General features: G+C 38.5%; 1 protein-coding gene across 1 annotated transcript; it reads left to right on the top strand.

The window, feature by feature from the left end:
* The first annotated feature begins 22133 nt into the window (after positions 1–22133).
* On the top strand, positions 22134–26970 carry LOC107760315 (putative glycosyltransferase At5g25310). Its single transcript, XM_075230485.1, has 5 exons — positions 22134–22316; positions 23094–23665; positions 23764–23894; positions 24406–24754; positions 25078–26970. The coding sequence occupies exons 2-5, from the start codon at positions 23246–23248 to the stop codon at positions 25753–25755; spliced, it is 1578 nt and encodes a 525-aa protein (XP_075086586.1). The 5' UTR covers positions 22134–22316; positions 23094–23245; the 3' UTR covers positions 25756–26970.
* The last annotated feature ends 45119 nt before the right edge of the window (positions 26971–72089 follow it).

The following is a 72089-nucleotide window of genomic DNA, read 5'->3' on the forward strand; positions in this document are numbered from 1 at the left end:
ACAGCGAGAGTTGGGTACTCAGGTTAAGTTGAGCACAGATTTTCACCCTCAGACGGACGACCAGTCCGAGCGCACCATTCAGATTTTTGAGGACATGTTACGCGCTTGTGTCATTGACTTTGGGGGTTCATGGGATCAGTTTCTGCCACTCGTGGAGTTTGCATATATCAACAGTTATCAGTCGAGCATTCAGATGGCTTCGTACGAGGCTTTATATAGGAGGAGGTGTAGATCTCCAGTAGGATGGTTTGAGCCGAGTGAGACTAGGCTCTTGGGTACAGACTTGGTCCAGGATGCATTAGATAAGGTGAAATTAATTCAGGAGCGGCTTCGCACGGCGCAGTCTAGGCAGTAGATCTACACGGACAGGAAGGTCTGTGATGTGTCTTTTATGGTTGGGGAGAAGGTTTTACTGAAGGTATCACCCATGAAGGGTGTTATGAGGTTTGGGAAGAGGGGCAAGTTGATCCCCCAATTCATTGGGCCTTTTGAGGTGCTTCAGAGGATAAGGGAGGTTGCTTATAAGCTTGCCTTGCCACCCAGCTTGTCGAGTGTGCATCTAGTGTTTCATGATTCCATGCTACGGAGGTATATTGGTGATCCGTCCCATGTTTTGGACTTCAGCACGGTTCACTTGGAGGGTGATATGACTTATGTTGTGGAGCTGGTGGCCATTTTCGATCGGCAGGTTCGGAAGTTGAGGTCAAAAGACATAGCTTCGGTGAAGGTGCAGTGGAAAGGTCAGTCTATGGAGGAGGCCACCTGGGAGACCGAGCGGGATATATGGAGCAGATATCCACACCTATTTGAGACTCCAGGTATGTTTCTAGACTCGTTCAAGGACGAGCGGTTGTTTAAGAGGGGGAGGATGTAATGACCCGGTCGGTCGTTCCGAGAGTTATAGACCCATTTCCACCATTTCTACTTCGTTTTGTGTTCTTCAGCTATATTATGATATATCGGGTTAGTTGGTTTGGGTCCGGGGTGGTTTCGGAGTGGATTGAGACACTTAGTCTCTAAAGTAGAAGCTTAAGTTGGAAAAGTCAACCGGATGTTGACTTATGTATAAACGACCTCGGATTTGAATTTTGATGGTTCTGTTAGCTCCGTTAGGTAATTTTGGACTTAGGAACGCATCTGTAATGTGATTTGGAGCTCCGTAGTATAATTAGGCTTGAATTGGAGCAAGCTAGAATTTTGGCCGGCAGTGAAAATTTTGATATTTGGGTCGGATTGGATTTCCGGAAGTTGAAGTAGGTTCGTGGCATCATTTCAGACCTATGTGCAAAATTTAAGGTCATTTGGACGTGATTTGGTAGGTTTCGGCATCGTTGGAGGAATTCGGAAGTTTAGAAGTTCTTAGGCTTGAATCCGGGGGTAATTTGGTGTTTTGATGTTGTTTTGAGTGATTCGAAGGTTCGACTAAGTTTGTATGGTATTTTAGGATTGGTTGGTATGTTTGGTTGAGGTCCCGGGGGCCTCGGGTGTGTTTCGGATGCTCAACGGGTCATTTTTGGACTTAGGGAGGTGGCAGATTTTCTGGTGTTATTGCAGACATTTTTCTTCATCGCGTTTGCGAGGGAGATCTCCCGATCGCGTAGGTCATCTGAGAGGTCAGCTAAAATTGCTCTTCATGTTCGTGAATATGATGACGCGATCGTGTAAGGTTATTAGGCAGTGCATCGCGAACGCGTGGGCTAGGCCGCGTTCGCGAAGAAGAAGTAAGGCAGCAGTGGAGTTTGAGTGTTACTCTTCACGGTCGCGTGAGGACAATTGCGATCGCTTAGGTATGAGCAGCTAGTGCATCGCGTTCGCGTGAGGTGTTACGCGTTCGCGTAGAGTAAATATTCTGAGGGAGCGAAGTTGTTCTTCGTGATCGCGAGGCCTTTTCCGCGATCGCGATTAAGAAAATCTGGGCAGCAGTGTTAAATTTCAAAATCAAGGGATTTTTAGGGAGTTGATTGGGGTAAGTGATTGAAGGGATTTTCAGGGAGTTGATTTGGGGTAAGTGTTTCTCACTTGGTTTTGGTTAAATTCCATGATTATATCTTGATTTTTATCATCTAAATTGTGATTTGGGGTGAAAAATTAGGGGAAAAATGGAAGAGTTCTTGAGATGCAATTTTCAGGTTTTGAAGGGGATTTTGTTGTCGGATTTTGGTAAATTTGGTATGAATAGACTCATGAGTGAATGGGCTTTCAAGTTTTGTAAATTTTGTCGGATTTCAAAACGTGGGTCCAGGGGTTGGGTTTGAACCAATTTCAGGTTTTTGGTCTAAATTAGTACTTTTTCTTGTGGAATTCATTTCTTTAGCCTATATTGATCGTATTGTATTGCTTGTGGCTAGATTCGGGACATTTGGAGGCCGATTCGAGAGGCAAGGGCATTGCGGAGTAGAGATTTGCTCGGATTGAGGTAAGTAACGATTGTAAATCTGGTCCTGAGGGTATGAAACCCAGAATTTTGTATCATTTTACTATTTGGAGGTGGCACACATGCTAGGTGATGGGCGTGTGGGCGTGCACCGTTGGGGATTGTAACTTGGTTCATCCCGTATCAACTGTAAAGTTGAATATTTTGTTGAAACTATATGATTCTTATGTGTTTTAGAAAGAATTTCTGTAAATCAGGCTGGATGCCATATTTGGGCCTTATGCCAGTGTTGTTTGGACCCTTAGAGGTCTTTTCTTGCTATCCTCTCATTGCCTTCAATTGAAAATCTATACTCAGTCATGTTTATACATATTTACAGTATAACTCAGTCTCTATTACTCTATTTTGATGCATCATATAAATGTTGTTTAGGCTGAATACTTTGTTTTTTTTCTGAGAGCCCGAGAGGCTGGAGAGGTTTATGATCGAGTCAGGCCGAGGGCCTGATTTGTGAGGATATTTATGGGATCAGGTTGCACACCGCAGCATGTTTGATATAGGTCGAGGGCCTCATTGATTTATGCCATGATTGGCTTGATATATAGCGCTTGGGCTGAAGGAGCCTCTCCGGGGTCTGTACACACCCCCAGTGAGCCCAAGTACCTACTGAGTGAGAGTGTCGAGTGCCGAGTGCTGAGTGACTGGGAGGCATGAGTGATGGTGAGGTCTGCCCAAGGGGCTATATACGAGTGATTGTGAGGTTTCCCGAGGGGTTGTATATGAGTGATGTTGCCCGAGGGGATGATTATGATTTCATTATTTTTGCTCCCCTTTGCATTGAGCCTTTATTTGAAAACTGTTGAAAGATATCTTTAAATGATTTTACTGGAACTGGATTTAAAATAGCTGATTTGATTCAAACTCTGGTTTTAAAAGCATGTTGTATTTTACTGAATTTTTGTGATATGAACTTTACTTGCATTATTGCTCGTCATTACTTCTCAGACTTTATTTACTGTTGTTACTTACTGAGTTGGTGTACTCACGTTACTCCCTGCATCTTGTGTGCAGATCCAAGCATATCTGGACACGGTAGCGGCTGTTGACTATTCCGGTTACAGATTTTCTCGGGGATAGCAAGGTAGCTGCATGGCGATCGCAGCCCTGCTCCTCTCCCTCTTATCTTCCTTTAGTTATATTTAGCTATTTTTCAGACTATGTTAGTCTCAATATTGTCAGAAAAATTATAGTAGATGCTCATGACTAGTGACACCCCGATGTCGGGCTTTCCTTTTCCGCACTTTTGTTTTGATTTGAACTCCTTTACGAAGGTTTTTATGTTAAATAGCCTTGAAATTATCTTTGAAATAAAAATATCGGTTTGTTTTGGAAATGAGTCGGCTTTCCTAGTTCCACGATAGGCTCCATCACGACAGGGTTAGTTTGGGTCGTGACATTATCAAATTCCGATAACAACTCACCTCCAAATCTTAAATATTTCGTTCTTGAAAGGTTTTGCAAAAATCTTGATTTATTCCGCTTAAATCCAAAATAAATGATGAATACAACCATGAATTTGTGAAATTTATTCACTTTTAGATATAAGACACTTACCCAAGTTAAAGTCGTGAAGAATTCCTCCAAAATCTTTCCAAAACCGAGCTCCAAAATCCCAATTGAAAAATGGCAAAATGACTGATTTTTGGTCCTTAAATGTTTCTGTTCAGTTTGCTTCTGCGAACATAAATGTCGCATCTGCGGCCTCATTTTTGCAGGCCAATATTCGCATTTACGATCTTCACTGGCAGTCCAATTTTTCACACCTGCGGACAGAAGCATCGCATTCGTGATGTCGCTTCTGCGACGAAGGATCGCTTATGAGAGAATCATGCCCAACTCCTGCCTTAGTCCGCTTCTCCGTCATCAAGACACGCACCTGCGATTACGCAGGTGCGCGAGAGTGTCTGCATCTGCGGCGTCCCTCCATCTCTGCCCAGGTTGCTTCTACGATGAAGCTTCAGCAGAAGCGATGAACTCTTGCTACCCAGAAAAAACAGCAAATTCCAGCATCTATCTCGTCCAAAACCCAACTCCGTTAACCTTCCGAAGTCCACCCGAGGCCCTCGGGACGTTAACCAAATATAACAACATGTCCCAAAATATAATACAAACTTAGTAGAGGCTTTATACCACGCCAAACAACATCAAAATTATGAATCGCGCATCGAATCGAATTATGAGTTTTCAAATCTTCCAACTTCTATATTTTTGCGCCGAAACCTATCAAATCAATCCGAAATGACTTCAAATTTTGCACGCGAGTCATAATTGATGTAATGGAGCTATTCCAATATCCAGAATCGAAATCCAACTTCGTTATCAAAATTTTAACCTTCGGTCAAATTTTCCAAAAATCTTCTATTTTCCATTTTTTTTCCAAAATGCGTCGAATTGTCCTACGGACTTCCAAATCCAAATCCGAACATACGTCTAAGTCCAAAATAACCATATGAAGCTATTGATATCATCGAAATTCCATTCAGGAGTCGTTTGCTCAAAAGTCAACTTTACGGTCAACTCTTTCATTTTAGCATATAAATAAGAATTGTTCTTTTAATTTAATTCCGAATCTTCCGAAAACCAAACTCGACCGCACACGCAAGTCATAATATATATTACAAAATTGCTCGGGACCTTAAGTCGCTGAACGGGGCGTTAATTCTTAAAACGACAAGTCGGGTCGTTACATGATGATTTTTATTTGGGTTATTTTAATGAAGATGCAGGTGAAAATGTTTACAAGAAATATCGTGATTGCTGAGTAGTAATTCTTTCTTTTGTAAAAGTGTATTAGTTAACAGAAAAAAATGTATTGCTAATAATATTATTCATTTGTTTTAGCAAACTTGTATTCGTTTTATAGAAAGAAAAAAACTATGTTCTGATTATTAGTGGTATTTCCCCCTTGTTTACAAGTTAGTGCAATCCCATTTTCATCTATATGAAATAAAAAAGTTTCAATAGAAAGTTGAAGGACTCTTATGCGACAAATCAAAAAAATTTATTCACACCTGACTTTTAGACCAAAAAAAATTACTTCTGTCATAAGCACGAATTACTTTTGTCATAAGCACTACGGATAGTATGATTATTTGAGTCTATTGAGCAATATATCGAGTTTCCAGATACAATTATAGCTGAGTAAGATATAGTTACTATTTGTCTTTTCCGACCGAAAACGCCGTCAGTTTTGGAAGATTATCGATTAAATATGATCGAATTGGGTGAGTCAGAAAACATATTGGCCGGAAAAAATTGATCGACTCGGTTGTTTTTTACTGAACTGACCAATGTAGTCGGTGTCACGAACCTAAATTCATTAAAGGTCGTGATGGTGTCGTACATCACTATCAGACAAGCCTCAATAAATACTTAATTTTATTCTCATTTTAATAATTTAGAAATTATATTTTTCCTTTAATTAAACAGTAAAAGATGGAAGTTACAGAGTGTATAATAATATTTTTACAACAATTTCAATACAGTGCAACCCATAATCGCCCTAAAACCCGGTGTCACAAGCGCATGAGTATCATCTAAGAATTTAAAATAAAATACAGCATCCGTCCGGAATACAAATTTGGACAGGAGAAAATACAAATACTCTGAAGGAGACTCTGCTGACTGCGGGTCGTAATAGGGAGTGCAGCTCACCTAAGTCTCCGTATGCATATACGCCTCTGCTCTTGCAAGGCCGCTAGTCATAAATGTACCTGCACAAAACGTGTAGCAAGTGTAGTATGAGTACGTAAATCAACGCATACCCAACAAGTATCCTGTCTAATCCCGAAGAAGTAGTGGCGAGGGGTCGACTCCGACACTCACTATGGGCTAACATTATAATACTGATTGTTTAATTAAGCATGAATTATATGAAACAACAGGAGGCTCAATAATCAATAAATAAGTAAACATTTCTTTTATTATTTAGGAAATTTCCATCTCTGGTTTTGTTATTTAATAATTTATATCTCAAGCCAATGAAGCAGTAGCAAATATTATGGATTTCAAAGATGTAACATGCGCAAACAATGCCGAGGTCGTACAGCCCGCTCCAACATATAAATATAAATTATGCACTGCCGAGCGTCGAACGACGCGAACCATAGATGCATCTATTTAATCTGCTGAGGCGTTCGGCCCGCTCCACAAAAGAAAAAAATATTCAAATAGCCAAATCAAGAATTCATTAAGGAGCAACTATCCAAGGAAATGCCAATTCTCATTTAACGGTCAAGAAAGCGAAGTTTAACCTTTTAAAAATTTCTTTACCAAGTTCAATGTGATTTAAGCAATTTAAATTAACAATAAGGATGCAAATATTATAAGTATAGCATGATTTGGGTCTTAGACTACCCGGACTTAAGCATAATAGTAGCTACGCACATACTCTAGTCACCTCGTGCGTACGTAGCCCCCACAAATAGAAGCACATATTAAATTATTTCACCTATGGGGTTAATTCCCTTTTACAAAGCTAGAAAGGAGACTTACCTCGCTCGGAAGTCCCAAAACCGGCTCCAACACCTTTCTAGCAACCCGAACCGATGCCTATCGCTCCAAAACTAGTCAATAAATGTACAAATCCATAAATATACATTCTAATACTCATTATAATCCAATTTATAATAATTTCTAACTTCGCTTGAAGAGTCGATAAAAATAACCTCGAGCCCACATACCCGGATTCCGAAAATTTTCGAAGATAAACTTTACACATAACCTCACGAACCCAAATATATAATTTATTCTCAATTTCATACCCAAATTCGTGGTAAAAATCCAAAAATACCAAATTCTAGATTTTTTACCAACCCCCCTCCCCCTCCCACAATTTCTATAAATTTCCATGTTTAAATCCTTATACACCCCATGTATTTAATTTATAATGAGTGGGAATCACTTACCTTGTGTTGCTTGATGAAAATCTCCCTTTGAAACTCTCCAAAATCGCCCTAACTAAGTGGAAAAAGAGAGAAAAGGAGCCAAATCTCGCCCTTTAAAAAATCTGCCCAGCGACCTTTCGCACCTGCGATAACTTGACCGCTTCTGCGGTTCTGTAGGTGCGGCCACGCTACCACTTCTGCAGTCCTCCTCCAGACCCCTCAGCTCTGCATCTGTGGGGCCCATTCGCTTTTGCGCCTTCGCTTCTGCGGCTCCACATGCGCAGGTGCGGTCCCGCTTCTGCGAAACTCTGCCGCATCTGCAGGCCCAGCCTTCTCCAGCCTAAGCCGCTTTTGCGACCCTCATAGCCGCTTTTGCGGCTCCGCACCAGCGGCCCTAACCTCACAGATGCGGTTACACCAGAAGACAGCAGCCTCAGCACTTCCATAAGGCCAAATTCAATCCGTTAACCATCTGGAATCCACTCGAGGCCCCCATGACCTTAACCAATTATACCAACACGTACTAAAATACCATACAGATATAGTCGAGCCTTCAAATCACATAAAACATCATCGAAATCACCGATCGCAACCCAATTCAATCTTAATGAACTTTAGAACTTCAAACTTCTACATTCGATGCCGAAACCTATCAAATCACGCCCGATTGACCTCAAATTTTGCACACAAGTCACATTCGACATTACGGACCTACTCCAACTTTCGGAATCGAAATCCGACCCCGATATCAAAAAGTCCACCTTTGGTCAAACTTCTCAAAAACCTTCAAATTTATAACTTTCGCCAAATGACCCTAAAATGAACTACAGACCTTCAAATCCACTTCCGGGCGCCCTCCCAATACCAGAATCACCATACAGAGCTATTCCCAGACTCGGAATCCCAAACGGACATCGATAACATTAAAATGTACTTCAACCCAAATTTATGAAATTCTTCCAAAAGGCTAACTTCCACAGTAGGTGTCGAAACACTCCCGGGTCATCCAAAACCTGATCCGGGCATACGCCCAAGTCTAAAATCATCATACGAACCTGTTGGAACCTTCAAATCCCGATTACAAAGTCGTTTACTCGAAAATCTGACCATAGATAATTCTTCCAACTTAAGGCTTCCAAAATGAGAACTTTCTTTCCAAGTCAACACTGAACTTCCGGAATTCCAATTCCAACACGCGTACAAGTCTTAATACCTGAAGTGAAGATGCTCATGGCCTCATCCCACCGAACGGCGCGTTAGAGCTCAAAATAACCGGTCGATTCGTTACATTCTCTCCCACTTAAACATGCGTTCATCCTTGAACGTGCTAAGAATTGCTCTGGAGTTGTTTGAAATCATTGTTTAACACCTCGTGTGCCTACCTGTGCTACTACAACCCAGTTGAGCACGTCAACTCAAACGAACCTGGAATTTCTCCTTTAGATTTAGTCAAATAAGCCTTAGAGTCAAATTCCAATATCTGAAATCCTCTACCGGGTCTGTTTCCAACATACAAATACCGTACCCATCACTACACGATGTGCCAATGCCTGATTGTATACATGTTCTGAATCCACACCATGCACTGCTTAATTCACCTGACCATAATAACACCCTCTGACAATAATATCCTAAATCCCACGAATCTGATGCCCACAACATGCCTCACGAAGCATATAAGTCCCGTTTCAACTCTCGCAATACTGCCATGACAGAAAAGATGTGTAGAAACTCATAACCACCTACCGAATCACAATTCATGGAGTCTCTCCTCCCGACAAGAACCATTACCTCATTATGAATTAAATAACGATATTTGCTCTCAAATATACCGCATATAAATCCGATCGCACTGATCCCAGGACCAATAATCTTGTCTCACCCAGTGCAAGTTGCTTAGGCAATAAGCCACCTCAGACACTACCAAAAGTCTCATATAATGCCACAATGCGCCAACAAGCTACAAACTCGCATGTGATATACAAGGGAACGAGCTATGGAAAGAACTACTCAACCCACGTAACTACTTTAAATAACCGCAAAGATATTATGAACCTTCCTCAGAAAAATGAGGAGCAAAACACACAATAATGACTATGGGAAATTGTACTCAACATCACACTGTTGCGGCGTGCAAACCGAACCACACATGATACCGTTGCGGCGTGCAACCCGATCCAACCATGATACCCGTGGCGGCGTGCCACCCGATCCAAACAACATACCCGTGGCGGCGTGCCACCCGATCCACACATAATAATCTATAAGAAAATACTTACCGAGCAAAAATGCTCATAACTATGAAATACTCGAATATCGACCATAAGCACGCGAAGTGCATTATACAAATCTTGGGGAGACGGATAACGCCATACGCTACGAAACCCAAGCACAACTACGGTGCAATAAATGACCTGCATCTCGAGAGCCATCCTGCTCTCACAACACTACAAATTACCTAGGATCTCAATACGAGTGCAAATAACCAAACCGCCTTACAACCCACATGGCACAATACAATATTACATGAAATAGCCGATGACAAAATAACATCCAATGTCTGAATACTCCTCCATAAACAATGTTATGCTGAAATGAACACATTCGGCCTGATACAGAGCCTACGTTCACATTTAGATTCATCCATGGACCTCAAACTGATTACGATCATACCGCATTAAGCCAATAATCTTCCAGGGATTCCACAATAACCCCTCTTTCCCATGACGCACAAGAACAACCGTCAAATTTGGAACAAATTTCCACAGTTCACAATCAACTAAACTGAGCGCCCTCCAGGAATAAATTATCACATTAGCGATAGTACCACAATCTCCATACTTGGTTTTAATATTTAATCAACTAAGTGACCATATGTCACACATATACGATCTTTCCATGGGATACGCTCCCATAACCTTCTGCACCAGGTAACAAGTCTGCACATCCATACCACCAGCCATACTAATGCTCTAAAGAAAATCAGGGATCCGCCAATCAGGGCACAAAGCCTCTCATATATGACACTGATCTCAAGTGACGCTAAAGACAATACCAGCTTACTCTAACACCTGAATCCTTTCCTGCTCACCCAAGCTCGTAACATTCTTGCTTACACCGAACCACAACCTTGATCCTCCACTTCCAATTCCCATGTTGTTCACTGCATCTAACATGCCAATACGCGAGAATATAATAATTCCATCATAACTCCCGAACCACTAATAGGATAATTACTTCATCATATAGAAACATTTTACTTAGCTCATCTCAGAAGAACCAATGCAACGCGCAACCAAATTCCCATAACGCAGAAAATAGAATCCTCAAGTAGTGGTCTAGATCTCCATAACCCTTCCGGGATCCACTTCCGTACCACCACAAATCACATGCATAACTTAACACGCGGAAGGAACTGATCATTGCCAACATCATGCCAATTCAACTGTTGCTAACCGGGCCATTGTGGGAAGAGCATTGCTATTGATTGACTGAGCTTGGTTCGAGGTAAGAGGCTTACCTAGCCTTGTGTGGGAGAAATTCCCTTAGGATTTGGTACTGATTTTACTATGTGAGTGTCGTTTACGCGAGGTGATGAGTGCTTACACAGGCTATTTATTGAAAAACTTAATTTTTACCGAGTAATTTCCTATTTTTACCCTAATTGAACATACTAGCATGCATAGTTACTCTGTTAGCCTAAAATAACATGTCTACATGCCTTAATTGCTTAATTGAACTCTTTGCAACATGCCTATTGAATTACTATTTCTTTTCCCGACTTTTACTTAGTCTAGACCGTAGATTCTCTTGCTGTTCTATCATTTGTAATTGATTACGCTGTGTATTTACTTTGGGACTATGGGACGGTATCTCGGGAGATCCCCCCCTGCATATTTACTTTTGGGACTACGGGACAATATCCCGAAAAATCCCCCTGCATATTTATTTTTGAAACTACGAGGCGGTACTCAGGAGTTCTCCCTGCATATTACTTTTGGGACTACGAGACAGTATCTCAGGAGATCCCCTGTCGCTTAATTTCGTGTACTATTATGTTATTTCATTGTGTCTTCCTTTGTTGAACTTTAGTCTCTTATTATACTTCTTATTCTTTTATTTTCTTTATTATTATATACCAGTGTGCCTGACCTGACCTCGTCACTACTCGACCGAGGTTAGGCTCGGCACTTACTCGTACCAATTTTGGTGTACTCATGTTACTCTTCTGCACATGTTTTGTGTGCAGATTCAGGTGCTCGTTATCAGCCGCAGTATCCGTGAATTCGAGGCAGCTGTTGGAGACTTCAAGGTATATCTGCCGCATCCGCAGACCTCGAAGTCCCCTTCTATTCTTCCCTGTGTCAAACACTTCTTTTGTATTTATTTTTACTAGACTTCGGTGTATAGAGAAGTTATTTACTTCTATATCTTATGACTCGTGACATTCCAAGTTTTGGGAAAAGCTGTGTAAGTAGAGTTTGGTTATTGTACATGCCGAGCGGCATCGTTTTGCTTATTCAGTATCTATTGCAGTTAGAAGTCAAACTTTGTTTTTTTCCATCGTTGGTATTTTTCTGTGAATTGTTAGGCTTACCTAGGCGTAGAGACTAGGTGCCATCACGATGCGGTTCAGAGGGATGTTTGGGTCATGACAAGTTGGTATCAGAGCTCTAGGTTCATAGGAGTTGTGAGTCACAAGTCAGTTTATTAGAGTCTCGCGAATCGGTATGGAAATGTCCGTACTCATCTTCGAGAGGCTATGGAACTGTTAGGAACAATCATACTTCTTTTGATTCCTTGTCGTGCGAGTTATTGGCATCAAATTCTAAAATTCTCTATTCTATTCTTTCTCACAGATGGTGAGGACCCGTACCGGGAGATCTGATGACTAGGCACCTGTGCCCCCTACCAAAATCGCCAGAGGCTAGGGCCGGGGTAGAGGACGACCACGTTGTGCTGCCAGAGCACCCGCGCGAGCTGCGACAGAGGAGCCCCCAGCAGCTCCAACTGGAGGGCAGGCACCAGAGGTGCCTATTGCTGCACCAGCCCTCCGGGAGACTCTAGCCCAGTTAATGAGCATGTTCAGCACCTTAGCTCAGGCTGGATTGATTCCATTAGCTCCCGCCGCATCTCAGGCCAGGGGAGGGGCACAGACTCCCGCAGCCCGTACTCTTGAGCAGAGGGTCCAGATTGATCAGTCCCCAGAGTTCATCCCTATACAGCGGGTAGCTCTGGTTCAACACGAGACTAGGACAACCACTTTTGAGGTGGAGCAGCTCAGACTTGAGAGGTACAAGAAGTACCACCCACCTACCTTCAGAAAATTGGCTACAGATGATCCTCAGGGTTTTCTGGAGGAGTGCCATCGTATTCTCTATACTATAGGCGTAGCGGAGACGAGTGGTGTTTTTTAACCACTTTCTAGCTTAGAGGAGCAGCCTATCAGTGGTGGCGTGCTTATGAGTTGAGTAGTCCGGACGAGGAAACCTCACTTACATGGACTCAGTTCTTGGACATGTTTTTGAGAGAGTATGTCCCTCAGAGCCTCTGGGATTCATGGTGTATGGAGTTTGAGCAGTTGCGCCAGGGTGCTATGATTGTGTCAGAGTATGCAGTCTGTTTCAGTGATTTGGCCTGACATGCACCGGGATTGGTTGCCACAGTTCGGCAGAGGGTTCGTCGCTTTATTGAGGGACTCTACCCCAGCATCTGAATTAGTATGGCCAGGGAGTTGGAGATGGATATTTCCTATCAGTAGGTTGTGAGTATTGCCAAGAGATTGGAGGGGATTCTTGCCCGGGACAGAGAGGAGAGAGAAGCCAAGAGGTCTCGATAGTCTGGCACTTACAGTGGTACTCGTGCCCCAGCTGCAGATCGACATGGTATGGGTTATGTGAGTCGCCCCCGTTCATTCAGCTCTTCCAGCTGCTAGTGGTGTTCCAGCCCCTTCTAGACCCTAGGAGCCTTATTATGCACCGCCAGTATCTAGTGTGCCTCCTACTCGGGGTGCTTTTAGCGGCCAGTCCAGCAGACCTGGCCCGAGTTAGTCACAACAGCCACGCCCTCCGAGAGGTTATTTTGAGTGTGGCGACACTCACCATATGGTGAATGATTGCCCTAGACTTATGAGGGGTGCACCTCCACAGACTTCTCAGCCACCACGTGCTCCACCGGATCCTTAGGCTATGATTTCAGCACCAGCTACCGCCCCACCTACTCAGCCAGCTCGGGGTGGAGGTCGGGGAGGTCGAGGTTGACCTAGAGGGGGAGGCCAGGCCAGGTATTATGCACTTCCGGCTCTTACAGAGGCAGTTGCTTCCGACTCTATCATTACAAGTATTGTTCTAGTCTATCATAGAGATGTGTCGGTATTATTTGACCCAGACTCTACGTATTCCTACGTGTCCTCTTATTTTGCCCCACATTTGGGATGTATCTCGAGATTCTTTGAGTTCCCCTATTTATGTGTCTACTCATGTGGGAGATTCTCTTGTTGTGGACCGCGTGTATCGGTCGTGTTTGATTGCTCTTAGTGGTTTTGAGACCAGAGCCGATTTATTATTACTCAGCATGGTAGACTTTGATGTTATCTTGGGCATGGACTGGTTGTATTCCCATTATGTTATTCTTGATTGTCACGCTAAGACCGTGACGCTTGCTATGCCAGGCTTACCGTAATTAGAGTGGAGGGGTACCTTAGAGTATACTCCCAGCAGAATTATTTCATTTCTTAAGGCTCAACGAATAGTTGAGAAGGGGCATGACGTGTATTTAGCTTATGTGATAGATGTCAGTATTGATACCCCTACAGTTGAGTTAGTTCCAATAGTGAGGGATTTCCCCGATGTGTTTCCAGCTGATCTTCCGGGCATGCCGCCCAACAGAGATATTAATTTTAGCATTGATTTATTGTCGGGCACTCAACCCATCTCTATTTCTCCATACCGTATGTCTCATCCTGAGTTGAAGGAGTTGCTTGATAAGGGCTTCATTCGGCCTAGTGTGTCACCTTGGGGTGCTCCGGTCTTGATTGTGAAGAAAAAAGATAGTTCTATGCGTATGTGTATTGATTATCACCAGCTGAACAAAGTTACGGTGAAGAACAGGTATCCATTACCCCATATTGATGACTTATTTGATCAGTTATAGGGTGCCAGGGTATTTTTCAAGATTGACTTACATTCAGGCTGTCATCAGTTGAAGATTCGGGAGCCAGATATCCCGAAGACTGCTTTTAGGACCCGATATGGCTACTATGAGTTTCTTATTATGTCTTTTGGGCTGACCAATTGCCCCATTAGCTTTTATGCATTTGATACACAGTGTGTTCCGACCTTATCTTGAGTCATTCGTCATTGTGTTTATTGACGACATTCTGGTGTACTCCTGGACTTTGGAGGATCATGAGCAGCACCTGAGGACTGTGCTTCAGACCTTGAGAGAAAAGAAGTTGTATGCAAAATTTTTAAAGTGTGAGTTTTGGCTAGACTCAATGTCATTATTGGGTCATGTAGTATCGAGTGATGGGATCAAGGTAGATCCAAAGAAGGTGGAGGCAGTGCAAATTTGGCCTAGACCGTCATCAGCTACATAGATCCGTAGTTTTCTTGGTTTGGCGAGGTATTAGCGTCGTTTTGTAGAGGGATTCTCATCTACTGCAGCACCTATGACCAGGCTGACCCAGAAGGGTGCTCCGTTCAGGTGGACGAAGGAGTGTGAGGAGAGCTTTCAGAAGCTCAAGATAGCTTTGACTACAGCCTTAGTATTGGTATTGCCTATAGGTTTGGGGTCCTACACTGTATATTGTGATGCATCACGGATTGGTCTTGGCGCGGTGTTAATGCAGGACGGTAGGGTAATTGCCTACGCATCCAGACAGCTGAAGGTGTATGAGAAGAACTATTATGTCCACGACCTCGAGTTAGCAGCTATTGTTCATGCCTTGAAGATTTGGCGACACTATTTATACGGTGTTCCTTGTGAGATTTACACTGATCATCGGAGTTGCGGCATCTGTTCAAGCAAAAGGATCTTAACTTGCATCATCGGAGGTGGTTGGAGCTACTTAAGGACTATGATATCACCATTTTGTACCACCTGGAGAAGGCCAATGTGGTGGTTGATGCTTTGAGTTACCGAGCGGAGAGTTTGGGGATTTTAGCATATCTTCCAGCAGCAGAGAGACCCTTAGCATTGGATGTCCAGGCCTTAGCCAGCCAGTTCGTGAGATTGGATATTTCTGAGCTGAGTCGAGTATTGTCTTGTGTGGTCTCTCGGTCTTCTCTTTATGATCGTATCTGGGAGCGTCAGTATGATGACCCCCATCTGCTTGTCCTTAAGGACACGGTCCAGCACATGGATGCTAAGGAGGTCACTATTGGGGATGATAATGTATTGGGGATGCAGGGAAGGCTATGTGTACCCAATATAGATGGTTTGCGTGAGTTAATTCTTCAAGAGGCTCATAGATCGCGGTAATCCATTCATCCGGGCACCGCGAAGATGTATTAGGACTTGAGGCAGCATTACTGGTGGAGGAGGATGAAGAAGGACATAGTGGAGTATGTGGCTCGATGCCTTAATTTCCAGCAGGTGAAGTATGAGCATCAGCGAACGGGTGGGTTGCTTCAGAAGTTAGAGATTCCGGAGTGAAAATGGGAGTGGATCACTATGGATTTCATTGTTGGACTCTCACGGACTCAACGAAAGTTTGATACAGTTTGGGTGATTGTGGATAGGCTGACCAAGTCATCTCATTTCATTCATGTGATGACTATATATTCTTCCGAGCAGCTAGCTCGAATCTACATCTGCAAGATCGTCAGGCTTCATGGCGTACCGATATCTATCATCTCTGACCGGGGTACGCAGTTTACATCACGATTTTGGAGGGTCGTACAGTATAAGTTGGGTACCCGAGTGGAGCTGAGCACAGTATTTCACCCTCAAACGGACTGATAGTCTGAGCGCACTATTCAGATATTAGAGGATATGCTCCGTGCGTGTGTGATGGAGTTTGGAGGATCGTAGGATTAGTTCTTGCCACTTGTGGAGTTTGCCTACAACAACAGTTATCAATCGAGCATTCAGATGGCATTGTATGAGGCTTTATATTGTAGGCGGTGCCGGTCCCCAGTGGGTTGGTTCGAGCCGGGTAAGGCCAGATTATTGGGTACAGACTTGGTCCAGGATGCGTTGGATAAGGTGAAGGTGATTCAGGATCGACTTTGCACAACCCAGTCCAGACAGAAGAGTTATGTAGACCGAATGGTTCGCGATGTAGAATTTATGGTTGGAGAATAGGTCTTGCTCCGGGTATCACCTATGAAAGGCGTTATGAGGTTCGAAAAGAAGGGCAAGCTGAGCCCAAGGTACATTGGTCCTTTTGAGGTATTGCGGCATGTTGGGGAGGTTTCTTATGAGATTGCCTTACCTCCCAACCTAGCAGGCGGTCATCCGGTATTCCACGTTTCTATGCTATGGAAGTATCACGATGATCCAGCTCATGTATTGGATTTCAACTCAGTTCAGTTGGAAGAGGATCTATCTTATGTTGAGGAGCCAGTGGCTATTGTGGATAAGCAGGTCAGAAAGCTAAGGTCAAAGAAGATTGCTTCCGTGAAGGTGCAATGGAGGGGTCAGCCAGTCGAGGAGGCGACTTGGGAGACCGAGCAGGATATGCGCAGCCGATATTCTCATCCTTTCACCGCTTTAGGTATGTCTCTATACTCGTTCGAGGACGAATGATTGTTTTAAGAGGGGAAGGATGTAACGACTCGGCCGAACGTTTTGAGAATTATAGCCCTGATCCCCTATCTACTGCTTTCCCCGTGTCTTGTTCTGCTTATGTGTCTTGCCGGGAGGTGTTGGTCGTGGTTTCGGAGTGTTTTGGGACACTTAGTCCCTAAACGGAAGCTTAAGTCTTAGGATTTTAGCCGTAGTCGGAACTGTATGAGGACGACTCCGGAATGGAGTTCTGTCGGTTCTGTTAACTCTGTTGGGTAATTTTGGACTTAGGGGTGTGTCCATATTGTGTTTTGGAGGTCTGTAGCTCATTTAGGCTTGAAATGGCGATAGTCGAAGTTTTGGAGATTTTGACCGGTAATGGAGTTTTTGATATCGGGGTCGGATTCCAATTCCGGAAGTTGGAGTAGGTCCGTAAGGTTGATTATGACTTGTGTACAAAATTTGGGGTCAATCGGACGTGGTTTGATAGATTTCGGCATTGGTTGTCGAATTTGGAAGTTTCAAGTTCTTTAAGTTTGAATCGGAGGGTGAATTGTGTTTTTAGCGTTGTTCGGTGTGATTCGAGGGCTCGAATAAGTTTGTATGGTATTTTAGGACTAGTTGGTATGTTTGGACTTATGCAATTGTTGAAGCCACCCGAGTTCTGGTGTTTTCGCACATGCGGTAGGGAGACAGCAGGTGCGGGATCGCAAGTGCGGAGAGGCAAGCGCAGAAGCGAAAAGGAAAGGAGTTGCCTAGGATCGCAGGTGCGAAGAAGGTACCGCATCTGCGATGCCCGCGGAAGCGCTCAGTGGCCTGCAGGAGCAGAAGAAGACCGCAGAAGCGGACATGGGTCCATAGGTGCGCACACGCAGGTGCGGCCCCCTTGTCGCAGATGCGGACCCAGCCCTCATAAGTGATTTTTGCACCTGCGATAGAATTCCCGCAGGTGCGGTTGAAGGCTCGCAGAAGCGAGTTTACTGGGCAGAAATTAGCATTTCGAGGGTTGATTTCCCATTTCGATTGTGAGAGTTTGAGAGTTCGGTGTGAGGCGATTGTTTGAGATTTCTTCAAGGATATTGTTGGGGTAAGTGGTTCTAACTCGGATTTAACTATATTTCATGAATCTATCGTTATTTTTATCTTCTAATTAGGAATTTGAGTTGGAAATTTGGGGGGAAATGGTAGAAACTTCATAGGCTATAATTTCGAGTTTTGGAAGGCGATTTGAGGTAGGATTCGAGTTATTCTTGTATGGTTAGACTCGTGAGTGAATGGGTGTTCGTATTTTGTGACTTTTACCTGATTTCGGAACGTGGGCTCGGGAGGCTTTTTGGGACGATTTCCTAATTTCTCGCTTTAGCTTAGATTTCATTGACTAGATTAGTTTCTTATAGCCATATTTATGGTATGTAATTGGTTTTGTCTAGATTCAGGCCATTCGGAATCGGATATTCGTGGGAAGAGCATTTCTATCGATTGATTGAACTTGGTCCGAGGTAAGTAGCTTGCCTAACCTTGTGTGGGAGAAATCCCCTTAGGATTTCGTACTGATTTTACTATGTGAGCATCGTGTACGCGAGGTGACGAGTGCGTACACGGGCTATTTATTGAAAAACCTAATTTTTACCGAGTAATTTCCTGTTTTTACCCTAATTGAACATACTAGCATGCGTATTACTCTGTTAGCCTAAAATAATATGTCTACGTGCCTTAATTGCTTAATTGAACTCTTTGCAGCATGCATATTGAATTCTTGTTTCTTTTCCCGACTTGTACTTAGTCTAGACTATAGATTCTCTTGTTGTTCTATCGTCTGTAATTGATTACGTTGTGTATTTACTTTGGTACTACGGGGCGGTATCCCGGGAGATACCCCCTGTATATTTATTTTTGGGACTACGGGACGGTATCCCGGGAGATCTCCTGCACATTTACTTTTGAGACTACGAGGCGGTACTTCGGGAGTTCTCCCTGCATATTTACTTTTGGGACTACGAGACAGTATGTCGGGAGATCCCTTGTTGCTTAATTCCGTGTACTGTTATGTTATTTCATTGTGTTTTCCTTTGTTGAACTTTAGTCTCTTATTATACTGCTTATTCTCTTGTTTTCTTTATTATTATATACCAGTGGGCTTGACCTGACCTCGTCACTACTCGACTGAGGTTAGGCTCGGCACTTACTAGGTACCAATTGTGGTGTACTCATGCTAATATTCTGCACATATTTTGTGTGCAGATTCAAGTGCTCGTTATCAGCCGCAGTATCCGTGAATTCGAGGCAGCTGTTGGAGACTTCAAGGTATATCTGCCGCGTCCGCAGACCTCGGAGTCCCCTTCTATTCTTCCTCGTGTCAAGCACTTCTTCTGTATTTGTTTTTACTAGACTTCGGAGTATAGAGATGTTATTTACTTCTATATCTTGTGACTCATGACATTTAGGGTTTTGGGAAAAGATGTGTAAGTAGAGTTTGGTTATTGTACATGCCGAGCAGCATCATTTTGCTTATTCAGTATCTATTGCAGTTAGAAGTCAAACTTTGTTTTTTCCGCTGTTGGTATTTTTCTGTGAATTATTAGGCTTACTTAGTCGTAGAGACTAGGTGCCGTCACAACGTGGTTCGGAGGGATTTTTGGGTCGTGATAGTTCCTCTCTTTCCAGATCATATAACTGTATTCAACATACATCATCTTAAGTATCCTTGCCTTCAGTGACTTTCCTTTGGATTGGATAAGCAGCCATGTAAACAATTGTTGCCAAGAATTGGTTGGATCATTCAATAGTTGTAACCATTTTAGCAATCTCATCCATACTGCTTTGGAGAAGCTACACTCACCAAAAAGATGGTGATGAGATTCTTCTGCAGCCATACACAAAATGCAACTTGAATTCACTTGGATTACACTTAGTGAAGTTTTTAATTGGTAATTATTAATGGCGTGTAATCTTTTAGACAATTTTAATTTTTTATATGTAATTTGATTTATATTTTAACTATTAAGTATAATGTAAGAAAATATGTGACACAAAACTTAATTAAATATATTACTTTATTTTCGAGTTTTATCTGTGCAAAATGCTCATACAATTTTTCGAAATCATATTTCGAAAAGTTGTATCCTTCTCCAAGCACCACTAATTATTCATTAAGAAACAAACTAATTTTTGTTTCCAAAACAAAAGTGTTCCCCTACTTCTTTTTCTTCTTTCAAATACTCTTCCTTACTATTATTTCTTTAAGAAGTAATTAATAAAATAATAATTTATTATAATTTCCTAATTAATATTTGACTAGGCACACTCTTAAACTTTTGTAAATAACTAGTCTTAGGATACGCGAGTTGCGCGTGTTTCCCACATCAATAAGTAAATAATTTTCAAAAACTCATATAAGTATTATATTAAACAGTATCTTTGAGTTCTAATAAAAATAAAATATATAACTTTCTAAAAGTATATATGTTGATCCAAAATCCAACCCAATGAAAGTACTTAAGTTTTGTAAGAATATCTTATGAAATTTTTTGTTATTTTTATGCCTTAATATCGAACAAACAAGTAAAATAATTACTTTTATCATGATGAGTTGGCCTGTAATTCTTATAAAATTTAATAAGTGAAAATTTAAGTTTTAAATTGACTATTATTGAGTCAATAATTTACAATAATAAACTAAAATATAAAAATATACGGAGTTGTCATTTGTTAGAATATTTGTAAAAAGAAAAAGAAAAATAATTAACAATAACTCATTTAGAGTATATTTCATCTTCTATTATTTTATCCTTATTATTTCAAGTTTGCATACGCCAATAGAAAAATATTTATTGATTATATGTTATTTTACAATTATTGAGTAAATTCTATACATTTATAGACGATGTTTGCAAGTCAAAAGTTATTGAGTGTAGCTTTAAATATTATATAAAAATTTTAAAAAATAAAATTTTAATTAATTTTAAAATCCTAAATACTAAAACATTTAACATGGAATGTATTATAATTATGGTACAAACTTCAAAAAAGTAAATAATTTATTTAAAGTAAAATCTTAATTGATTCAAAATTTAAAATATTAGAATTTTTTATCTAATTCAAATAAAGAGTTATTTAATAACTAAAACTTTAGTTGATTTAAAATTTTTTAATATTAAATAAATAATTAAATATCGCGAACAAAATTTGTATCTAAAAATATAAAATAATTAATAAAGAAGATAAATAAATATTAAACTAACATTTAAATCCTTATCAAATGCTCATTCCTAATGTCTATATACGTTGAATAAAGGGGAAAATTTTACAAACAAATTGTTTGAATGGTATAAGGTCAACTTAATTAATTACTCGTTTAAGTAAAATGTCAAAATAAAAAAAGTGACTACTACCTTAAGTCATAATGTTAACTACACACGTTTATAAGACAAAAAAGTTTTGGTGGGATTACTCTACATAATTAAAATAGGGAGAAATTTACTAATAAGTCAAATTTTAGTTAATTTTAAAGTCCTAGATATTAGGAAGTTAATTAAATGACTATTCCTAAATAGTAGGGAATTAATTAAATGAATATTCCTAAATATTAGAAAAATAATTGAATGACTATTTTGTCTAGTGTAAATTTTAATTTTGAAGGATAAAAAATGCGAACGACATTTCGCTAAGGGCCTTCGAGCTTTTAATATAGTATAGATAGATACAGATTAAGTAGTATTAGTAATACTAAATAATAAGGGTAAATTACATACAAAAATGTACGCCTTTTTTTCGTATAATAAAAATAACGAAGGAATATTTTATGTTTATAACGGAGAGGAGCCTTGACGTAACTGGTAAATTACTGTCATGTGACCAGAAGGTCACGGGTACGAACATTAAAAATAACCTATTCCAAAAATGCATAATAAGACTACGTATAATACACCATTGTGGCCGGACTTATTCCCGGGCCCATAGCGGGTGCTCAATGTAGTCGGTGCACCTGCCCTTTATTTCATGTTTATTTATAAAAGGAAAGTCCAAGCGGACAACTGGCGCTAACCACTAAAAATAACATATAAATATGGAAACAGTCACCCATTATGTCGCATACTGTGTCCATTATTTTTCTTTTCCCTTCGCATTTCACCTTTCCTTTTCGCTTCTCTTTCCTTCTGTTTCTTTCTTTTTTCACATCACAATTCCTTCTATCCAAAACCTCAATTTCCTTCTTTCGAAAATTAGCGTTGTTTGGTCTGCTGCCGTTTATGATCGTAAATCAAAAGGTAAGTATATATTAACATTACTCTGTATATATTGAGTTTTTATTATTTACCCTTTAATTGAAAATTTCAATTATTATTCAGAATTGAATTCCTGGGGCTTTTACTTCTTTTCCTTTTTACCTCTAATAGACTATATTTTTACAAGATTCCAATGGATTTTAACAAGCTTCGTAACATTAATCTGGTAGAAATTTCAAACTTAAGAAGCTAGAGGTGTGCGTATGGACTCTTGGCTTTTATATTTTAATCCTTTTATTTGATTATATGTATTGAACCGTGAGCCGAGGGTATATCAAAAATATGCTCTCTTTTCCAGGTGGGATAAGGCCTGTGTACACAGTACGCTACCCAAAACACACTTGTGGGATTCCGCTAGATTGTTGTTGTTGTGGTATTGACCCGTGTGAGCACCTCATCTAAAAACAGTTATAATAGGACACTCTTATTTACTTAATTACTCACTCCTTTAAGAAAGAAATAAAGATTTTTGATATTTTTTGGTTTTAAATGTGTCATAACATTTATGTGGATATAAAAACTTGTAATTAAGTATAAAACAGGAAATTCAGGTCAAATTATTTTCAAATTTAGAAATGGGTTATTCTTTCTTGGAATGGAAAGAGTACATCTTTGAAAATTAGTTTTTATTTCTGCCTTGTGAATGATTGGTTCACTAGATTATTGTCTTTGCCCATAGTTGAAAATATGTTATATTTCACCTTCTATATCGTATAGTATCCCGCATTTTTTGTTTCAACTTAACAATTTCTTTCACAGATCTCCTTGTTTGAGCGTTGGACATGTTGGAGGTATTGGATGGCTGTTTTAGGCTGCTTAAGGGACTGAAAATGGATCTGCAAATGTAGCTCTTATTTTAGCAACAAGATCGGATTTTTTGTAGAGGCAGGAGTTTTTGTCTGCTGAAGAAGATGAGGAAACTGTTGCGGCCAATACGGGTTGTTCTGTTGTTCAGAATTGACTGGAAGAAGCTCTTCTTCATTGGTGCTATTCTGACACTGCTTAGGCTTGTGGTTCAAATTTCTACACTTCCTCATCCTCTGACTGAATGGGGTCTCTTTCCATCATTGGAAGTTTCATCTTACCGAAATTCAAATCATGAAAAGAAATTAAGGGAACTTCCGGCGAGTCCAGATAACCGGTTCAATATTAGTCAGCATGCCCCCCTATTTGTTTCACTCAACTCTACTTATGGATTAAGTCAAAGAATGCGAGTTCTGGAAAAACGAGAGCAAGTTTCAAGACAGAGGAAACTAAGGAAGCATGTGAGTGCAGGAGAAAAATCTACTCCCCCTCCTTCACCTGTTAGAAATGTGTCCAATAACCTGCCGGTAAAAATTTTTTTTGTGTTATATTCCTTAGAAATATTACTGGTAAATTAGTTTATCCTTCTTATATCTTGATCTTTATACTGTAATTGATATTCCAGAGATACATAGCATCGTTGACTCCGGATGAGGCACTTGCATATGCCAAAAGAGAGATTGATAATGCCCCACTAGTTAGAGATGATCAAGGCTTGCATACTCCTCTGTTCAGGAATGTATCTGCCTTTAAGAGGTATTTGATTATAGTTTTAGATAGCTTGTTTTCTTGGTTATGATGATATCCTTCGATATGATGTTACTGAGTGATTGTGTTTTGTTTTTGTTTGCTGGAATATGTACTCAGATATGACATATTTCTGTTTGTGATTCTAAAATTGAGTAATTAACAATCCCCACTGTCAATAAGCTTAACAATCTTATACGGAAACCAAGAAATTGAAGTTTTCATGAATTTCAACCTGTAGGTCATAGCAGAAGCTAGAATATTGGTTAGAGTAGTTAAATGAACATATCGTATATATTAGCAATTCAAAAGTCTCTCTACCCACTATTATATAACTGCTTGGGCCAAGTCTTGTGAGATACAGTTGTAAATGTTAGTATGACTTCAGATTGTGCTTTCTGTACATTGACTGGCAACCATTGGCTGTTGAAGCTTTCTCTATTAAGCTTATCTTTGTAATCTGTTTCTACGTTTTCAAAATTAGTTTTTTTCTTTAAACGCAATTAGGTTGACATTCCAGGAGTTATGAGTTGATGGAGCTTATACTCAAAGTTTACATTTACAAAGAAGGGAAAAGGCCTATTTTTCATCAACCTTATCTTAGAGGAATTTATTCATCCGAGGGATGGTTCTTGAAGCTGATGGAAGAAAGTCACCATTTTGTGACACGGGACCCAGAAAAAGCTCACCTATTCTATCTTCCATATAGTGCACGTCAGTTACAAAGGGTACTATACGTGCCTAACTCACATAACCTTAAGCCATTATCGGTATTCCTGCGGGATTACGTGAACATGCTAGCTGCGAAGTATCCTTTCTGGAACCGGACACGTGGGTCAAATCACTTCCTTGTTGCTTGCCATGATTGGGTATGTATGCATATCAATATCGTCTCTGCGCTACAGTTCTTTCATGAGCATTCATCTTTGGACCTAAGCTTTTAAATTTGCTTTCTAAGGCTGGGGAGTTGGATTTAGTTTAATAAAAGAAGCTAGAAATTTAAAATTTTTAAAATATGGAACAAGTTGATTAAACAATATGACTGACATACAATAGAACAAAAGAGCTTAGGATAGAACTCATAGAGTCAAAGTTCAACATGATTTTTCTTAAAGTGTTGGAACTTTTATGTTTTAGATTAACGAGTATTTTATGTCTTCTAACCACCCTATGTTTTAAAATATTCTTACAGGGACCTTACACGCTAAAGGATCATGAGGAGCTAAGTAGAAACACTATAAAAGCTCTCTGCAACGCAGATATATCTGAAGGTATATTTTATAATGGGAAGGATGTTTCCCTTCCGGAAACCATCATAAGGAATCCCAGGAGGCCGCTTAGAAACCTTGGTGGAAAAAGAGTGTCACAACGCCCGATTCTTGCCTTTTTCGCTGGAAATATGCACGGTCCGGTCCGTCCCAAACTTCTTAAGTATTGGAGGCACAAAGATGAATCCATAAAAATTTACGGGCCTTTACCCCATAGAGTCTCAAGAGTTATGTCTTATTCCGAACACATGAAATCAAGCAAGTTCTGCCTTTGTCCGATGGGTTACGAAGTTAACAGCCCGAGGATTGTCGAGGCTATATATTATGAGTGTGTTCCAGTTATCATTGCTGATAATTTTGCCCTTCCATTTGACGAAGTTCTTGAGTGGAGGGCTTTTTCTGTAGTTGTTGCTGAGGAAGATATTCCTAGGCTGAAGGAGATTTTATTGAGTATACCTCTGAGACGTTACCAGGCCATGCAAAATAATGTCAAGATGTTGCAGAAGCATTTTCTTTGGAACTCAACACCGACTAGGTATGATCTGTTCCATATGATTTTGCATTCAATTTGGTTTAGCAGGCTCAACCAGCTTCAAGTGTAATAGATATCCCAATTCCCTTGAGTTCTAGTTGTTCCAACTTGACGGTGTATTGGATTTCGGTTTATGACCTTAAGAGCTCATCAATTCGGATGTTGATATGCAAAACTTTTCAAGAGTTGCAGCTGGTTCAGTTCCCTTGATTTGTGCACTTGAAATGATATCAGGTGCTGAATGCTTCTGCTACTTAGAAAAACAGAACTAGCAGCCTAGGAAAGGCTCCTATTTTATAAAGGAATTTAGACAGAGGAAGAACCTCCGTTCCACGACTCAATGTGGCAAACCTGATGACAGAAACCATTTTTGTACTTTGACAAAAAGGAGTTGCTTGCAAAATACTAACTCAGATAATGGTAGTTCACGTCCCAAGTCACAAACCGGGCAGGTTTTAGTTGAAGAAAAGAAAGGCGGTTGAAACTTTTGTCCAGATGTTAATGATCTCTCTTTGCAGAACAATGCAAGACAAGAAGGAATATTCCATTGATATTCAAATGGAGGTACAATTACAGTGAATCCAGGGAAATGAACGGCAAGGAAATGGAACTAAGCTATGCTGATGTTGGCATGGTGACGTGTATCTCGACAGAAAGAAAGAAAGGGAGAGAAAGAAGAACAAGGTAGAGAGAATGGAGGAGAAAGAAAGGGAGAAAAGAAGAGAAGTAGAGGAAGAAGAAGAAATTGAAGAAAGAAGAAAGATCAAGATAATGGATAATTTCCCACATTCGACGATACTCCTGAGCTGATAGTTTGGAGTAGATGAGTGCGAATGAGAGTGAGCTGAACTTTGACAGTTACTGCTCAAGTACAGGCTAACTTTCTCCGTGTGACTTCTAAGTTCTAACTAATATAGATCATAACAATTTCTCTTCAGGAGTTCATTTTGTGTGTTAATATATATGCATCTGGGATGATGCATAAAAGATTGAGTTCAATTTTCAGAAGAGTATTGCTCTCAGATGAGGTTGTTGTGACATATCATGTAATATCCGATAGCAGATTTATGTTGCTGAATATTCTTCTCAGAAATAAAGTGGCGAGTTCAAGATTCCAGTTGATGTTTGTATTAACATAATATTGTGTACTCGTACAGTTTGAAATGTATCTAAGATAACATTGAAGATATATGTATTCCACAGGGGAAGATATTTAATCTTCTACACTGGAATATGAAGAGTGTATTATCAGTGAATAAAAAAAATGAGCATTTTTCTTTTTTGCTTTTTTGGTATCAGAAACTGGCTGGCTTGACTAATCCAGATTCATACAGAATATGGGGGGAGGGGGGTTATAGTGCTTCCGAACAACAGATTCCCCATTCTCACTGCTCGAACCCGAGAATATTCTTAAGACATGAAGATCAAGGTGATTGCTATCTTTCAGCCTTTCTCTAGACACATCGATCGCTTTCTTCACTTCCTGGGATGTCTAGATGTTGGAGTATTATCACTTTTAGTTCGTGCCAGAAACTATTTACATCTGGTAGCCGAAAAAGTATATAAAACTTGTATAATTTTTGTATATAACATACAAAATATATATATATACAAAAAATATACACATTTTATACATTGTTTTCGACTATTATTTTTACGGCGGCTATACAGTGTCATTTTTCCTAGGATTGTTAGGCCTATGTATTAGTAAAATCTATTAGCAGGATCATTCATCCTTTTGTTTCTTGTTTTTATTCCACTAGTTTTCTTGAACAATCATAGGAAATATTGTCTATTCTATTGTTAAAAAATTTGTTTTCTTGGATTGGGTGGTGATAGAAAAATGATTTATTATATATCCTATGCAAAATTCTGCTGTAATTCTGGAGGTTTTTTAGCTACTGTAGTAGAAATAGCCATTTTTAGAACCCCATATTTAAAGAATAGCCAAAATTTGTAAACTTTTTGAAGTATAGCCGCCTTAGAATCAACTTCAAACATGTGGCCTAAAGTTGAAATCATGGGTCTGAAGTTCGGCTCTACCAAAGCCTAAACTTTAGTTGAATGAAGTTCAAATTCATACCTAAGATCTTAAGTTAGGTTTTGGCAAGAGGCCAACTTCAGACCCCGAAGGTTTGAATTTGGAATTTGGGTTTTCAAATATCAACTTTCAAGGGGACAAGCCCAATTTCATACCCAACAGTTTGAAGGGCGAAGTGCACCAGTAGCCACTTTTAAGTCTGATATTTAAATTATATCCATAATTTATAATATATTTAAAGATTAGTCAATTCGTGCAAACTTAAGGACTAATTCCTAAATTTTTGAGCTGCTAATTAAAATTCAGAACTCAATATCCTAAAATTTTAATCTGCTAATTTGTATTCAGAACTAAGTATCCTGAATTTCTGAACTACTAATTTGAAATTCAAGACTAAGTGTCCTGAATTTTTGAACTGCTAATTCAAAATTCAGGACATAATTCGAATTTCTAGACATATTTTTCGAACTTTAGAACACAATATTTAAACTTCAGGACGTTGTGTCTTAAAGTTTGAGCGAATTGGCTAATTTTTAAAATATCTTTTAAAATGTGAATAAATTTTAAACAATATACTTAAAGTGTCTACCTGGTGTCATTTCCACAAGTTTGAAGAAGAAGAAAAAGAAGCAACAATAGGTTCAGTCGAAAGTTTACCAAAACTGGCTAAACTCTAAATAATTTGATATATTTTAAATAGAGAAGTCGCTACCTGGTGTCATTTCTACTAGTATTTGTCCATTTGTTTTTCAAATTATCACAATATTGTTCCACGAAGTGAGGAAATTAAAGTGTTCAGTTTGACACAGCCCGACTAATCTAGGCTATATATTAACATAAGATGATAGACATTTATGAAGTTAGTTGAGAATGTGCATGATTAAGATTAATGTATAATAAGAAGAACTGAGTTACCTGAGAAGTTTAAATGTTGTTCTTCATCCTGAGCAGCTAAAGTTTTAAGCCAAAAAAAAAAAAGGTTGTGCTCTTTTTCTTCACTATTTTTTTTCACCAAGTGTTTCTCAGTATATTTTATCAAGGATATTACATTCAGTGGGAGTATTATTAATAACAAATCTCTACATTTGTTTATTTACTTCTCTTGATCTGTTAGTTTGTTGTTATTTAATAAAAATCACGATATAATTCTTCCAATCTCATTCATTTACAATTTGTCCCCCTCATTAATTATGAACGCGATGAATTTGGCTTATTGACTGTAACATTTTACCTTTTATTTACTTTGTCAGCAATTTTTACTTATCCCACATCCGTAGTGTAACCTATGGCTAGGGGTGTCAATGGATCTTTAAAAACTGATTAAATTATAATTGTATCAAATAATAGAATAGGTTTATTATTTTATAAAAATAAATCGAAAAAATATCGAACCGTACCGAATAGATTTGTATATAAAAATATATATTTTTTATACTAAGTTTAAAACTAACAAAGCATTAAGTTTTTTTCTTGGATATTGGAATTATGGAAATGGCTACAAGTGACCAAATAATTAATATCCGAAGTCCCAACTTCCAAACCTATTATACTATTTCATATCGAAACTAAATTAGGTCCAACATCTAGAACAACAAGCCACTAGGTATTCCAGCGATATTTAATAGCAAGTCAGAGGGTATTGGATATCTTTCCTCTCGTATGATTTAGATTTCTCTTGTTGATACTAATCTTCTACTGGGCTCTATTCTTGAGTCCCAACTTGATTAGTATTTTCCGTGCGTATGATTTCTATTTCTCTTGTCTTTGCTTAATTTATTTTATGCCACCATAAAATAGAAGGATAAATCTCTATTCTGAACATCTTTTATTTTTCTTTGATCATCACTTTTAAAATAATAAAATGTCTAGAGAGTTCTGCCAAAGTCCCATGCAAGTACACATTTATTGCATTCTAATTTTGACTGGCGACTCTTGCATGACGTATTTAAAAAAGTACCGAAAAATTAACCGAACCTTACTGATACCAAAGAGAAATGTAACGACCCGTCCGGTTATTTTAAAACTTTAAGTCTCGTTCAGCGGCATAAGGCCCCAAGTAGCTTCGTATTATATGTATAGACTTGCGTGCATGGTTGAATTTAGTTACCGGATGATTCGGAGTGATTTGGTACACTTAGTCCCTAAAACGGAAGTTTAAGCCTTAGGATTTTGACCATAGTCGGAACTATGTGGAGACGAATCCAGAATGGAGTTTCGTCGATTCCGTTAGCTCCGTTGGGTAATTTTCGACTTAGGGGCGTGTCAGGATTGTGTTTTGGAGGTCTGTAGCTCATTTAGGGTTGAAATGGCGAAAGTTGAATTTTTAAAGATTTTTGATCGGAAGTGAAATTTTTGATATCTGGGTCGGAATGCGATTCCGAGAGTTGGATCAGTTCCGTCATGTTATTTAGGACTTGCCTGCAAAATTTGACGTCATTCCGGGTTGGTTGGATAGGTTTCGGCGCGAGTTTTAGAAGTTGAAAGTTTTGAAAGTTCATAAGTTCGATTCGTGGTGCGATTTATATTTTCGGCGTTGTTTGATGTGATTTGAGACCCCAAGAGAGTCTGTGTTAGGTTATGAAAATTGTTGGTATGTTTAGACTGGGTCCTGAGGGCCTCGGGTGAGTTTCGGATGGGCTACGAGTCATTTCCTCCTATTTTGAACTGTTGTTATCTGTCATCTGGTTTCCATCATCGCGTTCGCGTCCTTGCCTTCGCATTCGCGTAGTGTTATTTTGGAGGGTGAAATATTTTCTCTTCGCGTTCACAGTCACCCTCTCGAGTTCATGAAAGTCTGCCACCCCCTTCTTCGCGTTCGCATTCCCTATCTCGCTCTCGCGAAGTGCAAACCAGGCCCTGGGCGCTGCTGATCATTTTCCTCTTCGCGTTCGCGTAGCTATGCCATTCCACTCTTCGTGTTCGCGTACTACTTCACGCGTTCGCGAAGAGCAGTCATTGGGCTATCAGATTTTTTCTCTTCGCGTGCGCGAACATATTGTCGTGTTCGTGAAGCACAATTGGGCAGCTTTCATTTTTCTTCTTCGCGAATGCGATTTCTCTTCTGCGTTTGCGATGCATAAACACCTGGGCAGAATATAAGTTCTCTATTCCGAGGGTTAGCCATTTTAAACATTTTTGGAGTTCTAGAGCTCGGTTTTGAGCGATTCTTTGGGGGTCTTTCAAGCAAATCGATTGGGTAAGTGTTCCTCACCTAGAATCTTATATATTCCATGATTTTATCTTTATTTTTATCATTTAATTTGTATTTTGAGTTGAGGAAAATGGTGGTTTTTGAAGAAAACCTTCAAATGCAAAATCATGATTTGAGGGAAGAAATGGTATCGGAATTTGATAATTTTAGTATGGTTGAACTCATATCGGAATGGGTGTTTGGATTTTGTGAAATTTATCGGGTTCCGAGGTGCGGGCCCAGGGGTCGACTTTTGGACTGATTTTTAGATTTTTGATAAAGATTGAGGCTTTGTGATCCGGAATAGTCTCTTATGAGTTTTATTTGTGCTTTGAAGTTATTTTGATTAGATTTGAGCCGCCCGGAGGTCATTTCACCCGAAGAGTTTATTTTAGAGTATCAGTCTGTCTTCTTTGAGGTAAGTATCTTGCTTAACTTCATGTGGGGGAACTACCCCTTAGGATTTGAGTCTTCTATGCTAATTGTAGTCCGTGTACGCGAGGTGACGAGTACGTGCTCAGATTTATTGGTGGAAAGTTGGCCTTTTAGGGTTCGTAGGTCCTTGTATTCACTGATTATACAGTTGTTATGTTATGAATACGTCTCTTAATTTCTAGTTTCACCTCTACCTTCTTTAATTAAAATTAATTACTTCATGATCCGCGCTTGATGCTTATTTGACTCATATGTGCCTTAACTGAAATTTGTTATCTCTTCTATTGCCATGTTATCTTTTCCCTAACTGCTTATCTTTATTTAGAGTTATAATTATCTCTTTTGTAATTGTTCATCCTTAATTGAGGCTATGATTATCTTTCTACTGCTTATCCCTAATTAAATTTGCTGTATCTCTTTCTTAATTGCCAACCTTTAAAGAAGTTAGATATCCTATATTTTAGTTGACTTGTCCTTATTTGGAATTATTCGCCTTGTGTTAGCTCCCTCGTTGTCGAACTGTACATTGTGGACCATTGTTACCTAATATTTCCTTTTTTGTTGAGTTGTTCTTATTATGACAAGCATTCTCTATTGTGGCCACTCCTCGTGAATTAATTCCTCCGTTCCTTTGAGTTCTGAAATTTTTGAGTTGCTTTATTTGTCGTACCCTTGTATTAGTGTTATTGTTGCTGTTGTATTTGTTGTTTTTGCATATTTACTTTGGGACTACGAGGCGCAACCTCGAGAGATCCTCCTATCTTGCATATTTACTTTGGGACTACGAGGCGGTACCTTGGGAGATCCCCCATGTCTTGCACATTTACTTTGGGACTACGAAGTGGTGCCTCAGGAGATCCTCCTGTCTTGCATATTTACTTTAGGGACTACGAGGCGGTACCTCGGGAGATCCCCTGTTGAGCATTTACTTTTGGGACTACGAGACGGTATCTCGGGAGTGCCCTTTGTTGACATCTCTTTGATATGGGGTTGCACGAGGTTTCTGCCATGCTATTGTTATTATTGATATTATGCACGTGTGGCGAGAGAAGGCGGGCATTTTCTTTACTCTATATATATATATATATATATATATATATATATATGGGTTGCACATGTGGCGAGATAAGGTGGGAATATTATTATGCACGTGTGGAGAGACAAGGCGGGCATTTATTTTAATATTGCACACGTGGCGAGACAAGGTGGGCTATGTCAGGAATTGATTTGTGATGGCCTGGGGGCATTCTTGTTGTTGATATTTGTGTAGTGGTACACTTATCTGTGTGAGCTTTATCTTGTGAAAGTTGTGAGAAAATATTCTACGTACTGTCCGTTCTTTTTTCTTATGCTTATTTCCTAGTATGGACTATGCTAGGACACTTGCACAAGCATACACGTAGTTAAGTACTCTTATCGGATAAGAGGTTTTCTTGATATTGTTGATCATAGATGCTCACCCTTGTTTACTTGCCTTCTATGTGAGAATGACTCTATTGGCATATGAGTCATCAGTGCGGTTATGAAGTGTAATTAGGGCACATGATGCAAGTGTAAAGGTTCATGTATTAAGACGCGTGAGTTGTGTCATTAGTTATGATTTGTTTGAGGTTCGGTACCTCGTGGAGTTTGATGACTAAAACCTGATGTAAAAGCGGTTGTAGTTGCTGAGTTATTACTTGTCCTTACTGTATTTATGATTCCGGATTTAGGTTGTGTTCTATTTACTCTTTTGTGTCATTTGTTTTTATGGTATTCCGCTGATACTTGTTGTTTCCTTTCTTATTGCTATTACTGTATTGTGAGCCATATTGCATAGTCTTTATGTAAATATCATATTTCTGTTGTTCCTATACTTATACTTGTTCAGTTATTAGACCAGTGGGTGTCTTTACTGTTCCTCGTCACTACTCCATCGAGGTTAGTCTTGATACTTACTGGGCGCCGCTGTGGTGTGTTCATTCTACACTTCTGAACATTTTTGTGCAGATCCAGGTATTTGTTCGATAGTAGTTGTGCGGGTCGTTGTTGTGGAGACTCAAGGTCCTGCTGATGCGTTCGCAGGCTTCAGAGTCGCCTTTAAGATTTCGTTTTGCACTGTTTATTCTAATTTCTGGACAGTTATATATAGAAGTTTTCTAGCAAATACTCTGTAAAGCTTATGACTTGTAATACCGATTTTGAAAAATTATAAATTTTATAAGGATTTCCATTTCAAATTGTTAGATGTTATTTATTTATTGTTATTGTTCAGAGAATATTAGGCTTACCTAGTCCCTAAGACTATATTCCATCACGATACCCAACGGAGAAAAAATTGGGTCGTGACAAGAAATTGAGATGATTGGGACGGTTTCGAAAACTCTAGTTTTGATTATACAAAATGAAATAACCGAAAATTTGGTATGATGTAAATTTTATTAAATAACCGACCGAAACGAACCATTGACACCCCTACCTACGGCTATGGGCAAAAAAAGTTATTCCATCTGTTTCAGTTTATTTAACTTTATCTTTTTAGTCCGTTTTAATTTTGTTTTTAAATATATTTGAACTCATGTAACTTATTCACCAGCACATGGTACAAGAGGATGTGAGATGTACAGTGTAAGTGGGGTAAAACTTATTCGCACCGATATTTATATCAAATTAAGTAATTAAACTTTAATAGTTAATAATAAAATATACATACATATCACTTAACTAATTTTATGTGTGTAAGACACATAAAATTGAAAAATAGTTTTTTTAATCAATTCAAATTAAGGATTAAGGGAAAAGCACATGCTCGAACTACAAAAATTCACCTATTTACCGACACAAATTACCGAGGAACGTCCCTCGGTAACAAGGCTTTTCCGAAAGAACTCCGTCGGTAAGTGATACGTAGGTAAATCTTTTCTCGGTAAAAGCGACCGACAGAATCCTTCGGTAATTACCGACGGACCCCATCGGAAAGTCATCGGTACCTTTCTGACACTATTTGGTCAAATAATTTTACTTACCGACGGATATTCGTCGGTATTGATATTAATATAATATCAATACTAACGGATATCCGTCGGTAAATTAAAAATAATAATTTAATATTACCGACGGATACCATCGGTATATTTAAAATTTTAATTTAGTAATTTAAAAATTAAAAATATGAATAAATTCATATTCCGATGGATATCCGTCGATATGTTCAACAAAATTTGAAACATTGTTTTAAGTATACCTACGGACCCCCTCGGTAAGTATGAATTCTGGATTGACGAATAAATATTTTTTTTGACGGACTCTGTCGGTAAGTCCCTCGATAAATCTGGCATATTTTTGGCAGGCAGTGCTTATTTTTTGCTGCGCCACCTACCGGCCATAATATTACAATAGAAACAGAAATGCAACCACAATAAAACATAAATTAACAACAATAAAACTTTATAAACTATCCAAATACCAGACATCCAAATTATCCCATCAAACATCAAAACTATCTGACCAAACTTCAAAATGTAATATTCAAAGTCAACATCCAACTAAACAACAATTCAACCAAACATAAAATCACTCCTCATCTTCGGATTCCCCCTCGTTTTCTTCATCATTTAGATTGTTTCCATTACTTTCATCCTCTTCATAAATGTGACTTTTTGGCGGTGAGCGGGGCAGGCCGATTAAGTGGTGCACTTGAGCCTTGAGGGACTCGATGTCATTCCTAAGTGCGATCCTAATCTTCTCTTCATGCTTTCTTTTTTCTCGTTCATCCGCATAGTTCCTAGAAAGTTGTTGAATCGTTCGCCGCATCTCCTCAAGGTCCTCACTTTGCACGGTGACGGATGTCTCAATACTGACGGAGTTAATTGATATTGTAAAAATAAAATTCAAAATAATTATAAATGCAATACCGATTGAATCTGTCAGTGTGCTATATTTTCTTTTTTATTTATTTTAATAGTTATACTGGGAGAGTCCATCGGTACTATAAAAAAGTAATTCAAAAATAATTATACTATAATTAGCGAGAGAGTCCGTCGGTAATTTACCGACGGAATCCATCGGTACAACTATTTGACTTTTAACCTGTCAAATTGCGGTTATTTATCTAGAGATATCCGTCGGAAATCAATTTAAAAAATTAAAAATTAAAATATTCAAATATACTGAGGGAGTCCGATGAAAAGTCCCTCGGAATACCGACTTGGAAAAGTCCGTCGATACTGCTGCTTGATAAACAGGTGATTTTTAGTAGTGATGGAAAGCACTCCAGTCAACTTCAAATTGAGGATTACGTGCATATGCTTCCCATGTATGCTCAGTGGGCGTAAATCCCTGTCAACTTCATGGACATAAATGATCCGAGTTTGGGTATGTCAGCAAATGCATTTCAGGATTCAATAAAGTTCCTATGCTATCTATATAAACTCCTTAATTTGACTTAATTCAACTTCTGATTTCATTAGTTTCATCCAAATAACAAGAGCACTTTGTTGGGTTAGCTTTGGGAATATATGGGTGAATGCTTTGAAATTGTAAGAGCTAGGTTTTTTCTGGGGTTCTGGGTATATATGGGTGCTACTCTTCCTATAATGATTGATTACTTGATGCTTTTGGGTAAATAATGATCGCTAGGTTTTTGCTGGGGGTTTTGGGTGAATAATGTTTAGAGGTTACAGGTTTAGCCTTTATTATTTTAATATTAAATTTATTATATTTTTAAAATTATAAATTCTTGCATTATTACATTGTTATTAATTGGAGCCATTAATGAATTGAAATCCTGAAAAGATAGAATTAAAAGAATTAATTAATTAATCATCTTCACATGTTTGAAAGAATTTTATCATCAGTTGTCAATCATTTCGGCATGTGGTTTTTCCTTTTTTATTACTATAGTTTTCACGTGCACTAAAATAGAAAAAGCAAAAGAAAAGTACGTGTAAAGTGGTGTAGCTATATAAAGTGGAATACATAAAGACCCTGAAATGTATATGGTTGAAATCTATATAAAGTGATAGCTAGCCAATTGCATCCAAACTTTCAACGTCAACTTTTCGTTTGACCCCTTTTCAGTTTAAAAGAAATGCAATCATTTCAGTTATGCTGACTTTTCAATTATATACACGTCATATTATGCTGACGTTTCATAAATTACATCATCTAATATACAGATTAGAGGAGATACCAAATCTCCTTTGGTGATTCTACAAAAAAAAAGAAGAAGAAGACCCATCTAGATCTTCATGTCTTTTTAAATTTATTTATTTTTGCTAGTTTGTTTTGCATATATATATATATATATATTGCTAGTTGTAGACATGTAACTTTTGAATATTCCTGAAATTTGATTTCTTTTTGGTTCTTAGATGTTTCTTTTAGTTCTAATATTATTATTTTAGTTCTAATATTATTATTTTGACTATTTTTAACCTTTTTGCCTTATTTTAACTTACAATTGAAAACTACAAATTAAAATATTTTTCTTTGTTTTAGTTAATTGGTATTTTGTCTAGTTACTATTAGTTTATCTTACTTTTCATAATAGCAAAAAATAATCACATATTTTTCTTAGCTGTGATTTCATGACAATTAAGATTTTAATTTCTTTTTTCTTATTTTGTGACACGTTGTGTTTTGTTGTTGTTTACCCGAAAAATGGATAACAATTGAATTTATACGCGGTTCTAAGGATACGTAGTATAACTTGGTACAAATCGAGAAAATATATAAATGAATATCGAAATTAACTATAAAAGAAATAAATGCAAACCAAATGAATTAATTAGTCTAGACCCTCAAGTTTGGTCATCCTCAAACTGAATGGAGAGTAACTGATACAAGAGCAAAGTGACTAAAAATTAAAACTAGAAGAAAAGGCATTATATTGCTTTATATTCTACGAATCTCAATCCCCCTTATAAATAATCAGACCCCCCTTTATTGTAACGACCCGACTTGTCGTTTTACGAATTTATGCCATGTTCAATGACTTAAGGTCTAGAGCAACTTCGCAATATGTATTATGATCTACGGGTGTGGTCGAGTTTGATTTACTAAAAATTTAGAATTTAATTAAACGAACAATCCTTAATTTGAAGCTTAAATGGAAAGAGTTGACCGAAGAGTTGACTTTTGAGAAAATGACTCCAAAATAAAATTTTGATGATGTCAATAGCTCCGTATGGTGATTTTGAACTTAGGAGCATGTCGGAAAAAATTATTTGGAGGTCTGTAGTGGAATTAAGCTTGAAATACCGAAAGTTGAATTTTTGGGAAGTTTGACCGGGGGATTGACTTTTTGATATCGGGGTCAAAATATTATTCTTAAAATTTGAATAGCTTAGTTATGTCATTTATGACTTGTGTGCAAAATTTGATGTCATTCCGGATTGATTTGATATGTTTCGGCACAAGATATAGAATTTGAAAGTTCAAAGTTCATAGATTTTGATTTGAGGTGCGATTCGACATTTTGATATTGTTTGATATGATTTGAGGCCTTGAGTAGGTCCGTATTATGTTATGGAACTTGTTGGTATGTTCGGACGGGGTCCCGAGGGCCTCGGGTGAGTTTCAGATGCTTAACAGATTGAATTTAGATTTGGAGGAGGAACTGAAGCAGCTGGGCTGCTGGTGTGATCGCACCTGCACGAAAAAGGACCGCAGGTGCGAGCTCGCGGATGCGAGAAATGAGTCGCAAAAGCGGAAAATTCATGGGCTGGCCAGGCACCGCGGGTGCGAAAAATTTGCCGCGGGTGCGAAAAATTTGCCGTGGATGCGAAAAATTTACCGCAGGTGCGAAGAAATCACCGCGGATGCGAAAAACCCTGGGCAATACAAAAACAGAGGGGTTCTAAGCTTTTGCCATTTTTGGGCATTTCAAGCTCGGGTTGGGTGATTTTTGAGCAATGTTTTTACGGAAAAACTTGAGGTAAGTCCCTTGTGATCATTTCTACTCCATAATATTGAATTATCATTGAATAATCCGATTAGATTACATATTTTTTAGGTGTAAATCGGGCTTTGAACTTAGGGATTTGAAAATGAAAAATTAAGATTTGGAGGTCGAATTGTTATTGGAATTTGATAAAATTGGTATGGTTGAACTCCTATCGGAATGGGTGTTCGGATTTCATGAAAATTTTGTCGGGTTCCGAGGGGCGGGCCCCGCGTTGACTTTTGTTGAAATTTTGGAATAAAATTTTAAGTCGATGTATTATTATCTGAAATTATTTTCGATGAATTTTAATGAAGTTATATAATAAATTTGGATAGATTTGAACGGCCCGGAGGTCAATTCAAGCAAGAAGACGATTTTGGAATATTGGCATAACTTCAAAGAGGTAAGTGTCTTGCTTAACCTCGAGTGGAGGAATTACCCCTTAGGCATTTAGTCTTATGTGCAATTTATCTAATTGAAAACCATTTAGGTGAGGTGACGAGTACGTACTTGGCTTATATGTGTAAAGTTTATCGCGTTAAAGTCCTGAGCATATTGTGTGATAAATTGGGTAATTGTTGGTATATGTTTAATCAACTAAATGTCGTGCCTAAATACTTACTTGAATTGTTGAATATTCCTCGTAATTTCTCAACCTCAAAAGGAGTTTAGATAACCTATATCCTAGTTGACTTGCCATTATTTAAAATTATTTGACTCGTGTTGGCTTCTTATTGTTGATTTGAATATTGTGGAATCGTTGCTACATTTTGTTTTGTTTTCCCTTATTAAGTTGTTCTCCTTGTGCCTAGCTTTCTTTACTGTAGTTATTCCTTGTGAATGAGTTCTACCGTTCTTGTGATTTAAGTTTTTGAGTTGATTTGTTCGCCGTACTTTGCATCTCTGTCGTTGTTGCTTTTGTGCTTGTTGTGGTGATGTACGCGATTTTTGTCGTGTTATAGTTGTTATCTCTGTTGTTTGCGCTGCATATTTAAATTGGGACTACGGACGTATTCCTGGAGATCTCCCAGCACTGCATATTTAAATTGGGACTACAAACGTATTCCGGGAGATCCCCCAGCACTGCATATTTAAATTGGGACTACAGACGTATTCCGGGAGATCCCCCTGTCTTGCATATTTATTTTGGGACTACGGACGTATTCCGGGAGATCCCCCTCATACTGCATAATTAATTCGGGACTACGGGACGGTATTTCGGTGGACTCCCCTGTGGTTATATCTGTGTTCGGAGCTGCTAATCTTCCATGCTTAGGTGTCACAGGGTGACTTATACTCGAAGGATATTACTTGAAAAGTTTATATTTGAAAAGTATTTATCTTGAAAGAACTATGTTTGAAGGATATTTATTTGAAAGGGGTTATACTTGAAAAGTATTTATCTTGAAAGAACTATGTTTGAAGGCTAATTATTTGAAAAGTTTATATTTGAAAGGTTTTTATCATGAAAGAATTGTATTTGAAAGATATTTATTTGAAGAAATTATATTTGAAAAGATTTATTGAAAGAATTATATTAAAAAAATAAATAAAGAATTGTATTTGTAAGATATTTATTTGAGGAAATTATATTTGAAAAGATTTATTGAAAGAATTATATTTGAAAAATAAAATTATTATTATTATTTGAGAAAATTATATTTGAAAGAGAGTTATCTGGAAGAATTATATGTGAAAGACATTTATTTGAAGGACTTGATTTAATTGGGTGTAATTGTGTTTATTAATTGTTGAGTGATATAAATGGTATTCTTGTTGTCTGTTGTACATATCACTGGTTGTTTTATCCTACCCTTATTATTATTTGTTTCCTATTATTTTATATATTATATTGCACAGGTTATTAGACTAGTGAGTGTCTTGACTGTACCTCGTCTCTACTCCATTGAGGTTAGTCTTGATACTTACTGGGTAACGACCATGGTGTACTCATACTACACTTATGCACATTTTTGTGTAGAGCCAGGTATTGGAGACATCAAATTTGAGAAGAGTTAAAGAGGGATCGTAAGGACTCAAGGTAGAGCTGCTTGGTTGTCGCAGTCCCTTGGAGTCTTTTCATTTCATTGTACAGTTAATTTTAATCAAACAGTATTGTATATTCGGTCCTCGTGATCATTCCATGTATTCAGTTAGAGTTCGTGATTCAGTACTACCAGTCTTGGGAGGTTGTGTATTATAATTATTTCTGCTGTTAGTTAGTTTTGATTATTTATTTATTTTTAAAAATGGCTTCAAAATGTAATAGAAATCAGCTTACCTAGTCTTAGAGACTAGGTGCCATCACTACGCCTGTGGTGGGATTTTGGGTCGTGACATTTATATAGTAGGGAAGTCCTATTCTTAATATTATTTTTTAAATACAGCAAGGAATCCCATGGTAGATTAATTAATTGCTCTCTCATTGATATGCGCCGTGATTTTTGCCGATATTCTAGCCTAATTATGAATATTCCGGCTTTCTCTTTTTTGGCTCGATACGCTTTCCTCGATCTTAGCCGATCTCGACCTCGATCGGTCTCTATTTTGCTCGATCTCGATCTTGGCCGATCTCGATCTTGACTGGTCTCTATTTTGCTCGACCTCGATCTTGGCCAATCTCGATCTTGATCGTTCCCTCGGTCTCGAGCTCGGCAACCTAAGGTCGCCTCATGGCTCGGAATTACACGAAGGGAAAACTCGTTTTTGAACCTTGGTCTATCATGTTCCAATCTCAATTATTCATACGAAGGGAAAACTCGTTTTTGACCGTATACAGATAGTCCTCTCGTTTCTCGAGAAGAAGATAACGAGAAATGATATGAATTTCCGAACTTCGACTAGATGGGTAATGACATCAGCGACGAGCCTGATTATGACGTATGTGACAAACGTCCCGTCGGTCCAGTTACCAAGGCATTAAATGCCTGTCAGTCGTTGGTCGGCCACTACCAGTTCTGAATCGTCATTACCAAGCTATGAGTATTCAAACTTTTATACTCATTCAAAAGTTTTCACTCAAATCTTCTTCTTTACTGTCACACCTCTTTTTTCCCGAGGGATAGGGAATTTTTTCCAATTTAAGTGACATTATTCTAAATGGGATTATTTATTTAATTTTTCAGAGTCACCACTTGGAATAATTATTATGGTGTCTCAAGCCACCGATTTATTTTAAATCCTAAATCGAGGAAATTTGGCTCTGTTTTTGGTCCGCGAACACAGAAGATCGAGTAAGAAATTCTATTAACCCAGGAGAAGGTGTGAGGCACTCCCGAGTTTTGTGGTTTTAGCACGGTCGCTCAACTATTAATAATTGGCCTAATTATCTGAAATTTTTATATGTTTTAGAACCTTTTGTGCATTACCGCTTTTATACCTCTTTTAATTATTTTAAATAATTATGGAGTTTATTTAAACAAGTCGCGGTGTCGCGCACTCGCTTGTCTTTGTACATATTGCGAATCGCGTCACGTGAAACGCCCGCGATCTACAACATATTGATTTTTATTATTATTTGAAGTTATGGTCGAGTCACATGAAACACACACTCGAATTGGGATTTACGTATCGTGAACATGCCACGGGAACCGTACCCATGACCATGATAATTTATTAATCGCGCCTAAAGCATGCTACGAATGTTCATGATTTTTTTTTTTATCTAAACTAATTTGAGATTATTGTGAGGCAATGAGTTATGGAAAACAAAATTGGGTCAACTTCTAATCTCAAATCCATATAATTCATTAGAACCCCTCATGATCAAATCAACGAATTCAACAATAGCCTACTTACTCTTATAGTTCAATCAAACCAAATAGCCCAAAGGAATCTATTATATGTCAATCACACCAAAGTAACATAACTTTGGCCTACTCTACTAATCAAACTTAGCAACACCCAAATAGGCTAGAAAAGAAAACTTCATGAACTATCAAGTTATCATGCAAAACACACAAGCACTCCAGCCTGTTTCCTTTATCTCAGTGCAACAGTAACATCCACATTCATGAGAAGCTCCAAGTAAACAAAATAATCCACAAAATATAGTAATGAAATACTAGTTCAAACAATCAATAAACAAGCAGTAAAAGACTAACCAATTAACTAATGCATGATGTCGAGCTAAAATGGTAAAGAAAAAAAGATAGAATGTACCTTTTGCAGTCAAAATTCCTTCTGAACCTTTATTCAAAAACAAGCCTTTGATTACAACCCGAAGCAAAATCTAACAACTAACTCGAACCAAAAACGGAAATCTGCTCACGCCTTTGACTGAAGCTCAACCAAGCAAACTTCATGTTCATTATAAACAAACCACGATCCGATCGAGACCTGCGCCGACGTCGGAAACCTTGAACCCAACTCAAAACTCGACTGAACGCGGGTGGCCTTGCACAGTTAAAACGAACCTCTGTTCGTCGGCAAACATGGTGCGACATCGACTATTTTTGGGGTGGTTTAGTGCTGCATTTCAGCTAGTTTTGGGTTTGATTTCAGGTGTAAAAAGGGTGCTATTTCCATGGAGTTAGGGTGGTGTACAGGTGGTGGTTATGGCTAGATCATAAGAAAAAGATGGGACAGAGGAGAAGGGTAAAGCAACGATCGATCCCCTTTTGTGTGTGTGTGTGTGTGTGTATTCCTCTTTATTGTAGGAGAAGGGGCTTAGGTTAAGGGATTGGACTAGGAGAAAATGGGCTTTTGGCTATTGGGTTTAGGTTTTGCCCAATTTGGGTCATAATTTGGACATTTGAATAAAGCAAGACCTTAGGAGAACTAGTCCATTAAATGTTCTTTTTTTGTGATTTTTAATCTTATCAAATAAAACCTATAAAAAGGTGAAATATAAGCTAAAATATCAAGATTAATTTTAAAAAAATTTTAAATTTTGAAAGTGATAAAAAAAAATCTAAATATGGTCAAAAATTAGGTACTCACAGCATGCCCCTCTTTGCTTGAAAACATGAAGAGTTTTCAGGCAAAGACAAAGTGAGTCGTTTGACTTAGTTTTTGACCATACCATTATTCAAAAAGGAAGAAACAAAGAAAATAGAAGAGAGTACAACCGAGTCCTGGTTTCGGACATCCTACATATCCCTGGTCATAAGGGAATCAGGTCGCGTGTAGTTCAAGAAGAACAATGGAATGATGAGTTCGAGAGTTGAGTGAGGTTCCGTCAGTCTCCGGTCCGTGGCCCCTGCCATTTACATCATAAACTTAAATCAAAAGGAACTAAACATGCCTATCAGCTTTCAGTTACAAGATTCGTATCTATAAGTCTTCTGAAGCTTGATCTTGAGTCTTGAATGGTTCTTCATGCATACTTTTGATTTGAACCTTGATACTGGCTAGCTGCAGGTGCTAGTTCATTTTTCTAAAGCTTCTTCTGATCAAAATGAGAAATGCAATACTCGTGACTTCAGTCATGTCTTGAGTAGTCCACATCTTTTCATCCACTTCTTCATTTTGGATTCACTTCTTTTTTTTATTTTTTTCTGGATTGAGACTTCTTCTTTTGGTCATCTCGAACCATGTGCCTCGAGGTAAAACTTGCTCAAACACTAAAACAAACAAACGAACAAAATATTTCTGCTCCAATTTTCACTAGGACAATTTCGTTATTTATTGTAACAAAATTTTAAAATACTTTTTTATTGAAAGCAATAAAAGTTCATGAATGGTGTACCCTGAAAAGATCACGAGGAACTTTTTTTTGGATGATGTTCCTTTATTGTCAAAAAGATGTCTCAATTAAGGATTGGTGTACCTCATGTTGGGAAAATGTGGCCAGGGAATGGTATACCCTATTTTGGCAAAGATATCACAGAGTGGTGTACCTGCATTTAAGATCAAATAAACTAGGGAGTGGATACCCTATGTTGGAAAGAAGACTAGGAAGTTGAGACCCTATGTCTAAAATAAAATCAACTAGGGAGTGGAGACCCTATGTTGGTGTCACGACTCCAAATTCCCTCCGTAGGATGTCGTGATGGCACCTAGTCTCTAAGACTAGGTAAGCCTATCAATGCGGAATAAAAATTTAAATCTGAATAAATAATTAAATAAACTACAATTCAAACAATTTCAACTCCCAAAACCTGGTAGAAATAAGTCACAAGCTTCTAAGAATTTATCCTCAATGTCTCTATATATGTCAAAGTCTAAAGAAAAATAAGAAAGCAACACAATAATGATAGAAGGGGACTCCGGAGTCTGCGGACGCTGGCAGATATACCTCGAAGTCTCCGTGTACAGGTAACTCATTAATGTCGGGGCTGGTAAGGAGTACCTGGATCTGTACAAAAAGATGTGCAGAAGCGTAGTATGAGTACACCACAGCGGTACCCAGTAAGTGTCAAGCCTAACCTCGGTAGAGTAGTGACGAGGTCATGTCAGGCCCTACTGGAAAATAATAATTGCATGGTAAAATGTTTAAGAATATAATAAAATAAAATGACAATGGAAATGAACCAAGTAACATGTCACCATTTAATTACATAAAATAATGGCAAATAATATCTCGTGGAATCAAAACGGAATTCCTTTCAACTTTAAGAAAATCACAACAAATATTCAAAGGCAACTTGACTTCTAGTAGTTCTTCTTGTAGAAGTACTACTATCACACAACAAATAATCCCGCGCTTTAGCCATCCTTATCACACCGCATGACTTCTAGTAGTTCCCCATACTAGCCATGCGTATCAAGCCACCCTTATCTCACCGCGTGTTGTTTCAATACCCAGACCTTAAACCACGGCATGCGTATCGACATCACAATATATCACAATTTGCACCTCAAATGCTCAAATAATTTAACTTGCCAAAATACTTCAACAACAATATTTTTCCACAATAAAGAGCTCACGACTCATGCCAACATAAATTATTAATAATACTTTTTCACAATAAAGAGCTCACAGCTCCATCACAATGAGGTCAAAAATCTTACAAAACTATTCAGTAATAAATAATTTAGCAAAATAATATTTTAAAATCTTTAATACGTTGCTTCAATACCAAATTTAAAAATGTCAAATACTTCATATTAATAATATTTAATTTAAAGAAAATCAACTTCAAATAATGCACAGAATAAAAGAAACCAAGTTTCAACTAAACAGGTAAAACAATTAGCAGGAAAAGGTCAAGCAAATTTAAAGTATATAAATCAAATCAATGATGGAGAATATAACAAGATTTAATAATTTAATTAATGCGCAACAGTGATCTACACAATTTAAAAACATAATTTTTTACATTTATCCCGTGTACACGCTCGTCACATCGTGTACACGACTTTCAACATATTACAATTTATCACTTTAATACCAATCCTAGGGGAAATTTCCCCCACACAAGTTTAGACAAGTCACTTACCTCGACTTGCTCCAATTTAACCAACTAATATGTCTTTTCCTCGATTTTCCGACTCCGATCGACTCGTATCTAGTCATAATTAATTCGATACAGTCAAATAAAATTATAGGAATCAATTTCGTAAGAAAATATTAAATTTTTCAATAAAATTCGAAATTAGTTCAAAAATCGCCCGTGGGGCCCACGTCTCGGAATCCTGTGAAGCATATAAAATCCGACAACCCATCCAATTACGAGTCCAACCATACCAGTTTCACTCAAATCCGACTCCGAATCGACACAGAAATCTCAAAAATTCATTTTTATGAGATTTCTAAACTTTTCCCAAATTTCCATCTCAATACACTAATTAAATGGTGAAAACAATGATATATTCGTGTATATTGACCAAATCCAAGTTAGAATCACTTACACCAATGTCTTTCCTTGAAAATCTATCAAAACATCGCTTCTGCTCAAGCTTAAGTTCGTCAAAAATGGCAAATGGGACGAAGTCCCCAGTTTTTTAAACTTACAGATATGTCCAGGCTCGACCTCGATCATGGACCTTCGATCCTTGGGCTCGATCATGGCCCTCGATCATTGCCCTCGATCATGGACCTTGGTCATGGCCTTCGATCATGGCCCTCGACCCTGGGGCTCGATCACAGCCATCGATCCTGGCTATCGATCATGGCTTCGATCTTTATGGTCTTCGATCACTGGCCTTAATCATAGCCCTCGATCCTGGGTCTTCGATCGCTGGCCTTCGAACTTACCTTCGATCATGGCCCTCGTGCTTGCCTTCGATCCTCGGCTCGATTTCTGGGCTTGATTGCTGGGCTCGATTTCTGGCCTTCGTTTTTGGGCTCGATTGCACAGCAGGAGAAAATTTGCAACAGCTTTTGCAACAGTTGTTTAAGTCCCATTTTTTTGATCCGTTAATCATCTGAAACTCACCCGAGGCTCCCGGGACCTCAACCAAATACACCAACAAGTCCTAAAATATCATACGAACTTATTTGAAACCTCAAATCACATCAAACAATGCTAAAATCGCGAATCATGCTCCAATTCAATCTTAATGAAACTTAGAATTTCCAACTTCTACATTCGATGTCGAAACCTATCAAATCAAGTCTGATTGACCTCAAAATTTGCACACAAGTCATAAATGACATAATGGAGCTGTGAAAATTTTTAGAACTGGATTCCGACCCAGATATCAAAAAGTCAACTCTCCGGTCAAACTCCCAAACTTTAAATTTCTATTTTAGCTATTTCAAGCCTAATTTCACTACGGACTTTCAAATAAAATTCTGATCACGCTCCTAATTCCAAAATCACCATACGGAGCTGTTGGAATCATCAAAATTCTATTCCGAGGTCGTTTTCACATAATTCGACATCCAGCCACTATTTGAACTTAAACTTTTAATTTTTTCATCAAAATTCTATATCTCGGGCTAGGGACATCGGAATTTTATTCCTGGCATACGTCCAAGTCCCAAATCACGATACGGACCTACCGGAACTGTCAAAACACTGATCCGAGTCTGTTTGCTGAAAATGTTGACCAAAGTCAACTCAATTGAGTTTTAAAGCTCTAATTCACATTTTAATCCATTTTTCACTTAAAAACTTTTCGGAAAATTTTACGGACTGCGCACGCAAGTCGAGCAATGATAAATAGTACTTTTCGAGCTCTTAGAATACAGAATTAATTATTAATTTTAAAGATGACATTTTGAGTCATCACATTCTCTACCTCTAAAACAAACGTTCGTCCTCAAACGAAATTAGAAAAGTACCTGAGCTGGTGAATAAGTGTGGATAACAGCTGCGCATATCTTGCTCGGTCTCCCAAGTCGCCTCCTCGACCGGATGACCCCTCCATTAAACCTTCACGGAAATAATATTCTTTGACCTCATCTTTCGAACCTGCCTATCTAAAATAGCCACTGGTTCCTCAACATAAGATAGATCCTTGTCCAACTGAACCGAACTGAAGTCTAACACATGAGACGGATCGCCGTGATATTTTCGAAGCATTGAAACATGGAATACCAGATGAACTGCAGAGAGACTAGGTGGTAGTGCAAGTCTGTAAGCCACCTCTCCAACTCTTTCAAGAATCTCAAAAGGTCCAATGTACCTAGGGTTCAACTTGACCTTCTTCCCGTACCTCATCACACCCTTCATAGGCGAAACCCGGAGCAAGACCCGCTCACCAACCATGAATGCAACATCACGAACCTTCCGATCCGCATAACTCTTTTATCTAGATTGGGCTGTACAAAGTCGATCCTGAATCAACTTAATCTTTTCCAAGGTATCCTGAACCAAGTCTGTACCCAATAGTCTAGCCTCGCCCGGTTCGAACCAACCCAATGGGGACCGGCACCGCCTACCATACAACGCCTCATACGGAGCCATCCGAATGCTCGACTGATAACTGTTATTGTAAGCAAACTCCGCAAGTGGTAAGAACTGATCCTAAGCACCACCAAAATCTATCACTTACGCACGAAGCATATCCTATAATATGTAAATAGTGCATTCGGACTACCCGTCCGTCTGAGGGTGAAATGTTGTACTCAACTCTACCCGAGTACCCCACCCACGCTGTACTGCCCTCCAGAACCATGATGTAAACTGCGTACCCCGGTCAGAGATGATAGATCCCGGTACGCCGTAAAGTCTGACAATCTCGCGAATATATACCTGAGCCAGCTGCTTTGAAGAGTAAGTTGTAATCATAGTCAATCTATCCACAATCACCCAAACTGCATTGAACTTTCTCTGAGTTTGTGGGAGCCCAACAACGAAATCCATAGTGATACGCTCCCATTTTCATTCTGGAATCTCTAACTTCTGAAGCAATCCACCTGGTCATTGAGGCTCATATTTTACCTGTTGACAATTTAGACACCGAGCTACATACTCCACTATGTCTTTCTTCATCTACCTCCACCAATAGTGCAGTCTCAAGTCCTGATACATCTTTGCAGCACTCGGATGAATGGAGTACCGCGAACTATGAGCCTCCTGGAGAATCAACTCATGCAAATCGTCCACATTAAGCACACATAGCATGTCCTGCATCCGTAATACATCGTCATCTCCAATAGTGACTTCCTTGTCATCACCGTGCTGAACTGTATCCTTAAGGACAAGCAGATGGAGGTCATCGTATTGACACTCCCTGATACAATCATAAAGAGAAGACTGAGAAACCACATAATCCAAAACTCGGCTCGGCTCAGAAACATCCAATCTAACAAATTGATTGGCCAAGGCCTGAACATCCAAGGCTAAAGGCCTCTCTGCTACCGGTAAATATGCTAAGCTGCCCAAACTCTCCGCCTTACGACTCAAGGCATCGACCACTACATTGGCCTTCCCAGGATGATAGAGAATGGTGATATCATAATCCTTAAGAAACTCCAACCATCTCCGCTTCCGCAAATTAAGATCCTTCTATTTAAACAGATGTCTTAGACTCTGGTGATCTGTGTAGACCTCACAATGGACACCGTACAAATAATGCCGCCAAATATTCAAGGCATGAAAAATAGCTGCTAACTTAATGTCGTGGACCGGATAATTCTTCTCATGTACCTTTAATTGTCTGGAGGCGTAGGCAATTACCCTACCATCTTGCATCAACACTACGCCGAGACCAATACGCAACACATCACAATACACAGTATAAGACTCTAAACCTGTAGGTAATATGAATATTGAGGCTGTAGTCAAAGATGTCTTGAGCTTTTGGAAGGTCTCCTCACATTCCTCGGTCCACCTGAACGGATCACCCTTCTGGGTCAATTTGGTCATAGATGCAGTAATAGAAGAGAAACCCTTAATAAATCGGTGATAATACCCTGCCAAACCAAGGAAACTCTGGATTTCCGTAACTGAGGACAGTCTGGACCAACCTTGCACTACTTTAATCTTCTTCGGATCTACCATGATCCCCTCGCACGAAACTATATGGCCCAAAAATCCCACTGAATCAAGCCAGAATTCACACTTTGAAAATTTTGCATATAACTTCTTTTCTCTCAAAATCTGAAGTAAAGTCCTCAGGTGTTGTTCATGATCTTCCCGACTCTGGGAATGCACCAGAATGTCGTCAATAAATACAATGATGAAAGAATCAAGATAGGACTGAAATACACTATTCATTAAGTGCATAAATCTTGCTGGGGCGTTGGTTAGCCCAAATGACATTACGAGGAACTCATAATGACCACGCCGACTCCTAAAAGCAGTCTTCATGATATCTGACTCCCGAATCTTCAACTGATGATAGCCTGAACGCAAGTCGATCTTAGAAAACACTCTGGCACCCTGAAGCTGATCAAATAGGTTATCAATACGTGGCAATGAATACCTGTTCTTCACTGTAACCTTGTTCAGCTAGCTGTAATCAATACACATATGCATAAAACCATCTTTCTTCTTTACAAATAAGACAGGAGCACCCCAAGGCGATACACTGGGCCTAATGAATCCTTTATCAAGTAATTCCTGTAACTGTTCTTTTAATTCTTTCAACTTTGCTGGGGCCATGTGATATGGTAGAATAGAAATGGGCTGAGTGCCCGGTAACAAATCAATGCCAAAGTCAATATCCCTGTCGGGTGGCATACCCGGAAGATCCACTGGAAATACATCGGGAAAATCCCTTACTATAGGAACTGACTCCATGGTAGGAGTATCAACACTAACATCTCTCACATAGGCCAGATACATATCACACCCCTTCTCAACCATTCGTTGAGCTTTATGAAATGAAACAACGCTACTAGGAACATGATCCGAGGTACCTCTCCACTCTAGCCGCGGTAGACCTGGCATAGCCAACATCACCGTCTTGGCGTAACAATCAAGAATAGCATGATAGGGTGACAACCAGTCCATGCCCAAAATAATATCTAAATCCACCATACTGAGCAATAATAAATCAGCTCTGGTCTCAAAACCACTGATAACAATTAAACACGACCAATACACGCGGTCCACAATAATAGATTCACCCACGGGTGTAGATACATAAACAGAAAACTCAAGGAATCACGTGATACGCCCAAATACGGGGTAAAATAAGATGACACATAAGAATAAGTGGAGCCTGGATCAAATAAGACTGATGTATCTCTATGACAGACCGGAATAATACCTGTGATAACAGAATCGGATGCAACGGCCTCTATCCTAGTAGGAAGGGCATAATATCTGGCCTGGCCTCCCCCTCTAAGGAAACCTCTACCTGCCCGACCTCCACCTCTAACTGGCTCTGTAGGTGGAGCAGCAACTGGTGCAATAATCATGGCCATAGAAGCCTGAGGGCCCTATGGAATCGGTGGGGCCTGAGAAATCCATGGAGGTGCACCCTTCCTAAGTCTGGGGTAACCCCTCATGATATGATGAGTGTCACCACACTAAAAACAAGCCCTCGGAGTACGTGGCTACTAGGACTGTCTCGGGCCTAATCGACTAGACTGCCTGCTGAAAGCACCCCGTACAGGATTTAAAGAAGACACTGGCGGTGCATAATATGGAACCTGAGGTCTGGGAGTAGCCGAAATACTACTGGAAGTTGGAAGTGCTGAATGAATAGGACGACTCATATAACCTCTACCATGATGGGTTACAACTGGGGAACGAGAATTATTATATATACCAGAATCTCGGGGTCTCTTAGCTTCCCTCTCTTCCCTCTCTCGGATCCGCATACCTTCCAATATCCTAGCAATTGACACCACATGTTGGTATGTGATGTCCATCTCTAGCTCTTGGGCCATACTATATCTGATATTAGGGTGGAGACCCTCAATAAATCTGTGAACCCGCTCTTGAACAGTAGCAACTAAGGCTGGTGCATGCCTAGCCAAATCACTGAATCAGACCGCATACTCTGACACGGTCATAGAACCCTGGCGCAACTGCTCAAAATCTGTGCGCCATGCATCTCTAAGACTCTGAGGAACATATTCCCTTAAGAACATATCTGAAAATTGAGGCCAAGTAAGTGAAGATGCCTCAGCGGAACTATACAACTCATATGCCCGCTACCACTGGTAAGCTGCTCCTCTAAACTGGAATGCCATTAAATAAACCCCACTAGAATCCACAATACCCATAGTGCGAAGGATACAATGACATTCCTCCAGAAAACCCTGAGCATCCTCTCAAGCTAAACCGCTGAAAGCGGGAGGGTGGTACTTCTTGTACCTCTCGAGCCTGAGCTGCTCCCCCTCTGAAACTGCTGTCCTGATCTCAGGCCGAACTGGGACAACTGGCTACACTAGTATAACCTCTGGGGCATGGTCAACTTGGGCCCGTGGCTCTGGAGTACGGGCGGCGGGAGTCTGTGCTCCTTCCCCCGTCCTGAGATATGGCAGGAGCAAGTGGAATTAACCCTGCCTGAGCTAGAGTGCCAAACATGCTCAAAATCTGGACAAGAGTCTCCTAAAGTGCAGGAGTAGTAACAGGCATCTCAGGTGCCTGCTCTCCAACTGGAGCTACTGGTGGCTCTGGTGCAGTAGCTCGTGCAAGTGTTCTGGCTGCACCACGTAGTCTTCCTCTGCCTCTGGTTCGGCCTCTACCCCGACCCCGGCCTCTTGCGACTCCAACAGGGGGTGCAGGTGTCTGATTATCGGATCCAGTTGTATGTGTCCTCACCATCTGTGAGAGAATATAAAGATAATGGTTTAGAACTTTGAAGTCAACAATTGTGCATGATAATGAATCAAAAAGTGAATATTTTCCTAACAGTTACATAGCCTCCTGAAGATAAGTACAGACGTCTCCGTACCGATCCACAAGACTCTAATAGACATGCTTGTGACTCATAACACCTATGAACCTAGTTCTCTGATACCAACTTGTCACGACCCCAAATTCCCTGCGTAGGATGTCGTGATGGCACCTAGTCTCTAAGACTAGGTAAGCCTATCAATGCGGAATAAAAATTTAAATCTGAATAAATAATTAAATAAACTACTATCATGACCCAATTTCACCTATAAGTCGTGATGGCGCCCAATACTATGGCTAGGCAAGCCAACCAATAAATTAAGCATACATTGATAAAATTTAAAACCAAGAAAATATAATAAAACCCCAAACTGTACGAATGTGTGTGCCAAGACCTGGTGTCACAAGTGTATGAGCATCTAGTAGATTATACAAAACCTTAAATGTTGTCCGAAATAAAAGGAGACAGAATTAAAAATACAAAGAGAGACACTAGTAGCTGCAGAACGGATCAGAGAAACAGCTAACCACTATGTCCCTGGATAACGTGGGTGTAAGACGATTGGTCCCCCACTAGTACATGCCTCAGCTCCTGCACAAAAAGTGCAACAAGTGTAGTATGAGTACGTAAACAACGTGTACCCAGTAAGTATCAAGCCTAATCTCGAAGTGGTAGAGACGAGATGATCGACTTTGACACTCACTATGGGTCAATAATAATAATTGAAATACAATTAGGATATTTAAATTAGCATGATTTACAGAATTTACAATAATTTATCTAATCAGCGAAAATAATCAAATTCTTTCAAATGTAACAACTTTCAATATATTAATTAAACTCATTCAATTCAAATAATTCTAATTTATCAATTAAATATCATTTTCAGGAATAACAATTAATTATTTAACAAGCAAGAATAATAATTCATTAAATTCCAAGGATTTTCCAATTTATCAATTAGCTTCGCAAGCTGAAATAAGCTATTAAAGTATCGTGTAATTATTATTATTATTAAGCACGATTCCTGCCTAGGACGTACGGCCCGATCCAGAGTGCCGTGTACACTGCCGAGGGACGTGCGGCGCGATCCATAGATGCATCTATCCTGCCGAGGCGTTCGGCCCGCTCCACAAGAAAGGAGGACATTTTCTTATGTACCTCCGGAAGGAGAGTATATTTATTATGAGATAAATTCGGGAGGAAGAATAATTTCTTTTAACAATTAATTAATTTAAACAGAAAATCAAACATATAAATTTTCCATCCTTTAATATTTTGATCTAAAAATTAAGTATATGAGATTTTTATCCTTTAATATTTTTATCTAATAATTCACAATATATGTATATATCAAATAATATTAATTAAACAAAGAATACAATTTACACAAGTAATTCATGCTTTGAGTTCTAAACTACCCGAACTTTAGCATTAATAGTAGCTATGTACGGACTCTCGTCACCTCATGCGTACGTAGCGCCTACAATTATCAATAATTACTCAATTTACTCCCTATGGGGTAATTTTCCTCTCACAAGATTAGACAAGAGACTTACTTCATCTCAAAGTCCACTTTCCGATTATCGCGTCGCGTAAAATTCTTGATTCAATGCCGAAAAAACTGAAACTATCCAAAAGTTATATAAAATGATTAATATATGTTCAATAATTCGAAATTCATCTATTAAATAAATTACCCTATCCAAAATGGAAAAATTCATAAAATTCACCCCGGGCCCATGTGCCTGGATTATGGAAATTTTCGGATGGAAACGTTACTCATAATCTCAAGAACTCAAATATATAATTTCTACCCAATTCCATAACTATTTTCGTGGTTAAAATCTTATTTTTATATAAATCTAGGTTTTTCACCTAAATCTTTGATTTCTAAGATTTACTAGTTATAATCTACTTATAATCTATGTATTTAACTCAAGGAGTATGGAATCAACTTACCTCCAAATTGCTAGTTGAAAACTCCTCACAAAGAGCTCCAAAATCACCCAAGTATGGAAGAAAATGGGCAAAAATGGTGAATTCCCGTTCTTTAAAGCTTTCTGCCAAACATGTATTTCGCACCTACGGAAAACTCCTCGCAGGAGTGAGTTTCACTTGCATTTGCGCACAAGGCTTCGCACCTGTGCGTTCGCAGGTGCGGAAATCGTCCTCATCTGCGGTGGATTGCCCCTTCCCTTTTCTGCTTCTGCGCTCAAAATTGGGATAAGGCTGATTGAGCCACCAATACAAATGGTACTGGGTGTGAAACGATCAGGGTTGATGTAGAGCAAAAGTCTCTTGAAACCGACTCAAGTTGATTGAGCAAAAGCCAAGCTGCCCAGGACTCAAGGCCACAAACCGACCACCACTTTTAAAACCGACAAAATTTTCTTTGTTTGAAATAGGAACAAAGCAGTGCAAGGAAAGTGGTTCAAAAAAAAAATGAAAAGAAGAGAAGGGCCGACAAAGGAAAGTTTCTCAAATCTTTGCCTTTATCTGTCTTGCTAGTGTGCATAAAATTTTGCCATTGCTCTTCACATTTTTCCTCCTAGGATAAAGAGTCCTAGTCTGATGGATTTTCCTCCCAATAAAAATCTTAGTCTGATGAATCTTTCTCCTAAGATAGAAAACCTAGTCTGATGAATTTTCTCCTAGGATAGAAGTCTTAGTCTAATGAATCTTTCTCCTAAGATAACCAAAAAAAAGAGAGACCTAGTCTGATGAACTTTCTCCTAGGATCGAAGTCTTAGTGTGATGAATTTTCTCCTAAGATAAGAAAAACTAGTCTGATGAATTTTCTCCTAGGATAAAAATCTTAGTCTGATGAATCTTTCTCCTAAGATAAAAAAAAATAAGACACCTAGTCTGATGAACTTTCTCCTAGGATCGAAGTCTTAGTCTGATGAATTTTCTCCTAAGATAAGAAAATCTAGTCTGATAAATTTTCTCCTAGGATAGAAATCTTAGTCTGATGAATCTTTCTCCTAAGATAACAAAAAGAAATAACCTAGTCTGATGAATCTTTCTCCTAGGATAAATGTCTTAGTCTGATGAATCTTTCTCCTAAGATAAGAAAACCTAGTTTGATGAATTTTCTCCTAGGATAGAAATCTTAGTCTGATGAAGCTTTATCCTAAGATAGAAAAAAAAAGCCTAGTCTGATGAATCATTCTCCTAGGATAGACGTCTTAGTCTGATGAATATTTCTCCTAAGATAAGAAAACCTAGTCTGATGAATCTTTCTCCTAAGATAAATGTCTTAGTCTGATGAATCTTTCTCCTAAGATAAGAAAACCTAGTCTGATAAATTTTCTCCTATGATAGAAATCTTAGTCAGATGAAGCTTTCTCCTAAGATAACGAAAAGAAAAAAAAACTAGTCTGATGAATCATTCTCCTAGGATAGACGTCTTAGTCTAATGAATCTTTCTCCTAAGATAACAAAAAAACTAACCTAGTCTGATGAATCTTTCTCCTAGGATAAATGTCTTAGTCTGATGAATCTTTCTCCTAAGATAAGAAAACCTAGTCTGATGAATTTTCTCCTAGGATAGAAATCTTAGTCTGATGAAGCTTTCTCCTAAGATAGAAAAAAAAATGTAACGATCCGACTTGTCGTTTTAAGAATTTACGCCCCGTTCAATGACTTAAGGTCTCGAGCAGCTTCGCAATATGTATTATGACCTGCGCGTGTGGTCGAGTTTGATTTACTAAAGATTCAAAATTAAATTAAACGAACAATCCTTAATTTGAAGCTTAAATGGAAAGAGTTGACTGGAGAGTTGACTTTTGAGAAAACGACTCCGGAATGAAATTTTGATGATGTCAATAGCTCTGTGGTGATTATGGACTTAGGAGCGTGTCGAAAAAATTATTTGGAGGTCTGTAGTGGAATTAAACTTGAAATGCCGAAAGTTGAATTTTTGGAAAGTTTGACCGGAGGGTTGACTTTTTGATATCGAGTTCGAAATATTATTCTGAAAATTTGAATAGCTTCGTTATGTCATTTATAACTTTGTGTGCAAAATTTTAAGTCATTCCGAATTGATTTGATATGTTTCGGCACAAGATATAGAATTTGAAAGTAAAGTTCATAGATTTTGATTTGAGGTGCGATTCATCGTTTTGATGTTGTTTGATATGATTTGAGGCCTCGATTAGGTCCGTGTTATGTTATGGAACTTGTTGGTATGTTCGGGCGGTGTCCCGAGGGCCTCGGGTGAGTTTCAGATGCTTAACGGATCGAATTTGGATTTGGAAGAGGAGCTGAAGCAGCTGGGCTGCTGGTCTGATCGCACCTGCGCGAAAAAAGGCCGCAGGTGCGAGCTCGCGGATGCGAGAAATGATTCGCGGAAGCTGAAAATTCATGGGCTGGCCAGGCACCGCGGGTGCAAAAACATTGCCGCGGATGCGAAGGCCGCGGGTGTGAAAAATTTGCCGCAGATGAAAAAGCCGCGGGTGCGAAACGTTTACCGCAGGTGCGAAAAAATCACCGCGAATGCGAAAACCCATGGGTAATACAAAAACAGAGGGGTTCCGAGCTTTATCCATTTTTGGGCATTTCAAGCTCGGGTTGGGCAATTTTTGAGCAAGGTTTTCACGAGAAAACTTGAGGTAAGTCCCTTGTGATCATTTCTACTCCATAATATTGAATTATCATCGAATAATCCGATTAGATTACATGTTTTTGAGGTGTAAATCGGGGGTTTGAAATTAGGGATTTGTAAACAAAAAATTAAGATTCGGAGGTCGAGTTGTTATTGGAATTCGATAAAATTGGTATGGTTGAACTCGTATCGGAATGGTTGTTCGGATTTCATAAAAATTTTGTCGGGTTCCGAGGGGAGGGCCCCACGTTGACTTTTGTTGACTTTTTGGAATAAAATTTTAAGTCGACGTATTATTATCCGAAATTTATTTTCGATGAATTTTAATGAAGTTATACAACTGATTTGGATAGATTTGAGCTGTCTGAAGGTCAATTCAAGCAAGAAGGCTATTTTGGATTATCGGCCTAACTTTAAAAAGGTAAGCGTCTTGCTTAACCTTGAGTGGGGGAATTACCCCTTAGGCATTGAGTCTTATGTGTAATTTGGGTAATTGAAAACCATTTACGCGAGGTGACGAGTACGTACTCAGCTTATATGTGTAAAGTTTATTGAGTTAAAGTCCTGAGCATATTGTGTGGTAAATTGGGTAATTGTTAGTATATATTTAATCATCTAATTGTCATGCCTAAATATTTACTTGAATTGTTGGATATTCTTCATAATTGCTCAACCTCAAAAGGAGTTTAGATAATCTATATCCTAGTTGACTTGCCATTATTTGAAATTATTTGACTCGTGTTGGCTTCTTATTGTTGACTTGAATATTATGGAATCGTTGCTACATTTTGTTTTTTTCCTTGTTAAGTTGTTCTCCTTGTGCCTAGCATTCTTTACTGTGGTTATTCCTTGTGAATGAGTTCTACCATTCTTGTGATTTAAGTTCTTGAGTTGATTTGTTCGCCGTACTTTGCATCTCTGTCATTGTTGCTTTTGTACTTGATGTGGTGATGTATGAGGTTTCTGTCGTGTTATAGTTGTTATCTCTGTTGTTTGCACTGCATATTTAAATTGGGACTACAGACATATTTCGGGAGATCCCTCTGTCTTGCATATTTATTTTAGGACTACGGATGTATTCCGGGAGATCTTCCATCACTGCATATTTAAATTGGGACTACGAACATATTCCGGGAGATCCCCCTGTCTTGCATATTTATGTTGGGACTACGGACGTATTCCGGGAGATCCCCCAGCACTGGATATTTATTTTGGGACTACAGACACATTTCAGGAGATCCCCCCTCCCTCGTACTGCATAATTAATTCGGGACTACGGGACGGTATCCCGGTAGATTTCCCCTGTGGTTATATCTGTGTTCGGAGCTGCTAATCTTCGATGATTAGGTGTCACGGGGTGACTTATACTCGAAGGATATTACTTGAAAAGTTTATATTTGAAAAGTATTTATCCTGAAGGAACTATGTTTGAAGGATATTTATTTGAAAGGGGTTATACTTGAAAAGTATTTATCTTGAAAAAACTATGTTTGAAGGCTAATTATTTGAAAAGTTTATATTTGAAAGGTTTTTATCATTAAAGAATTGTATTTGAAAGATATTTATTTGAGAAAATTATATTTGAAAAGATTTATTGAAAGAATTATATTTGAAAAAAATAATAATTATTTGAGAAAATTATATTTGAAAGAGAGTTATCTGGAAGATTTATATGTTAAAGACATTAATTTGAAGGGTTTGATTTAATTGGGTGTAATTGTGTCTATTAATTGTTGAGTGATATTAATGATATTCTTGTTGTCTGTTGTACATATCACTAGTTGTTTTATCATGCCCTTAATATTATTTGTTTTCTATTATTTTGTATATTATATTGCACAAGTTATTAGACCAGTGAGTGTCTTGACTGTACCTCGTCTCTACTCTATTGAGGTTAGTCTTGATACTTACTGGGTACCGACCGTGGTGTACTCATACTACACTTTTTTACATTTTTGTGCAGAGCCAGGTATTGGAGACATCGGATTTGAGAAGAGTTAAAGCGGGATCGTAAGGATTCAAGGTAGAGCTGCTTGGTTGTCGCAGTCCCTTGGAGTCTTTTCATTTCATTGTACTGTTAATTTTAATCAAACAGTATTGTATATTCGGTCCCCGTGATCATTCCATGTATTCAGTTAGAGCTCGTGATTCAGTACTACCAGTCTTGGGAGGTTGTACTTTCATATTTGTTCTGCTGTTAGTTTTGGTTACTTATTTAATTCAAAAAAAAAACTCCAAAAATGTAATTGAAATCGGCTTACCTAGCCTTAGAGACTAGGTGCCATCACGACGCATGTGGTGGGATTTTGGGTCGTGACAAAAAAACCTAGTCTGATGAATCATTCTCCTAGGATGGACGTCTTAGTCTGATGAATTTTTCTCCTAAGATAAGAAAACCTAGTCTGATGAATCTTTCTCCTAGGATAAATGTCTTAGTCTAATGAATCTTTCTCCTAAGATAAGAAAACTTAGTCTGATGAATTTTCTCCTAGGATAGAAATCTTAGTCTGATGAATCTTTCTCCTAAGATAACAAAAAAAAAACCTAGTCTGATGAATCTTTCTCCTAGGATAAATGTCTTAGTCCAATGAATTTTTCTCCTAAGATACGAAAACCTAGTATGATGAATTTTCTCCTAGGATAGAAATCTTAGTCTAATGAATCTTTCTCCTAAGATAACCGGAAAAAAATCTAGTCTGATGAATCTCTCTCCTAGGATAAACGTCTTAGTGTGATGAATTTTTCTCCTAAGATAAAAAAAAACCTAGTATGATGAATTTTCTCCTAGGATAATAATAAAAAACAAAAGTCTGGATTTTCTTTTTTTTAAAAGGGCCATTTGTTCTTGCCCTCAGAAAATAAGCATTGGGGCAATTTTTTTAAAAGAATGATTTTCTCAAAAAAAATGAAAATGATTTTTCTTAGAAAAATAAAATCCTTCTTGGTCGTTTTAGACATAGGGTCTCCACTCCCTAGTCTTCTTTTCCAACATAGGGCCTCCATTCCCTAGTTGATGTTATTTTTGACATAGGGTCTCCACTCCCTAGTCTTACTTTTTCAACATAGGGTCTCCACTCCCTAGTTGATTTTATTTTAGGCATAGGGTCTCCATTCCCTAGTCTTCTTTTCCAACTGTGATGACCCAAAATGTCATCTTTAAAGTTAATAATTAATTTGTATTCTAAGACCTTGAAAAGCACTATTTATCATTAATCGACTTGCGTGCGCAGTCCATAAACTTTTCCGGAAAGTTTTTATGTGAAAAATGGATTAAAATGTGAATTAGAGCTTTAAAACTCAATTGAGTTGACTTTGGTCAACATTTTCACCAAACATACTCGGATCAGTGTTTTACAGTTCCGGTAGGTCCGTATCATGATTTGGGACTTGGACGTATGTCAGGATTAAAATTTCGATGTCCCTAGCCCGAGATATAGAATTTTGATGAAAAAATTAAAAGTTTAAGTTCAAATAGTGATCGAATATCGAATTATGTACAAACGACCCCAGAATAGAATTTTGATGATTCCAACAGCTCCGTATGGCAATTTTGGAAGTCCGTAGTGAAATTAGGCTTGAAATGGCTAAAATAGGAATTTAAAGTTTGGAAGTTTGACCGGGGAGTTAAATTTTTGATATCGGGGTCGGAATCCAGTTCTGAAAATTTTCACAACTCTGTTATGTCATTTATGACTTGTGTGCAAAATTTGAGGTCAATGGGAATTGATTTGATATGTTTCGACATCGAATGTAGAAATTGGAAATTCTAAGTTTCATTAAGCTTGAATTGGAGCATGTTTCGTGATTTTAGCGTTGTTTGAAGTGATTTAATGTTTCAAATAAGTTCGTATGATGTTTTAGGACTTGTTGGTATATTTTGTTGAGGTCCCAAGGGCTTCAGGTGAGTTTCGGATGGTTAACGGATAAAAAAAATAGGACTTAAACAACTGCTGCAAAAGTTACTGCAAATTTTCTTCTGCAGTGCAATCGAGCCCAAATACCGAAGGCCAGAAATCGAGCCGAGGATCGAAGGCAGGCTCGAGAGCCATGATCTAAGGCAAGGCTCGAGTGCCATGATCGAAGGTAGGCTCGAGGACCAAGATCGAAGGCAAGCTCGAAGGCCAGCGATCGAAGACCCAGGATCGTGGCCCAAGATCGAGGGCTTTGATCAAGGCCAGTGATCGAAGGCCATAAAGATCAAAGCCATGATCGATAGCCAGGATCGATGGCTGTGATCAAGCCCCAGGGCCGAGGGCCATGATAGAAGCCATGATCGAAGGCCATGACCGAGGTCCATGATCGAGGGCCATGATCGAGCCCCAGGATCGAAGGTCCATGATCGAGGTCCAGCCTGGATTGATCTATAAGTTTATAAAACTGGGGATTTCGTCCCATTTGCCATTTTTGACGAACTTGAGCTTGAGCAGAAGCGATATTTGATAGATTTTCAAGGAAAGACATTGGTGTAAGTGATTCTAACTTGGATGTGGTCAATATAAATGAATATATCATTGTTTTCACCATTTAATTAGTGTATTGAAATGGAAATTTGGGAAAATTTTAGAAATCTCATAAAAATGAATTTTTGAGATTTCTGTGTCGATTCAGAGTCGGATTTGAGTGAAACTGGTATGGTTGGACTCGTAATTGAATGGGTTATCGGATTTTATAAGTTTCACCGGATTCCGAGATGTGGGCCCCACGAGCAATTTTGAACTAATTTTGGATTTTATTGAAAAATGTAATATTTTCTTATGAAATTAATTTCTATAATTTTATGTGACTGTATCGAATTAATTATGACTAGATACGAGTCGATCGGAGTTGAAAAATCGAGGAAAAGGCATACTACTTGGTTAAATTGGAGCAAGTCGAGGTAAGTGACTTGTCTAACCTTGTGTGGGGGAAATTTACCCTAGGATTGGTATTGAAGTGATAAATTATAATGTGTTAAAAGTCATGTACACGAGGTGACGAGTGTGTACACGGGCTAAATGTGAAAGATTATGTTGTTAAATTGTGTAGATCACTATTGCGCATTAATTAAACTATTTTATTCTAATATATTCTTCATCGTTGATTTAATGTTTATATTTTAAAGTTGCTTGAAATTTTAAAATATTATTTTGCTGAATTATTTATTCCTGAATAGTTTTGTAAGACCTTAGTACTCATTGTGATGGAGCTGTGAGCTCTTTATTGTGAAAAGATATTATTGATGTTTTATGTTGGCATGAGCCGTGAGCTCTTTATTGTGGAAAAATATTATTATTGAAGTATTTTGGCAAATTAAATTATTTGAGCACTTGAGTTGCAAATTGTGATATATTGTGATGTTGATACGCATGCGGTGGTATAAGGTCTGGGTATGAAAACGCATGCGGTGAGATAAGGGTGGCTTGATACGCGTGGCAAGTAGGGGGAACTACTAGAAGTCATGCGGTGTGATAAGGATGGCTAAAGCGTGAGATGCTATTTCAAAAAAAAATATTTTCTTTAAAACAAATTGTGAAGGCTCATGCGGTGAGATAAGGAAATGAGATATTGTGAATTTATTTATGATTTGGGACCATGAGGCGGTACCTTGTGAGTGCCCTTATTGATATTGATTTATGGCCACAGTTGCCTTTAATTATTTGTTATGATTTTCTTAAAGTTGAAAGAAATTCCGTTTTGATTCCACGAGATATTATTTGCCATTATTTTGTGTAATTAAATGGTGACATGCTACTTGATTCATTTCCATTATCATTTTATTTTATTATATTGTTAAACATTTTACCATGCAATTATTATTTTTCAGTAGGGCCTGACTTGACCTCGTCACTACTCTACCGAGGTTAGGCTTGGCACTTACTGGGTACCATTGTGGTGTACTCATACTACGCTTCTGCACATCTTTTTGTGCAGATCCAGGTACTCTTTACCAGCCCCGATATTAGTGAGTTACCTATACACGAAGACTTTGAGGTATATCTGCCAGCGTCCGCAGACTCCACAGTCCCCTTCTATCATTATTGTGTTGCTTCCTTATTTTTCTTTAGACCTTGATATATATAGAGACATTGAGGATAAATTCTTAGAAGTTTGTGACTTATTTCTACCGAATTTTGGGAGTTGAAATTGTTTGAATTGTAGTTGTAATGACCCAACCGGTCATTTTAACTTTTAGAAACCCGTTCCCTAAAATAAAACTCCCCGAACATGCTTTTATTAATTTGTGAATTGCGGGGATGGTTGGTTCGGGATTTGGAAGTGTGTGGGTTGAAATCGGAACAGTTGGTTCCTTAAGTTAGCCTTAAAAGACCAAGTTTGACTTCGGTCAACATTTTGAGAAAAATGACCCCGGAATCGGAATTTGACGGTTCCAATAGGTTCGTATGATGATTTCGGACTTGAGCGTATGTTCGAATCGGGTTTTGGATAAACCGGGAGCGTTTTGGCGCTTAATAGTGAAAATCAACTATTTGAAAGTTTAAAGTTCTTTAAATTTGGTTTGGAGTAGGTTTTTGAGAAATTGAAGTCCGTTTGGAATTCCGAGTTTAGGAATAGTTCCGTATATTGATTTAAGACTTGCACGCAAAATTTCATGTCATTCCGAGTAGTTTAAGTATATTTTGGCGCATTGGAAGTAAATTGAAGAACTTGAAATTCTTAACTTTGAATCAATTTGGTTTGAGGTGTGATTCTTAGATTTGATGTTGTTTTATGTGTTCCGTGAGTTCGAGCAAGTCCGTTTTATGATTTCAAACTTGTTAGTATGTTCGGGCGGGGTCTCGGGGACCCCGAGTATCAATCGGACGAGGCTCGGACCAAGTTAGAAGTTGGGAGCCAAAAACTGAAGCTCCCAGCTACTGTCAGAATAGCCCCTGCGCTTGGCCAGTCGCAACTGCGACATTCGCAAATGCGACAGAAGCTCGCAGGCGCGGCCCTTGCATATCTTTGCTTAGGTGACCTTTTTTGTGTCTTAAATGACTTCCTGCTTTTTGAGCAATTTGTCTGTCAGAGAGAATCACCAGTTATCTTTGCTTGCGCCCAGTAGATTGACAAGAGTCTTTTGGGGGAAACCATTTTCATGAACCCTCAAGGCATGTTGACTGTAACAACTGAGCGTGCTAGCCAAATTTAACTTGTGCAACTGAAAAGCTAATAGCAGATTTTGAAATCTTTTCTTACTTATTTTGACAAGGACTGACTCAGAGTGAAGGGACACAATGGTACAAAGAAACAGTATTAACAAGAAATGCCCCTGTCGAGGAGGACATAAGGAAGAGTTTTTTTTCTTTTTTTCTAATAGCTAGCCTTAATGAATTATGACATGCATTTTGGACTTAATGGCCGATATATCAAACTAATCCAATATTTCCTTTTACTATTATTATGTCCTTTGAAGTCGAGCTTGCTCATGCCAATCCTTTGCATCAGCTTCACGACTCACTTTCGATTAGTGGTGTCCCAAAGGATTTTCACCAACAAGCCTCTCTCATTTATTTATCTCTTCTTACCTCGCCTTACAGTGCCTGTGAGGGTTTTCACTAGTAAGACTCTCTTATTTTTCTTTTATTTTTCTTTTTCTTTTGCTTTCTTGTGTGAGAAACTTGACAGTGTTCTATGTCGCATGACAACTTTTGCTCATTGCATGCTTCTCTTGGCATTCTTGAAGGCAAATCAGGAGGTCTTTATTTGGAAGGTTAGGGTTGACATGAAGGCTCAAAGTAGACTCAAAATCAGGGGTTGTAGACTTACAAATCTTGGAATCGACTCTTTCAAAAGTGAGATAAAATCTTTGTCCCAGTTTCAGATATTGACGATTTTTTGGATTTTTGTTTTTGTTTTTTACTCTTATTTGGTTGGATCGAACCGTGTAAGGCTGCCTACGTATCCTTTTTTTAAAGGAATCAGTTCTAACATAGTTCAAAAATCTAACCTAACTAAAATTTATTTTCATCTTTTTTTTTCTTTTTTTCTTTTTCAAAACAAGTTGCCCCAACTTCTATTTTCTAGGGGCATGGACCTTTGACTATTTTTGTTCAGTTGAATTTTCTAAGAGGTTGCCCTAATTTGTACTCTGGGAGCATGGACTTTTTTTTTTTTTTTTTACTTTTGACTCTAAACTTGATTCCCAAAGAGGGTGGTCAAAGAAAGTAACACAGGCTCAAAACGGGTAACAAATGGTATAAAGTGTTTGGGTGGCTGAAAAAGGGTCTCCTAACCTCGAGAATTCCAATCATGTTAGCCCTTCACAATCACGACATTGATGGACATGTTGTTTTCTGGGTCACTTTTAGTGTAAAGCTGTATGAGCAATACTTTCCTCGCAATGAATGACCCTTGTCAATTTGGGTGACTTTTTATTGGATTTTGTCTTGATGCAGAAGATGCATTTTGCCACTAAACTAATCCATTTCAAGTTGTCTAAAATACACCTTCCTTTGAAAAACATTGTCTATCTCTTAATGGTAAACATACTTCAACCCGTCTGATCATACTTAAGCCCGATCTTCTCAATGATTTAAAAGGTAGAGATCCTTAACTTCCATGAGCATGACTGCTTTGGTTCCATGTAAACTTGGCTCATGTTTATTTTTTAAATGTTACATGTCTTTATTCATCTTCAAAAGTATTACTTTCTCACTTATCCAATTCACGACTAAATCAGTTTTATAAGACCTGGCCAAAAATTCCGCATGCATGTCATGTCACTAAAACTAGCGGCAAAAGAATTACGCATAGAATGACACAAAGGGACAGAATGACACAAATGGACAAACTGTATTTCATTAAATAAAGGATGGAAGGATTTGACAATAAGACAAGCAAACTAAAATCTAGGTTACAACTCTAGATGACCCAGATAACAGAAAAGATGACAAAACAAAGCTGCCAAGACTCCTCCCTGTGTGAAAGAGGGGTGGCTTTCCAGTTGCTAAGCGACATCTTAGCCACAAATTTGTACATAAGCACTACTACGACATTCAATCCTTTTTATTTCTTTTGATTCAGCACTCAAATTTTGCCTTTTTGACCGAACCGTTCCCAATATTGGCTGTTGGATTTCAGTACAGACGACATGAAAAATTTCAATGCAACTGATTTACCAAAGGACTTGGAAGAAAGGTTATCCAAGCAGAGCATGTCCTGTTGCTCAAAACAGGTAGAAGTCAGCCAACATTTGCCTCCATTTTTATCATCACCTTGTCTACTTGCCTTTTCGTGACCTTAGTTAGATCAACAATAGTGATTCTTGTTCCTTCGGTTGAGAAGATGATTTTATTTCTGAGGGATCCTGAATTCACCATTGCAAACCAACAAACCGACCACCTTTAACCAGGTTTTTTATTTCAAAACAACAAACATGCTATAATGAACACTCTTATTGTTTTTTTCAAAATCATTCGATCAAACCTGATGTGGGTTGCCTACGTATCATGCGGAAACATGCATCAGATCTTGCGTAGTTCTTGAAGATTAGGAATAAAATAAATAAACTAACTCATTTTTTGGATTTGAATTCCTTTTTTTCGAATGAAAGGCTTATAAAGAAGAAAGAAAATATTTTTGGATTTTGACTTGTTTTCTTTCCTTCTTTTTTTTTTTCAAAAGAAGGACTTCTACATAAGAAAGAAAAATATTTTTTTGCTTTTGGTTTTGTTTCTTTTTTTATTAATTTTTGGGAGAAATACTTCCAAAAAAGAAAAGAAAAAAAACATATTATTTTTTTTAAAATTTGGTTGATTTTTTTTTAATGAAAGACTTCTATAAGGAAGATTGTTTTTTGCGTATTTAGAATTTTCTAAGGAAAGACTTCTAAAGAAGGAATTAAAGAAAATATTTTTGGATTTTTGAAAAGTGGGGTTTCGAAGAAAATCTTTTCTGAATGAGGAAGTAAAGGAAAATATTTTTGGATTTTTAAAAATTGTGGGCCGGAACCGATAAGGTTTGCCTACGTATCTCACATCCGGTGAGAATCAGACCCATGTAGTTCGGCTAGTTTTTCAGGACCCGGGGGAAATGTCATTTTTGAAAATTTGGACTCATTTGTGACAACCTTCTAAAAATTCGGCATAGGTTTAGGATCTTTTTTTTTTTTCAAATACCGGGATTTTCAGGAACAGGGTCAATATTATCTCTCCTATTTTTTCTTGATTTTCTTTCCCTATTCTAGAAGCCAGTCAACATGCAAACCGAAACAAACATATGCACAAGTAGCACATAAAATGCATCATGATGGTCTTTCATATTGGGTACACCTATCCTAGACGGACCCAACCCTTGTGTTGAGTCCCCAAAGTCAAATGCACGTGATGCAAATAAATGCTCCTACTAAGGATCCGTCATGAGGCTATGTTATTCCTGGTTTAAATCATGGGATGTGTTGTTCTAGATCTGTCATGACCCAATTTTCCCTCCGTCTGGGTATCGTGATGGCACCTAATCATAGGGACTAGGTAAGCTTAACAATAATTAAAACAACATTGTTTAAATAGAATCTCTTAAAACTCCCAAAACCGGTAGTACAAGTCATAAGCTCTACAGAGTGTTTGCTAGAAAACTTCTAAATACAATTGTCTAGAAATAAGAATAAACAGTGCAAAATGAAAAGTTGAAGGTGACTCTGAAGCCTGCGAACGCAGCAACAGGTTTACCTTGAGTCTCCACAGTAACAGTCCACACAGATAACTAACGAACAAGTACCTGGATCTGCACAACAAAAATAAATGTGCAAAAGAGTAGCATGGGCACACCACAGCGGTGCCCAGTAAGTATCAAGACTAACCTCGGTGAAGTAGTGACGAGGACTAGTCAAGACACCCACTGGTCTAACAAACTAAACAAGTATAAGTATAGGGATGACAGAACATGACATCTATCTAAGGACCCCGAGATATGGCTAACGACATAGCAATTGCAATAAGGAAGGAAAAACAACAAGTAACAGCGGAACACCAGAATAAGACACAGAAGAATGAACAAAAACACAACCCAAATCCAAAAATTCACAATATAGTGAAGGCAAGTAGTAACTCAGTAGCTGCAATAGTTTTCACATCAGGTCTCGGCCAACAACCCCAATAAATTAGTCAAAATCCTTAAGTGTAAACTTTCACCAGTAAGTTTCTTTTTTTAAAAAAAAATTGAGGTCTTTAGATTATAATCCTTTCCAATAAGAAATTATTTTTGAAATATACTTCCTTCAAACATAGTTCTTTCAAGATAAAACCTTTCAAATATAAAATTTTCAAATAATTAGCCTTCAAACATAGTTCTTTCAAGATAAATACTTTTCAAGTATAACCCTTTCAAATAAATATCTTCAAATATAGTTCCTTCGAGATAAATACTTTTCAAATATAAACTTTTCAAATAATTAGCCTTCAAACATAGTTCTTTCAAGATAAATACTTTTCAAATATAAACTTTTCAAATCATATCCTTCGAGTATAAGTCACCCTGTGACACCTGAGCATGGAAGATTTGCAGCCCCGAACACAGATATAACCATAATGGGGAATCTACCAGAATACCGTCCCGTAATCCCAAAATAAATATGCAGTGCTGGGGGGATCTCCCGGAATACGTCCGTAGTCCCAAAGTAAATATGCAAGATAACGGGATCTCTCAGAATATGTCCGTAGTCCCAATTTAAATATGCAGTACTGGGGGATCTCCCGAAATACGTCCGTAGTCCCAAAGTAAATATGCAAGACAGGGGGATCTCCCAGAATACGTCCGTAGTCCTAATTTAAATATGCAAGACAGGGAGATCTTCCGGAATACATCCGTAGTCTCAATTTAAATATGCAGTGTTGGGGGATCTCCCGGAATACGTCCGTAGTCCCAATTTAAATATGCAGCGCAAACAACAGAGATAACAACTATAACACGACAGAAACCTCGTAAATCACCACAACGAGTACAAAAGCAACAATGACAGAATTGCAAGGTACGGCGAGCAAATCAACTCAAGAATTTAAGTCACAAGAACGGTATAACTCATTAACAAGAAATAATCATAGTAAAGAATGTTAGGCACAAGGAGAACAGCTTAACAAGGGAAAACAAAACAAAAATGTAGAAACGATTCCACAATATTCAAGTCAACGATAAGAAGCCAACACGAGTCAAATAGTTCCAATAATGGCAAGTCAACTAAGATATAGGTTATCTAAACTCCTTTTGAAGTTGAGCAATTATGAGGAAAATTCAACAATTCAAATAAGGATAAGCAGCGAAAGATAATCACAACTCCAATTAAGACGAAGCAATTATAGGGTGAGAAAATAATGATTTCAATTAAAGATAAGCAGTTATAAAAAAAATATAACACGACGATAGAAGAGGTAAAAATCTTTGGTTAAGTCGAATAAGGGTCAAATAGACAGTAAGAGTGAATCCTAAAGTAATTATCTCTAGTCAAAGCATGTAGAGGTGAAACTAGCAAATAGGAATTCAAACTTATCAAAAACAACATCATACACAGTGAATATAAGGACATAAGAACCCTAAAAGGCCAACTTTCCACAAATAGGTCCGAGCACGCACACGTCACCTCACGTACACAGACTACAATCAACATAGATAACTCAAATCCTAAGGGGTAGTTCCCCCACACAAGGTTAGGCAAGATACTTACCTCGAGTCAAGAACAATAAATCCCTAAGAATGCCCCTTCCATGAATATCCGGCACTGGATGGCCCAAATCTAGCCAAAAGAAATTACATATCATAATTACAACAATAATAGACTCATCTAATTAACGAAATCAACATTTTAACGAAAATTCTGAAATTAACTCAACATCGCCCGTGGGGGCCACTTCTCGAAATCGGGTAAAAATTATAAAATGTGAACACCCATTCACTCACGAGTCCAACCATATAAGAATTACTCAAATCCGACCACAAATCCCCTTTCAAAATTCGAAATCTTCATAGAAGAAGTTCTTCCAATTTTTCCCAATTTCAACTGCAAAAATCCGAAACTAAATGGAGAAAACAACTATAGATTAATGGAATACAACCAAAAATTAAAATATACGGAGAGAGGAATCGGCATAATAAAGTAGGAAAATTTACTGAAGAAGTGCGGGAAATTAGTTAGGAATCATTACCCCCAAAGTTTTCTCTGAAAATCCCTCGAAAAATTGCCAAATTCCGAGCTCTCAAGTCCAAAAACGAAGAATGAAACCAAACCCTCGAATTTCTCTTTTCTGCCCAGGCGTGATCGCACCTGCGCATAATTAGCCGCATCTACGCGACCGCAGGTGCGCATGTCCAACTGCACCTGCGCTTCCTCTCGCTTCTGCGCGCCAAAAATCCGATTCTGCGGAGCCGCTGATGCGCACAATTTCTCCGCACCTGCGGAGAGACTGTCAAGTCCGGCTCTTCTCGCACCTGTGCGGAATTTTCCTCGCACCTGCGACCCCTGGAACTCCTCCATTTTTCTGATTCTGCGCTTGCCTCTCCGCACGTGCGCCCTCGCACTTGCGATCTCTTCTTCGCAGGTGCGAAAATACCAGAAGCCTGAAGACTTAGCAGTAACACAAATTAAACTTTTAATTCGTTAAGTACCCGAGACCCCCCGGGACCTCAACCAAACATACCAACCAATCCTAATACATCATACGAACTTAGTCGAGTCTTAAAGTCACATCAAACAATGTCGAAACCACGAATCGCACCATGAATCGAACTTATAAATTTCAAATCTTTCAACATCTAAAACTCATGCCGAAACCTATCAAATCAACCCGGAATGACGTCAAATTTTGCAGGAACATCCCAAATAATATAACGGAGCTGTTCCAACTATCGGAATCACATTCCGACACCGATATCAAAAAGTCCACTTCCGGTCCAAATCTCCAAAAATTCGACTTTCATCATTTCAAGCCTATATCAGCTACAGACCTCAGATTTACAGTCCGGACACGCTCCTAAGTCCAAAATCACCCAACGGAGCTAATGAAATTGACGAAACTCCATTCCGGAGTCGTCTTCATATGGTTCCGACTACGGTCAAAATCCTAAGACTTAAGCTTCTGTTTTAGGGACTAAGTGTCCCAAATCACTCTCAATCATCCGGTAACTGCATTCAACCACACACGCAAGTCAATACACATAATATGAAGCTGCTCAGGGCCTTATGCTGCCGAACGAGACTTAAATTCTCAAAACGACCGGCCGGGTCGTTACACCTTTCCCTCTCAAGTTGTCCAGGGGGGGGGGGGAGGGGAGGGGGGCAGCATACCGGGAATACATAAGCTTCACCGACTTTGAAACTTGTCTGATCCTCGTTCTAAAATTAGGGGTATGACTCTAACAGAAAAGAAGTCACGCTAAGCGTACGCTTCCAGAAAATTTAGAAGACTTAGAGAGAAGGAGGGTATCGTAACAATTTTATATACAATTCAAATAATATCAAAGCGGTAAAAAGCGAAAATTAGCACATTAGGCTCAAACAAGTAATATCACACAATCACAAGTAGCCAAGCATAATAGTTATTCTAAGCTCGAATTCTGAACCATGAACCAAATATTCTGGGTTCGATCCCCAGCGGAGTCGCCAGAGCTGTCACACCTCCTTTTTTTCCGAGGGATAGGGAGTTTTTTCTAATTTAAGTGACAATATTTGAAATGGGATTATTTATTTAATTTTCAGAGTCGTCACTTGGAATAATTATTATGGTATCCCAAGTCACTAATTTATTTTAAATCCCAAATCGAGGAAATTTGACTCTGTTTTTAGTCCACGAACACAGAAGACCGAGTAATATGGAAAACAAAATTTGGTCAACTTCTAATCTCAAATCCATATAATTCATTAGACCTCCTCATGATCAAATCAACGAATTCAACAATGGCCTACTTACTCTTATAGTTCAATCAAACCAAATAGCCAAAAGGAATCCATTATATGTCCATCATACCAAAGTAACATAATTTTGGCCTAATCTACTAATCAAACTTAGCATCGCCCAAATAAACTAGAAAAGAAAACTTCATGAACTATCAAGTTATCATACAAAACACACAAGTACTCCAACTTGTTTCCTTTATCTCATCCACATTCA

Source organism: Nicotiana tabacum, chromosome 15, assembly GCF_000715075.1.
Source record: "Nicotiana tabacum cultivar K326 chromosome 15, ASM71507v2, whole genome shotgun sequence".
In the NCBI taxonomy this organism is placed as follows: domain Eukaryota; kingdom Viridiplantae; phylum Streptophyta; class Magnoliopsida; order Solanales; family Solanaceae; genus Nicotiana; species Nicotiana tabacum.

What these genes read in the sequence shown, in the direction of transcription:
- LOC107760315 (XM_075230485.1), top strand. Translation starts at nt 23,246, where the DNA reads ATGAGGAAACTGTTGCGGCCAATACGGGTTGTTCTGTTGTTCAGAATT. An exon ending in ATGTGTCCAATAACCTGCCG is followed by an intron (nt 23,666 to 23,763) that starts GTAAAAATTTTT and finishes TTGATATTCCAG; the next exon opens with AGATACATAGCATCGTTGAC. An exon ending in TTGTTGCTTGCCATGATTGG is followed by an intron (nt 24,755 to 25,077) that starts GTATGTATGCAT and finishes ATATTCTTACAG; the next exon opens with GGACCTTACACGCTAAAGGA.